Source organism: Thermobia domestica, chromosome 15 (assembly GCF_964235325.1).
Source record: "Thermobia domestica chromosome 15, izTheDome1.hap1.1, whole genome shotgun sequence".
In the NCBI taxonomy this organism is placed as follows: Eukaryota; Metazoa; Arthropoda; class Insecta; order Zygentoma; family Lepismatidae; genus Thermobia; species Thermobia domestica.
In genome coordinates, this window is record NC_137468.1 from 186,654,038 (window position 1) to 186,726,126 (window position 72,089).

The 72,089-nt window shown below is 36.0% G+C and overlaps 1 protein-coding gene across 2 annotated transcripts; it reads right to left on the reverse strand.

The window, feature by feature from the left end:
- Positions 1–25,571: 25,571 nt before the first annotated feature.
- Positions 25,572–57,377, reverse strand: LOC145671382 (uncharacterized). 2 transcript variants are annotated; one of them, XM_081740463.1, is made up of 3 exons: positions 57,271–57,377; positions 50,994–51,551; positions 25,572–27,775 (listed from the first exon to the last, which is right to left on the reverse strand). In XM_081740463.1, exons 2-3 carry the CDS (start codon positions 51,395–51,397, stop codon positions 26,863–26,865), a joined length of 1,317 nt encoding a protein of 438 aa, XP_081596589.1. In that variant the 5' UTR covers positions 51,398–51,551; positions 57,271–57,377; the 3' UTR covers positions 25,572–26,862. The 2 variants fall into 2 exon arrangements, with proteins under 2 accessions (XP_081596589.1, XP_081596588.1); XM_081740462.1 differs by having other exon boundaries at positions 57,260–57,376.
- Between the last annotated feature and the right edge of the window lie 14,712 nt (positions 57,378–72,089).

Genomic DNA, 72,089 nt, shown 5'->3' on the forward strand with positions numbered 1-72,089 from the left:
TGAGTTTAACGTCCCGTCAGCAGTGAGGCTATTTGAGACGTAGACCTACTAATTAACGCGAACTACATGAGCTCTCGCTGGAAGCCGAATCTGGGTCTCCCACACCGAAAGCGTGTACGCTATACGCTTAACCACAAAGGAGCTTTACGATGAGAGTTAAATTTGGACTTTTACGCTTTCGGAGTTGTAATTATTAATTTCTGCAACAACGAGAACTATGGATTCGACACTAATATCGATCGCTTTTACTTTATATATATTGGCGGAGAGAAAGGGGCCACATCCATATACAAAAGCCTTGCAGATTATTGAACTGAAATCCTTTGGAAAGAAATCCTATTCTGCCTTCTTTCTCGAGTATAAATAAGTCTCTTAGACAGACTTCGTGTTCGCAAATTTCCTGTTTACATAGTTTTGGGGATCGGGAGTTTTGTGTCTGTAACGAAGATTGGAGTTTGTATAATAATTTCTGTTTATACCCGAATAGTCTCTTTACCTTTCAGAAAGCGTAAATCACTTGCTGTAATGAGAAAATTCAGAAGTAACTTCCGATGACAAATAGCCCCAAATAAATACACTACATAATTTATTCATTGCGATGATATTATTTTCTTAATTTCTATTTAACATTCACATATATCATAGAATACCAACGTACTGTGAACACCTGTTATATTTTAAACATAATAATCACTTTGTTCTGCAATGATTGTATGTTATATATATATATATATAGAACGGACGTATTTTAATGTAATTATTTTATATAATTTTTCATGCATTGCGGAAAATATAATTTCATAAAAAAATGTTGACTCAGATGGGAATCGAACCCTCGACCTTACGATTTGAAATCCAACTGCGTACCACTGAGCTAATAAAAGAGCTCCACGAACTATACTTCTAGCGATATATAACGGTATTTAAGATAATAATTACATTCATGTCCACGGCAAACGCTGTTTTTGTTCTACTTTGACTTTTATTTTAGTACTCAGGAGAGAATAATGTTCTATGTCTTAACTTTCACCATTCTTTTACATATGGAAAGATTCGTTTACGTATCTAAATATTCCATTAAGTATGGAGAGCAAAATGACAAACAAGTATGTGCCGACATTAATACAAAGTTTCGAAATATTGTATCATTAAGTATTTCAATCAATGTTGCTTTTTTTATATATAATTGGTAACAAGTCTTATTATATTTAAAAGAAGAAAAACACATCTGCAAGATTTTTCCCGATTGCAAAGGTTGGCTTCGAGGTTCGAACCTGGTTTACTTTTTCCCGAAGATACCCGAAGTTGGACATAGAAAATTTTTGCCTCGAAACAGCAATAAAGAATGCGCTCAACCTTTTTGAGACAATGTGTACGTATAATAACAATAATTTTGTAAAATCTTCAAAAATATTAAAAAGTTTTATATATACGCTTCTACAAAATACAGGTTTTAAGAAGCAAAGTAGGCCTTTTGAGGCATTATAAAACTTGATCAGTTGTTTCGTTTGCAAAGTTAATTTTTTATTCTTTATTTGATTTTGAGATTTGGATTTAGCGTTCCTTTCAGCAGCAATGTTATACAAGATGTGCACCTACAGCTTAACGTACGATCTGAAGCACATTAGCTCCTTATAAAATCTACCCGCGTCTCCTTCTGCAAAGGTGCGCACATTAACCGCTTACAAGGGAAGTTTGGGAGAAAGCACTCGCTTGTAAAGACACAAAGCATGCCATTTGAAGGAGTAATTCATGCTGATTACAACAAATTAATAAAATTCCTGTACGGTTGAAAACTGTTCGAGAATTTCAACTTTGAAGTTTATAGGGAAAAAATGAGTAAAATTTATATGCGCATTTAAACGTGTTAAGTACAACATTACACTGGTCAACAGTGAAAATGCTTAAGAGATAAAAGTAACCAATTTTTACTAATTTTCGGATGCTGATAACGAATATGAAATTAGATTTTGAAGATTGGTTCGAGTTTCAAAAACATACGTTATCACTGGGTGTGGTCATGTGGGCAAATTAAGCGTTCGTGGCAACAGGAACTGTCTGCTTATTTCAATAAACTTCCATTGTTTGATGGTTAGTTTCATTGCTATCCTTAGAGAAGTACGTAGGGGGTAAGTCAGGAAATCCCCACTTTTTTTGTAAATTTAGTATAATTTCAGGTGCAATTTTACACATTTAAGTGTAATTTAGCCTCAAATTGTATTTGGGATTAGGACCCCTCCCAAAATTAATTCCTGCGTGCATCTCTGGCTTTCCTTATTCCTTGCACTTCATCGCTAACAAAGAAACATCAAACAGATCAAGTTTATATTGAACAGTTTGCCAGAGAAACTGTGTTGTGTAAGGTTCTTTTGTAGTTACAATTTGCCATCCCGGGAGTGGTCGTGGTGAGATATTGGGTGAATGTGTTCTATTATTATTATTATTATTATTATTATTATTATTATTATTATTATTATTATTATTATTCCTTCTATGTACTGAGCAGAAACATGTCGCTTAAATTTGTTTACAGTGAAGAGCAAATTGTTGTTTTCAACGAAGTGAAACGAAAAATTGAATTTGAAATCATAAAGAAAACCTACTACTTATACTTTGACTCTAAAGTATGAGATATGGACAAGGAATGGGCATAACATATTTCTTGTAATACTTGTTCTACAAACTTACGGGACTGACTACATTGCAAAAGGCCATGCATACCATTTGTAGTTCCAATGATATGGAGAGAGGCGACAAATCATACTTCAAACTGCTATTTTTGCATAGTTCCTCCAATTAAAGGTCTATCTAAAAAAGAAAAATGGACTACTACTTATCCCAATATTCCTTGAGATGTTCGACATTGTGTCACATTCTGAAGAACTAAAGATTCCACAACCTCCCGTACCTTACTCCAGTATGTCATCGCATGAAGAGCAAAAGGCGAACGAAGTCGACCCAGGTTGTCAAATTCTGCTGCAGATTCATCATTTTGCACCATCTTGACTTTACCAACATATCATTCACCATTCATCAACCTGAATTAAATTATTTAGGGTTGTAAAAAGTGGCGCAGAACTACTGGTATCCAGACTCAAACAGTGGGGAGCTTAATCTGAAGACCTAAAGGTGTCCGTGTTTTGAACACGTCAGAGTCCCCTGGAACAGTATTTTCAGCGGAATGTAACATAGTATGTTCTAATGGAATACGGACAAAATCCCGCGGACAAAAACCTCGCAGCCCACAATTCCCGTGGCTACAACCTCGCCGCCCAAAACCTCGCGAGACAAAATCTCGCAGGCCAAAACCTCGCCGTCCAAAACCTCGCGTGGCCACACCCTGGTGAGCCAAAATCTCGCCTGGTCAAAACCGCGCCGTCCAAAGCTTCGCGGACCAAAATCTTCCTTGAGCTGAAACTTATGGAATGAAACCTTTACTTAAATTTACCCAATGATTTTCTTAATATGCAATTCCATACTACTACTACTACTACTACTACTACTAATAATAATAATAATAATAATAATAATAATAATAATAATAATAATAATATACTAAACATTGTGTGTGTGGGCCTTCTCTGGATATGCTCGTTTTCTCCCACTTTCTTCATTCCATGATTTCCTTCATTCTCATCATCTAGGGCTCCTTTAACCTACATAATAGAAGGACGTAAAAACTCAGATATTATTTCATACATTCATAAATATTATTCGGTTTTGTTAGAATTTTCTAAGATCATGGTCAAAGTGAAACAAAAACCACCCCAGGCTCAAACCCCATTTATGCTGAAAAGTTGATCGAGACCGGTCGGGTGGTTCAAGGAGTAATTAAGTCACAAACGTAGCCACTTTATTTTAAGTATTTTTATGTCTCCCCCTTCCCCTCCGCCTTTTATATATATATATCCCCCTTCTCTTCGTTGTGCCGTCAAAGTGAAACTACAAAAGACATTTCAGGCCCGAACTCATCTATGTTGAAAATTTAATCGAGATCGGTCGGGTGGCTCAAGACATATGATGTCACAAGCATAGTCAGTTTCATTTTTATATATACAGATTTCTCAAGCACGAATATTTTGTTGTCATTATTTTAATGCAATTATGTGTTTTTTTAAATTATATACATATAGCAATATATAGAGCATTTTGCATCATCGAAGAAATCGTCGTGACTAGGTTTTATACTGACGACATTTCTTACCAGGTGAGATTACGTCCGGCGTAGTTTAGACCAGGCGAGATTTGTGTCCCGAGTTCAGAACCGCGAGGTTTGGGCAGGCGAGATTTTGGGACGCGAGGTTTCGGACCGGCGAGATTTTGGCCCGCAAAGTTATGGACAGGCGAGATTTTGGCATGGCTAGATTTTGGCCAGGCGACATTTTGGTCCGCGAGGTTCTGGCTGCGAGGCTTTGTACCCAAACCTTCCTTATACCTCGCTTCCCTCACAGAAGATCCATATTTAAAATTTAAGATACGGAATATATTTGAATCAACAATCAAAATCTAAATGTGTTCTTCCATTTTCATATCTAAGGTTGAGGGGGAAGGAGGTGAATCGGAATAATATTTTAAGCAAAATATGTTAAAATAAACGTAGTTATACTCTTCCTGAATGGAAAGCTCTTACTGTAATTTATCATTTACCTACCTCTTGTTTCTGATTGTCATCAGAAATCAGCGACAATACAAATACTTTATATAGTATAGCTATATACTCTGTATTTTTTAACAACTAAGCATTTGGATGATGAAATTCTTGTGATAATAAAGTGGAATGTTATGCAAAATAATCGTACTTCATTGTACTTGTTTCTGTCAGTAATTTTGATACAGACTCAGAATTACAACAATAATAGAACTAGAAATAAGAGATGTAATTCCCTTTCCCTTTTTCTCTCACACTAAAAGACGTCTGCATTTACCGAGATTGTCATTTTGTAATATTGAAGAGGGTGTGTAGGAGGAGGAAAAATCGGGAAAAACTCCTCCTACACCACTAGCCATCAGAAAATATAAGTGAGGAATCTAGCTCTAGATGATAGTTGCTAGGATTGGACGCTGTCTTCTGAGGTAAAAGAATAATTATACAGCAAGAAATTAGCAAGCTGATTTTCAGAAGAAGAGAGAGACTGGGTTTGGGAAGGAGATTAGGTGAGTGATGGGAATACCTTCATTACGACGTCTGGGCGTAAAGCTATCACTCCTCGATGATCAAGACCGATGCCGAAAGCTCGGTTCTTTACTCTCTCAAAAGGTCTAATCGTCAGCTGGTCTCGAACCGTTGTCGAAGTTCCCTCTTGTGAATCAAATTCTTGTCCACTGGCCAGATGCAACAACCATCCGCCAGCTCCCAATCCAACTCTAAGAGCCACTTCCTAAAGCGGAAGTCTCCGGTCTTATTTAAGGTCGGGCCCACGGCTCGGCGACTATTACAGGTGAACCAGACGTCACGGAAGGTGTGGTATGAAGTAGTGGGAGGAATCAGCAAAGAGTCTCTCACACATTTATTACAATATGCAAAAACAATTACATAAATTAAATCACATTTACAAAGTGCTGATTCAGCAAAACCAGAACAGTTGGTCGATGGTTCTTAAGAGTGTTAGTCCACATGGTGCTAGTCTCTTGCGACGTACTATAAAAGCATAATAATATAGCAAGGGTCTCTGTACTTTCCCGAAATACACTGAATCTCTCAAAACACAAACAGCACGCACAAAAATAGTCAACCCACATTATTTTTCGCTGATAAATTTGAGATATACTAAATCAATCAATCAATGATAGATCGATCTCTGACAGTCTTTAATGTGGACGCCAGCACAGACACCTATCCATTTACAATATATAAGTACCTTATCCCCGGCTAATTCTGGCTACAGGGTTTCGAGGTAATCGGTACCGGAAAATGTAAAGTTTGTCGGCTGTCAAATCTCGACAGTTTGTTAAAAGAAATTTCACAATTCATGTTGTTATTTCTTCGTTAGAAAAACACTTCTGATTGACTATATGCATGGTGCATTACTGCAATTATACATTCCTCATGAAAAAGAGACAGATAACATCTTGCACCTAGAATATTCAACATATAACGTCTTATCCCAAAATCGTGTCTTGTAGAGAGATCCAGTAGTATACACCGTACTTCTTGCCATAATTCGTTGCCAACACCCTAAATATAAATTATTTATTTTTATACTGTTTTACTAAATTTTTACAAAATTTATCCTATTTTTGGTACAATTTATAGGAATTTTATGATAATTTTATACTGTTTTTGGTGATTTTTCTTACATTTTTGCTATCTTTATAGTGATTTTCAGTGATTGATATAGTGATTGATGATAGTGATTTGCTATCTTTATAGTGTTGCCCTCCAACAAAATTTATTATGAAACATTTTTGTCAATATATTTTGATATGTAAGAGTTTAACACTTGATGGAAGCACACAAATGGTTGAGAATACAAAGTTTGCTTACCGTTCTTCCTAAGACCTACAGAAAGGTGTTTCTTCCCTGAAGTGGTGAAGAATAGCTGAATGAACTTGATGGGATGTCAAGAGAAGTTTATGTTAACCTTAAATAGAACTGTTTTTTGTATTGAAGAAACTAATTGTAAATGGTTATAGGAAGGAGGCAAATGTGGTGAAAGATTGTTGGGTCCTAAGGTCAGGTAGCTAGTTGGGGAAAGGAGCAGGAAGTGGGGGAAGGAGTAGAGAATTTCAAATATGTGTACTCTGGCCTCCTGATTGGCTGGTCCATTTTCTTTGTGTTGCGCCATATGGACACACCATTGTGTCGTTTAGTGACATATGACGACAGGTTGGGCGTAGGTGAAAATGTGTACAGTGTCTGATAAAGGCAAAGTTAATTTGCCGAAACTGTAACGCTATTATTTATTAGTTAATATATGCTTTGGTCAGAATTTGTCTGTTAATTTATACAAGAAGTTCCAAAGCTAGAATGAATGGTGTTCAGAAGGAAAATAGAACTCTTACTATATTTTGAACACTTTATAATACATTAAATACTATTTGTGTTATTAGTTCATCAGGCCTACCGTACTTGTGGGATTATGCTTCGCCACTGGTAAACAGTCTCCAGAAATATCCGTATCTGATACTACTTTGACAGTAGATTTTTGGGGGTCCGAAAGTTGAAGTTTGTCATTCTGATGCTATTTTGGGCGCGTAGTATCTCAGGAGGGTAAAGTGCTAAATATTGTCGCTTGCGCAACAATGTAATACTTACGTGGGTAAACTATTGCATAAAAATCAGGACTGACATTACATGTAGAAAAAAGTAACAACATGGAAAAAACGCAAAGAAAGCACGTGCGTGACGATGGTCGCAGCTCGAAAAAATTTAAATGTTTGGATGTTTCATGCTAAATCTCAGAAACTACGCGTGGTTCAGCAATTAGGCCCGCTTTCGTTTGCGTTCAGTTGTGCAAAAGCCTGCGAGTGACGTTCCGTCTTCCTAGCTCCATGATCATTGCCAGGTCTATATGGGAGAGGGTGTTAGTTCCCCCTTGCATCCACCACACCCATCGTCTAAATGGACAACAATATTAAGACACGCAATGTATCAGCAAAGTGTCATTGAAAATCAATTTCAGTTATGGAAGTTAATATGTTCACAAGGTTGCTTTAGATCTATCTATCCTATATAACACTAGGTTAACTTCCGTAACTGGGATTGGATTTCAATGACACTTTACTGATACATGGCTTGACTTAATACCATGGTCCAGTTAGACTATGGGTGTCGTGAGTGCAAGGTGGAACTAGCCCTCTCTTCTATATAGACGTGGCAATGATCATCAGGCTAGAGAGATGGAACAAACGCTACTCGCAAGCATTTGCACAGCGGAACACAAACTGAAGCAGACCTAATTGCTGAACCATGCATACCTTTTGCGATTTAGCATGAAAAATATAAAAACATTCATAATTTTCCGTTCTATGACCATCGCCACGCACGTGTTTTCTTCGCGTTTTTACCATGTTCTCACTGTTTTCTCCATGTATATCAGTCCTGATTTTTTTTGCAATTATTTATTTACATAAGAATTACTTTGTGGCCTAAGCGGTAATTTTTAACACATTACCATCCTGAGATATTACGTCCTAAAATAGCATCAAAATCACAAACTTCAACTTTTTGACCTCCGTAAATCTGCGGTTCCTGTAGTATCATACCTGTGGATATTTCTGGCGACTCTCTAAATGCAATAGTATTCAGCACAAAATTTATGAATCCCCACTTTGTGTCATCCCAATATATAATCCATTTAAAAGTGTAATTTTCTATACTTTTTCAGGTGATTTCATGTATTGGTTTTGCGATCCTGCATATTTATTTAGAAGCAATAGTATGTATTCTCCGTGTACCTCAGTCTCCCCTCTAAACATTCGTTTTTGTTTGGTGTACGTCTGATTCGTACGTCCTGAGCAGCTGCAGTTTTCATACACGCTTTCAAATGCAAAAATTAGCACTCCAACTACAACATAGATGGCCACAATTCAAGAACACTTGTACATACAACAACGTGAACAACAGTGTTATTGACTTCTCGTACACAAGGTTCTTCACATTCAAATTTATATAATTTTCGGAGATGGTCGAGTAACCACTTTCACCAATTTTGTACCGCTTCAAATGGATTGACCCACTAGTTTTAGGCCTCCATAACAAAGTTTGAGAATGTTTCGTCTTGTAATACTAATTTTCAAAATTAATATTCTTCCTCAAACTAGAAATGTGCTCTACAACAAGCGTGCCTATAACAGGGTAGAACTTCAAAAGTGTAGTAATAATTTATTAATGGACTACATCTAACTTGTAAGACTGTTTTTTTAAAGCTTAAGGGGATGTCTACCCACTTGCAAGTGTTTCAGGATCCCTATAAGATAACACGTAGATATTTCTATGTGAATATTTAACAAGATATTGCACTTACCGTCTCAAAATTTTCCATGATATTTTCCAACAGCAATACCTATATGTTCATGGTTTCTGTTTTTTATTTAATGCCCCAGATCAATTTAGATTAATTATAATGTATACTTCCGTTTACACTTGGCAACGTAGAGGATAGAATTTCTCCAGGAATTGAGAGCTCTCTGCTGAACCTCTAGCCCTAATAGTCTTCGCGTCACGTGGTAGTGATTTATGAGCGCTTCTGGCTAAAAACAAATGTTGTCTCTGTTTCTTCCTTTTTTTGTCAAAAACTTGTTTTGGGCAACTTTGTCCTCAGTTTTGTCCACTGCCTCTATCGAGATAGCAGTTATACAATGGAGATCGTTTGCAGATCTCATAGCAGATAATGTAGCATTCTTTGAAGAAACTCGAAGACTGACATACGAACCGCGTGACAATTTGGGTAGGGAATCTAGAGCGTTGCAATTTTGTGTTCTGAAGTCCGCCTTATCACACAAGACGAAATGACCATAAACAAGAGACTTGTGAAGGAAGAAGGAAAATGTTCTTAGTAATTGTATCCAATTGTTTCCACATTTTTCACCTTTCCCCCCGAAAGATCCCTTCGAAAAAGGAAAGAGGGGAGGGTGATTTTGTGACCTTTGAGTTTTAGAATAGTCTTGAAACGAACTGCAAAGTGCACTTACTGGAAATTCTGTGCTATAATATCTGTGTTGCAAGAAGTGTGACAAAATGAAGGAATCAAAGAGGAAAAGAATTTGGTACTCTCTCCTTCCAAAAAAGAAGTCTCGCCAAGCTAATTAATATGTGTGGTCGATCTCAGAGTATGGAGTTCAGAGACTGGATAGTTAATATTTACCATTCAGGATTACCTTACAACCAATTAAATTCCATTTTCACCTAGCTTGGGCTGGGTTTGGGCAACTCCCTCTTGTGCAGTCGCCTGGACCCAGATCAGGCTCGTATTTACGGACATGTGTCTATTTCCGGATCACTTCGGAATTGATCCTTCGTTAATAACCATTCAAGTTCATTACTATATTTTCTGAATTATCCAGTAATCCTTTCTCCTCCAATCCTTTATCTTTCTTCATTCTTTCTCTTTTTCTTTTCTTCTCTGCCTCCCTCTGCTACTCTTCTTTCTCACTCTTCTTTTTCCTAACACTAACAAAACTGAAAAACGGTGTCGTGACGGGGAGTAGTCGCTATCAGCACGGTCAATAAGTTGTTTCGATAGTTTTTTTTCTTCGGGAGTCCGATATGGAATGATTAACTCGAAAATGAACATATACAGAAAGAATAATAATAATAAAATTTATTCATGATTTCAATTATCAGATAGGAGAGTATTGTATTTCTTCCTTACTTCGGGCGACTCCTCCTTCCACCCACGAATAAAATTACCCGTATACATGACAATAGGAAGGTATTTCGTTGAAAAATATGCTTTTTGTAGGATCATTTTAATTTCAGGCATATAGTCATTCTACTCCTTTTCATAATGTAATTAATATAGATGTATGCACAGTATAAATGTAATGTGTTAGAGATGTAATAAACTATTTCGTTGATAATTGTTTTTGGTAGAATCATTTGAATTTCAAGCATAACGTCATACTAAGGGGTTCCATAGTCTTGTGGTTAGAACTTTTGACTCCTGTTCGCGTGATTCTAGGTTCGATTCCCTACTAGAATACTCAAATCATTGGCGTTTGCTCATCGTTGTGAGGCAAGCTGGGGAGCCACGTGATTAAAAGACGTGACAGTCTATAGAATTAATATAAATGTATACACAGTACAAATGTTGTTTGACAGTAGTAAGGTATTTTGTTGATATGTATATACTATTTCTAGGATGTATACATTTCTTTGTATACGACTTTTATAATGTATAATGTATTCTTATAATCAAGAACGAAATTTTAAAATTCTTATTATTATTATTATTATTATTATTATTATTATTATTATTAAGTATTCTGCCTTTTGGCCGGTCCTGGAACAGATGAGATTTTTTTCGTTTCTTCTTAATTTTCAGATTGGACCTTGAAATATTTCTTCCATGTTTCTCGATTTTCAGCTTCTTCTTAATAATAAGTAATTATTAATGCTTAATAATAATAATTAGGCATAACAATGTTAGAAAACTGAAATATTTTAACAGAGCAGTTGATTTCCACGAATGTCTAATAACAAATTTTATCACCCAAGTGAGATTTATACCACTTGACACTATGGTTCGGAACTCATGACTATCATATTTGTGTTACAAGGTTATTTTCTAAGGACAGCTGTTTATTAGTCTAAAATCTAAACTCAGCAATACAGCCCATAGGGGCCTGGACATGCCAGCTGGTAAACATTCACAACCTAGAAGATCGTGATCAGTGCAATGACATCAAACAATCCTTTCGTCTTTCTTGGCCAGAGATCGCTACCACTTTATTCGGATAGTTCTCCATTTCTTTCACGATGTTGACTCAACTTCGGAACTTGTGAGCTTACACTGGCAATCGAATCTTATTCTACGTACAATGGAGACACAATATAACGAGATTCAGCTAAGGAAAAACTCCTAAATAGTCATTAGTAGGAAAAGAAGCTGAGTACTATTCAGGAATGAATTGTTGATCATCTCTTAGGGGGAGGATATTTTCGAGAAAATGTCCGCATGGAAAATAATAATAATAATAATAATAATAATAATAATAATAATAATAATAATAATAATAATAATAATAATAATAATAACACAGCTACACAAAAAGAATAAAAGTTCTGTGCAACAGACCCCAGGGTATGGATTCAAAATATTTTGGTACCCAGAATCCAAATTTCGAAACCCCAGGACGATTGACCGTGATATTTTTTTAAATGGGCGATAAACATAAGCAAACGTAAAACAGCACTTACGATCTTCGCCCATAAAACAAAGTTGACACGGTCAAATCGTCCTGGAGTTTCGAAATTTGGGTTCTGGGTACCAAAATACATCGAATCAATACCCTGGGTCCAGTGCACAGAACTTTTATTTATTTTGTGTGGTTGTGTAATAATAATAATACTGTATAAGGAAAAGGAATGAAGACGTACTAAAGGAAGCTACTGAAGGACGACAGATCATGAAGATAATAGGAAAAAAAAGAAACAGCATGCTTGGACATCTTATTCGGCACTCCGATTGGATCACCATGTTGATAGGGGAAAAGGCAGAATAGAAACCAGGAAGTGGAAGATCAAGGACAGAAAAATCTATAAGTTTTACGTCCCACAGTTATGCCTGGTAGGTTAAAGGAGCTAGTGATGTTGTGAAAAGAAGGAAATGCTGGAATGCAGAAAGTGGAAGGAAACGGGAGAACCCCGAGAAAACCCCCACACATGGTGTTTGTCCTCCACAAAGTTCACTTGGTGCGAGCTGAGATCGAACTAAGGACGTCATGCATTAGAGGTGAACGCTGTACCACTGACCCACCGCGGCCTGATCAGGGATAGATGCAGTTACGAAGAAGCCTGAAACTACTATATCTTGAGTAGTGTCTAATAGAACAGAAAATATTGAAGCTTGAAAGACTTCTTTCGAAATATCTTCTCTGATAAGTGTGTTGATAGAATTCAAAACAAAATTCACTGCGTTTAGGAAAAGTTATGCGACCATTATCCTGCTTACTTCCTCGTATATGACTCTTCTCGGTGACCTTATCTAAATTACTTTTAAGCGGAAGATCAAATTTGCTTAAGAAAGGAATAATATCCAAAAAGTTTCCATGATCTATAGCTGTGTCTTTCAGTTCATAGGCTGCTACATTTCCTCTGTAAATGAGCCCTCTTTTACCAATGAGTTTCTGCACTTTGACAACTCGATACATTACCTGTCTGTTCTTCTCAACCTTATACTGCCGTTGTTTTACCTGTTCATGAGGAAGTAGTTTCTTAACATTATGTTCTCTTTTGTTAGATATGTAAGCACCCACATTGGTCTAATGTATTTTGGAAGACTCGTGTTCTCTTACTCGCAGATAAATGTGTTTAATGTTACGTTTGTCACGTACAGAACCTTTAAGAGAAGTTTGTTCGATCTGGGGAATAATCTGTGAACACGCTGAAAAAAAAATGCTTGAAGTGGTACGTTTTGTCGCGGATTAAATATCCGAAATGTTTTAATTAGTCCAAGACAGGTTGTAATTTATATAAGTGGTACGTTTTGTCGTGGAATAAATATCAGAAATGCTTTAATTAATCCATGACAGGTTGTCATTTATGACAGGTCGTCAAAAGTGGTACGTTTTGTCGCGAAAATTCAAGTGGTACGTTTTGTCGCTGGTACGTTTTGTCGGGACACCAATCAAATGAGCCCGAAATAAGCCCGAATTGCAGAAACTTAATTATTAATGCAAAATTATATTTTTATTTACAGCAATTCGAGGTTTGATTTTGCAGTTGTGTTTTAAAAGTCCTCCAGAAAGAACGGTGCAATTTGTATCGTTTTACACTATATTTACAAAGTTAGGCCCGAAAAAGTCCGAGAAATATGGTTGTATATTTAAAAATTCACAGCCCGGAGCGTCATTTAGGAGGACAGGGAGAGGCATTTGCCCCCTCCCGAGTTTGAGATTTATATAATTTTATCAATAGCATAGTAGTAAATCAGTGAAAAACGCGAAATTTTACATATATCAAGGGGTCTTGGCCCCCAAGCCAAATCTGAAATGACGCTACTGCCCAAACCCCTCCCGGGCCCGAAGTGATACATTCTTTGTAGGCCCGAGCACGTGCAGACCTCTAGTGCAGAGGCGTTTCAAGTGGTGGGCGACTGCCCACGGCCTTGCACCTTGAGGGACTTCGCAAAGACCAACGAGCCTAAATCGATTTAGCACTCACTTTTGTCGATGCAACAATAGAAACAAATATGAATTCGGACTTAATTACAGAAAAACAATACGCTTCAAACTAACTTTTCATCTATTCGTATATATTAGATCGCTAGCATACGCAACAGGCGGCGAGTTTATTTTAAAAATGCAATAATGAATGTGTATAAGTCTTTATCGTTGAGATGAATTGTTTTCGATAAATTTTATTATAATTAGCAATTTTTAAAAAAGGGGGCAGGAAGGACTCGTAAACCTTATTCGCCTTCTGTGCAGATGGTATGGTAAAAATCAATACTGGATAATGAAAGTGTAAGTGTAAAGGCTAATATGGAACAGAGAAACAAAAGAGAACTTCTTCAGAAGGGAATTGGAAGGGGAGCGGATGAGAGTACAATGCTGTGACACTTAAAATGCGTCTTGATTTGTATACTTCAACTAACTTTTCTTATTAGATTACGCAATTTCTAGTTTCTTACTCCGATTATTCAAAGTATTCAAATGTTCTCGGAGGGAGTGACCGCCCCTCCCTTTAATCCGTCCGTGGTGTTATTCAGTTTGGCTTTTCGCTACTAATTCAAAGTGCTTTCCGAAACAAGTTGTCTTCTTGTGACAGCAGAGGGTGGAAGAAACAAACAAACCGTGAAAGGAAGAAAGAAAAGGTTTTGGGCTCTTCCAGTCCAGACCATTCTAACCACTGAGAAGTGGGAATCACAACGTGATTTTTCTGGTAAGAGCGTCCTTTTAAAAGCAGCTAACAAGCAAACAGATGGTCAGCCCTCTCCCCTCTGCAGCATACTTTTTATTCTCTGTTGCCAAACTTACTGAAGAATATATTGCAATTAATCTAACGCATGTAACGTAAATTGGAGACCGTGGTTGGATTTATATGGGTCTTGTGTATTTGTATTAAAAATTTCAAGTTATTAAATTTACCTGCAATACTTTGTTAGAAATTACCATATTAAATTTTACATGTTATCAAATGGAGAGTTAGAAACCTAAGCGGAGATGGTAGAAGATCCCCCCTTAATAAGGATGTAATCAATTTGGTTCAGATCGATGATGAAATTTCATCAGATGAAGAAGAAACGAAAGAGTTTTGTCATAGTAATGCGCCACCATTTGTCTCCACTTAAATTAATGTTAAAATTACGAAAGAAAATTTTTATGCTCTATGCAATTCAGGTATTTTGACGGACGTATTATTTTAAAATATGTTGAAAAGGATATCTAGTAATGTTTCACATACTGTATTGCAGCCTGCTCCTCAAATTATTCCTGTAGACTAGTATTATAAGAACAAAATCTGTTAAGGGAAAGGTTACCATCTATGCACAAATTGGACCTATGACTTGTAATGTCAGATTTATAGTAGTCAGTGACCTGAATTGTAATTGTTTATTAGGTACAGACTTCGTTTCGCTAGTTAATTCGGGATTAGATTTTGACGAAAATTCTGTTTCTGTATGTTATGGCTATAATATTCATAAGATGCTAATGAAGATGAACGCGGACTTGGTTGTGACCCCATTAAGAATAATGAAGAGGCAAGTAAGGTAAAATTGTTAACCAGAAAAATATACACGGAATGTCAGTTTGCAAGTGAATAGTGTAGTAGTTAATAATACTGATTTTGCTACTGAAAATGAGTCTTAAGATAATGTACTCATTCTAGAGTGACCCTTGATTAGAAACTTAGAAATTCATAAAAGAAAACAGCTGACACAGTAATGGATGAACACTCTGTTAGAGAATAATAAAGCTTTTCAGCTTGTTTAAAAGAATATTCATAATGATAGGTTAAATGTAGAACCACTTAAGCAAAATCGTTTGAATAAAGCTGCAGGTGTAAATTTGTTGTATTATTTTTACGGTGAGAAACATCTAAAAATAAAAGAAGAAATTCTAAATTCCCATGGCAATTGTAAACAAATCAAAATGCGAGGACTGTAAGTAAAATAAATGTTAATACTCAAATGTCAATGTTAATAATGTCAATACTCATTTTCCATTTATTGATGAACTTTGAATGAAAGTTTACGAGATTGTGAATTTAGCTAAGGTTCGTAAACAGTAACTGTATGAATTATTGTTGAAACAGATTAGTATCTAGTGACATGCCTGGAAAATGTAATCAATTTCAGTATGTTTGAGGAAGAAACAGAGCAGCCAATTGTAAAACGTCAGAATCTATTATCGCTTAAATACAAAGAGAACATTGAACAGGAAATAGCCGAATGGTTAGAACGTGGTGTAATAGAAAGATGTGTTTCTGCACATTGTCATCCTTTGTTGTGTGTGGCCAAGGGAAATACAAGTAAACTCAGAAGAGAAGTAGATTTAGCTCTGTTGAAAAGACATGTGAAGTCAAAACAATTGTAAGTGAATTGTAGACAATCTTCGTACCAAGTTTCAATGTATAGTTTGTATCATGTCTTGATTTTGTCGGAAGCTACTTGCAAGTCTGTTTAACTGTAGAAAGCAAACAGTGTACAACGTTTGGTTGGAATGGTAAAATATATCAATACACACATGTCCCATTTGGTTATCTAAACGGTCGTGCTGGTTTTATGATGTGGTTCCAAACTGTCCTTGGTGATGATCTGTATGAAAAAGTTGTTTGACATATTGATGATGTATGGATAATTTCTATGACTTTCGAAAATAGTTACAGTTTTTAGATTAAATATATCAGAAAATTTATGAACCTGGTATGACTTGGAGTTTACGCGCCCTGTTGTGAAGAGTTTCAATCATTTGAAAGACGAATTGGTTCAAGAAGTAATGCTTTCACATCCTTTGTTAGATCATAACTTTGTTTAATAACAGATTGCAGTAAGATAAACTTACGGAATATTCTTTTTTAGGAAATAGACGGGGAACGTCATATTTTTGAATTTTACAGTAGAACTTTAAAACTTGCAGAAAGGACGGGAAGCGCTTTCAATTGTAGTTGCTCTTAAGCATTGGTCTAAATTGTTGCGTGGAAAGTATGTCAAAATTTATACTGATCATAACTCTTTAGTGTACTTACATAAAATGAGGAATGGAAGTCTAGAAGGGCACGCTGGAGTTTAGATATTCTGGGATTTGATATAGAAATAGTTTACATCAAAGGTAAGGACAATCATGCCAGTGATGCCTTGTCACGTATTATTTTGTCACCAGAAATAGAAATGTATGAGGTTAAAAAGTATGAAGTGTTGACATCTTGTTTCAAAGATTTATCTATACAGGATTTAGTCTGTGAACAGAAACACAATCCAGAATATGAAAATATCATGAGATATTTGGAAATCTGAACGATCCGTACGTTAATGTCGAAAATCGTAACATTAGTGAATTTTACAAAATTGAAAATTAAATTTTGTTAAACTTTAGCCATCACTTTCCAGATGAATGAACGATTTGTATACCACCCTCACTGGTATGTGGTGTTATTCAGAAATATCACGAGCGGGGGCACATTTGGTTTAGAAAATGGATTAGCTTTCGTAAGTGACTATTGTTGCGGGAAATCAATGCGTAGAGATTTTTCTAATTATTTATATGATTATACAACCTGTAACTAAACTAAGATGGAACCTTCTCCATCAGCCAGACTTTTGCAAACTGTTGCTGCTAAAAAGTCAGAGACACGGTCTCGGTTGATTTATTAGGTCCATTTAATGTACCTCATAATGGAAAAAATCCGGAGTGTCAATTTTAGATGCGTTTAGCAGATAATATATTATGTATCCCATTAGAAATGGTACAAATAAATGTGTTTTGAAATTTTTAGATGCAACACAAGAAAAAATACAAGATAAAAGGAAACGATTTAGTATTTTTGTTGCAGTTACATTTGGGTTCAGCTGTAGATAAAAAAGATCAGTAAGTTTTCATGCTGTACAAAGGTCCAGTTCTTTGTAAGAATAAGGTTTCGGACAAAGTAGATTTAAGTGAAGCTGAAACTTCGGTACATGTAAATTTCTCGGATTTAACTAAAGTAGGTTTGTCTGTTTTCAATACAAATGAAAGTAACAAATTCAATATCCACTTATTATTGGAAGAACGTTGAAAGTGTGATTTGTGTTTGCAGTACTTAAGCGATAAATTCAATTGTCAAAGACGTACTACAATGTTAACCCTGAATCATATCTTAAATCCAAAGCTGACTATTTCTGGCATGTGAAATCAAGAAAGAGGAGACAAGAGTATTCTTTGCACACATAAGACTTTATGTTATATAATTATTGTTTACTATTCAGTTGTATTGCATAAAGAGAGATGAGCTGAAAACTTTATTGTGCCAGTGGCCATATTCTCTCACTGCTGCCTTTATGACAGCTTTTTGCAACTAGCATTAAGAACGTAAGTCACTCTCAATACGATACATAATAATTTCAATACATCACACAGGTTTGTCCACCACAAAATTCACTTGGCGAAGGCTGGGATCTAACCCGGGACCCCAAGCACCAGAGGTGAACGCTCTACTATTGAGCCACCACGGCTCTTAATGTCATTGCAGTTCAAGTTTTATCATTATGCTGAATAAGATATTAGTAAGCTCTTCCTAATATTCAACACTTTAAGACTAACGTGTAGTTAAGAATGACAACCCCCTGCAATGTTATTTTTCAACTCTGCGGCTTAATTTATATTTTTCTATTTATATTTTTACTTCACTAGAAGGTGTTGCTGCCAGTCAGAGTGGGTGGGATAAAGCTTTCAAAATCTAAAAAAGAGGGTGACTTGAAAATTTAAGGGGATAAGAGCTAAAGATAAAAGTATGTGTACTTATTTCGTTTTGCTTGATTATTGAAGTATTTGTGTGACCAATATTTATTTCACTGGTTTATTTAAAGATCTTTCCGTAGTATGATATTGCATATAGTATGTTTTCTGTATAGTTCCAAATGTTTGCATTTTGCATCTGAATATGTACTGCATATAGCATAATTTATGTATAATTTCAATTTTTTGTATTTTGTTTCCAAATATGTCAAGGAGAATAAGAAAGTTAAAGAATTGAAATAAAATTTTAAGTTTTACGTCTTACCGTTATGCCGGTTAGGCTAAAGAAGACGGTGATGAGGGATGAGTGAAATGGTGGAATGAGGAAAGTGGGAGGAAACGGGAAAACACCGAGAAAACTCACGACCATGGTGTTTGTCCACCACAAAATCCGCACGGCGCGATCTGGGATGGAACCAGGGATCCCAAGCACCGGAGGTGAACGCTCAACCACTGAGCCACCGCGCCCCGCAAGAAAGTTAAAGAATATTAAAATTTCTTTTGTCAAAGTAAGTATTCTACGGTAACTACTGAATATTGTTGTAACACATATAACTTTACACAATGTATTATATTATTTGTTTTTAGTATGTTTCAACATCTTCGTTTACCTTGTAATCCGTATTCTATAGCAATGTTAGTAAAATTTATTAAAAGGCATTTTGTGGGAAAGGTATATAAACCGATGCATATTACATTATTTTATTAGAAGTATTTAGTAAAAATGTATATAGAAACCGGAGGATTATAACAAATGGACTAAACAGTATAAAGGACTTATTGATGAAAAGTCCAAGGTATTTCGTTCTGTTGTTAATGTGCACAAACGTGTTCATTACTATGATAGTCAGAGGAAATGACTTCTTGCCTAATGAACCAGTTACTCGGCGAAAATCCTTATTATGTTTCTCGTTAGATATATATGTGGCTTTTTAATGGTGATCTTATTTGGAACTTAACCCTGGTATAGGCTTCTTAAACGTTTACTTTTATTACATACTGCACGTTCATTCCTTCGACCCTAATATAACTGTTCCAATTCTGTACCAAAATTTTATTCCGTTATTGAGCCGTAAATTTTGCGATGTTTACTGCACTTCGGTGATGCCTTTGAATGTGTTCCTATGAGTTGTGTTTTATTCTATATTAAACTACCACCCGATGACGAAAAGTTGCACTACTGAAAAAGGAACCAAGAGGAGAAAACTCTCTCCTTACTTTTATTTTACTTGTGTCGGTTTGAACAGGGAAAATAAGTTCAAAGTGTTGACTCACGATGACGTGGAGTGTGAACAACAAATAAATTCTCTACTTCTCAAAAGTTTTCGTGTTCTAATCCTTGAAATTTAAGTAGAAGTGACAAACGTAATACTGAGTGCATCGTACATAGACAAAATAGCACTTCCTCCGTCAATGTAATATAACTAATTAAATTGTACACGTTTTACTTGACGTGATGAATAGGAGGAAACCAAGTAGTTATTAATAAAAAACAATGGTGAGAAATATATTACCGCTGCCTTTGGTGTTATTGCGCACTGAACTATGCGAGGGGATGGTCACGGTACACACGACCTCGAAGAATTAACATTACCATTATATATGAGAATTAGATCAAGTTAATTATAAATATACAAGCAATTTAAGAAGATATTAATATAGGACATAGTTGATGCTAGTGGCCCACAATTGCCACGCTTGATTGCATGCATGGGGAGCATGCCCGCGACCGCTATTTGATGGACGGGTTCCGCTAAAATGTGTTGCACTTCACCCGTAGTTGCTCGATACTGGAATTTTATCCACGTGCACATGACGACCGTCAGGATTTGTACTCTAATCCTGACTCGCCTAAGCGATGTAACCTCCATTCTTTGAGGAAGCGACTTCTAGTTAACCTACTGGTTGAGGCAGACTGCTAGCGAGCCAGTCCTACCATGCTCTGCAGGCAGGGCGCCCGAGCGTTATAAGGCAAGCTCACCTCCGCCCGTGTTCACCGTTACCCAGATTCCTGGGATTGGCTCCCACAAGCTACCGAATCCCACGGTATGACCACAGTCCGGCAGAGTCCAACCCAAATCCGGGGCCCCGGGCAATGCCCGATGCAGCTTGTTCAATCCCGGCCCTGCCTACTTCTATCGTTCAACTGGCAACCGCCTTGTCGTGTAGAGGAACCAGGCACACGTCGAGATACTCACGTATTTTATCCCGGACCCAATGGTACGCGTTAAGTCACCATTTGCGTTTGGTGCTGGCCCATATCCTACAGTTTCCTCCCTTTAGCGGGAACAGAAGTTACCCAGATTCCTGGGATTGGCTCCTCCCCACCTTCGTTTGGTCCCTCAGCAGGGAGGAATCCGACCCCCCCCGGTAGGGTCGTCGAAGTAATACGGGACTTCTTGTAATTACGGTAGAGGTACATCTTACATTACCAGAGCCAATGACTGATGTAACCGTTTGCTCAAGCCAGACATTGTCATTTGGGATCCGTGTCTCCTCTGGTAGGCTCACCGAAATAATACGGTACTACCTATCTTTAACGTGTTTAGGTACCACGTACACGTTGTAGCAAAGCTACTTGTCCGAATCCCAATGGTACGTGTAAATCACCATTAGAAGGCACAGCCACACCCTTCCTTCGGTAGGGTCGTACGGAATAACAATACGGAACAATACGAAACTACCTCTAATTACGGTAGAGGTACACCGTACATTACCTGACTCAATGGCTGATACAGACAGTCCTCCTTTAAAGACAACGGCCATTTGGGAGCGGCGGCTCCCCTGGTAGGGTCATGGCTTTTTCATCCAGAGATGGGCCAGATGGACGGACCCACTTCCTCAGCGCTCCTTAGGTACGAGTATGCGTTAGGATACTAAGTATCCCATCCCGGACCAAGAGAACGCATTACACTCTTTTTAAGGGCAGTACCTATATAATACTCCCGATACGGCGCTGGATCCGCCCACACTCTTGGACACACCAGCTACCCACTCTTTTTAGCGTGTTGGAGTATCACGCAGCCACATCTCCCGGACCCAAGGGCACGGCCTATTTGCCCATTTCATAGGATACTCGAGGGCTCACCTCCGCTGGTAGGGGCAGCAGTCAAAGACTACCTACCTCACTGAGGACGTGATGAGGTCGCACGTACTCTCCCAGATCCATGAGTTAGTCGCCCATTTCGGAGGATGGCAAGCCTCACCTCCGCCGGTAGGTTGTTATCCTGATTTACACCGACAACTAGAAGACATTGCCAGTATTTACCATAGGATAGACAAGAGTGAAGCGGACATTAACATAGGACATTCCAAGATGTTACAGTAAGCCAAATGAACTGTAGAAAATATTCGAAACACGAAACTGATTACGGGCTTACAATACGTCGAGTGGCCACGCGCATATGCGAGCTGGACCATGGAGCACGTAAGTTATCCAAGTTTGTATCCATATTTTACGCACGATACTTAACTTCTCCAATAAAAGTAAAGTAAAAATGGTGTTTTGATATATAACTGTATCTATAAACTTTATTTTGAAGTAGCTATAGTGCATACAAATTGAAGTTGTATAGGTAGATTGGAAGAGGCGATGACGTTACCAATTCTTGTCGAACCACTGGACTATCTTACAGATGTTGAGTCATTACCTTGGTTATTTAAGTTGGATTATGCTTTCAAGTCTTTAGCTTTGAGTGAGGACCTGCTGGAACAGATGCTCCTTCCGAGTTCATTAATAACATAGTGAAAGGCTGAGTTGTCAAGGAGCTGGGAATCGGGAGTCGTCTCCTGGTGTTCATCATTGCTATTGTCCGATGGAAGCAAACTCGTCTAGTTAATATATAACCCCATGGAGACTTACGCCGAAGCCTAAAGTAGGCAGAATTCTCTTTGAATTTCACTGTACTATGAAGGGAGCATGACTCTTGTCAGCACTTCCCATATTATATCACTGTCTTGCAATTGCAATGTCGTTACACTGTTTGAAAATTAAATAAGATTAATTTACCTATCACATTCTTTCAGTTCTTATCAGTTTCAAAGTGTTACATGAATTGTATTTTATGTGAAATACATCTGTAAGAACGGAATGGGACTACATCCAAGAGAAGGAACTTTATACTTAGGCTCAATCCTCACACCCAAGGCAGCTGAATTTCTTACTTTAGCATATGTTTAGGATTTCCAACATCGCGTCCCTTCGTACATTTCTTGTGATCCTAGATTTTCGTCATAAATCTCACAGAAATCAGAGTCGAGTTTTAAATCAAAAAGAATATTTAAACAGTTTACAAGGTATTGAGCAACTTTCAGAGACAGTATTTGCATCATTAATGTTCTTGACCGATTTGTTTTATGTAAGAATGAAGTATTTGTCCCAGTATATATATATATATATCTTGTTTCCACATATTCGTATACATCTGCACAGGGCCGGCGCTAGCAGTTTTGCCGCCCTGGGCGGTACTTTCACATGCCGCCCCTTTAATCCGCAATTTATTTGGACAGAAAACGTTCAAGTGTCACGAAAAAGTAGGATGTCCCGTTTAAAAACATGTATGAAATGGAAAAGTAAACAAAAAATTGAACTACCTCTCGAATGCTTACGCAATATTTAAATGACTCCATACATGTCACAATATTCAGTATGATCGATTCGCTGTATATCTGTGATGTATAGCAGCGCATACAGAAAATATTTTGTTTTTTAAAAATGTGCTTTAGTCACGACTAAGAATTTTAATTTTTAAACTTATTTTATATCAAAAGGTGTTTCCAATAGAGTTGATTGATTGCGTTGATTTTTAGTTTAGCGTCCCTTTCGTCAGCGAGGCTATATGAGACGTGGACCTACTGCTTAACGTGGAATCCGAACCACGTGAGCTCCCGCCGGGAATCGACCCCGGATCTCCCACGCAAAAGGTGTTTTCAATAGAGTATGGAGCATGGAAATAATAGTGAATCAGATATTACGGCAAAACTAAGTGATTAGCCTAAGCCTTATAGTGATAGAACACAATAGTGATACATGAATTTCACACACTTTAATTGAAAGAAACTTTTCTTGCTTTGATATGAACAAATTTCTTTATATCATTCGCGTAGTCCAATGTTTCAGCCAATTCGTGTTGTATTGATATCATCGCTAGGCCACTCAAGCGTGTTTCAGACATGGAAGACGTAGATAGTTTTTAATAAGCTTAAGTTTCGAAAACCTACTTTCTCCACTTGCCACGGTTACCGGTAAGGTTAACAAAATCTTAAGTGCAACACTAACATTGGGAGTAGAGTCATGTTACTTAATTTCAAAGTTTCTTTTATTGAACTTTTACGCTTAACTATAGCGGATAACAATTTCAGTTCGTCTTTCAAATCACTGGGGTTAATATCTTTCGATTCTTCGTATGTTAAAATGCCGGCAAGTTCAGTAACTTTCCAGACAAAAGTTCAGGTGACATATCTTTAAGATTACTTATATCGTAATGAAAATCGAAATACTCGATACGATGTTTAAGTTGTTCAAACTTTTCTCTTACATCTAACAAAATCACGTCTAGAACTGTGTAATAAAAATTGCTCTTGTATCTTGTTTGTGGATCTTCAATAGCTTCATCCTCTGCCTCGTACTGAAATTGTCTCTTTTTCTTTCGACTTCGAGCTTGCACTGCATTTCCTATCCGTGGGTTACCTATGTCTAATGCTGATGACAACTCCATCATATCAACTAATTAAGATTGAAGCTTGGCATCATTTCTGCTCCTCTCAAAGTATTCAGATATATTGTCAAGAGACCCCAACTGCATCCAACACATGAGAATCAATGGTTTGGAGACTTTTACTTACTAGGTTTACGTAGAATAAAAAATCATACCAAATAACTAGTGAGTAAGGAAAGGAAAGTTATACAGCTGTTTGCCATACACAGAGCATCGAGGGCAACCATTCTATCTGTTCTATTGTCGTGTAAGGCATCATAAATTTCCTTGTTTGATACGAAGGACTCGTATCTCAATGGAGTCAGAGTATCAATTCGGCTCTCGCACCTTATGGTACTTAATGGATTTAAAGTGAGACTGCTAATATTTTCCTTTAGTATGGCCCAATGTTGAACCGATGCAAATATATATAACTTTTTTAGCTATACAAAAATTGGAACGGCGTACTAAAATGCTGTGGCTGCATCATTAACGACAAGGTTTAGTGAATGACTATTGCAAAGAACATAGAAGACTCGGGAATTTGTTTCTAAAATTCTCTTCTGAATACCTGAATGTTTGCCTTTCATATTGGAAACATTGTCATATCCTTGGCCCCTTATGTCTTCGATAGGAATGTTAATTTCCTTTATCTGTTTAATTATTACTTCTGTCAGTCCTAGACTAGTGGTGTCTGTTACCGCTACGAAACCAAGAAAGTGTTTTCAAATTTTTACAAGGCATTCTCCATTATTGTATGTAATTTGTACATGAACGATTATCATCATTTGCTCGGTACCAGAAATATCTGGCGTACAGTCTAGTATTATACTATAATATTTTGCAACTCTCAACAAAGACAGCATTTTACTTTCTATTTGTTCACTAAGAATCTGAATAACTCAATTTTGAACATCTTTTCCTAAGTAATGGTGGTATTAATTTCGTCCTCCCATGGGTCTCAAGTGGGAGTGTACCTTTTGCATACTTGGAGTGGAGCGTTAGAACATTGTTGAATAGATAAAAAAATATACCTTGATAATCTTATCCACCCTAGCTGAAAATCTTATCTACATCGCTGCAAGGGAAATATTGAACGATACCTGTGGCTAGTAGTTAGATAATTGAAAATGAGGAAAAATGCTTTGAATTTCCTGAGTTAGTATTTTCCTAAATGTGAGTGAAGTAAGTTCAATTTTATTCTCAGATGAACACAGTTTTATTTTTCCATGTGCGCCCATTACGAAGCATTATATTTTTATAGTATTCTTTTATTTTTCAATTTTTGCCGCCCATTAGACTTGCCGCCCTGGGTGGTGGCACGGCTCGACCTCCCCCCCTCGCCCCGGCCCTGCATCTGCATACATAAACACAAATGCTTTCTGAAATTTACTTTATTATAAAATCCGCTCTTACATTCGGTTTAAAATGTATCTTGTGTAATATGATATTCAATTAAATTTCTTCACACCATTAAGACGGATGAGGGTTTACTTTCTTATGTATGTTAACGCGTAGTCTCTTAATTTAGGTTTATAATCTTATTGCTTTCCAGTAGCTTTCCCCTTTTTTCTTAACACGAGTCTTGCCACCTTCATTCTTGAATAAGTCTCTTTCCGTATTTCTGACCCATCAAAGGTGTTAAACCTGTATTCGATGTGTCTTCCCACCTCTAAGCTTTCACTAATTCACTTTCTACATTTTTCATGTAAGTTATGTTCATCACTTGTATCTTTTAACTTATATATTGTCGAATTTCATTTTTTGTTTCCTTCACTCTTGGCACGTATGGGATTTTAGTTCCACGAATACTGTGCTGGTTGCCAAACGTCATTTAAGAAATCCCCTACGACTTTCCTCTCACATAAGAGGTTTATCTTTTGCATATCTAAATGTGTAGCCAAATGTGAGCAAAATAAATTTCTCCGCACATTTCTGATAGGTAAGTTATTTATTTGTATTGCAAACATTAAATTTCGAATAAACACGCTCTCAATTTTTTGGCACGGTGAGGCTTTAAATATGTATGTAATAGCATGCATTATGCAAAGTGACAACTGTGAATAAATCTTTTTCCACTCTCTTGGTACCTGTGACGTTATCGCCTACGAGTGTTACAAGTTGCCACAAATTATTTTTCAATAAATTCTTTTCCGCTCTTGGCATGTGTGACTTTTTCATCTGTATGTATTAACACCAATGTTTCTTAAGTACAAAGTTGATTACACACTCACTCTTGTCACAACTGCTGTTTTTGATCTCTATGCGTTAACATCTTCCTTGCCAAATCTTAATTTTCACAAAATACTTTTTGGTTGGGGTGACTTTTTCTCTAGTATGTATCACCATGAGTCTTGCCAAACATGAAGTTTCAATGAAGTTTCAACGAATCATTTTCAGACCTTGGCACATGTGAGTTTGTCGATTTTATGTGTCTGCGAAATTTGAGTTTTTTTTTACACTTTTAGCACGTGCGAGTTTTTTTTTTTTTTTTTACATGTGTGTGTTAACATTTCTGATGGCAAATTTGTTTCCTGAAAGAATCCCTTCTTACACTCTTGGCACGTGTTTAACTTTCACCCGTATGTGTTGACATGTGTGCTGCCAAAGTTGATTTTAGAGTATATCTCTTTCCACACTCTTGACACGTGTAAGCTTCTTCACGTATATGTATTAAAATGTGTGATGCCAAACTTGATTTTTGACTAAATCTTTTTTTACAATATAGGCAAGTAAGATGTTTTTCGGGTGAATGTATTACCATGTGTTTTCCCAAACCGTCATTTGTACTATATCCCTCTCCACATTCAGGGCAGGTGTAAGATTTTTCACCTGTATGTCTTGAAATGTGTGCTGCCAAACTTGATTTTCGAAAAAATCCCATTCCACAATCTTGGCACGCGTGAGTTTTCTGATCCGTATGTATCAAAATGTGTCTTGACAAATTTGATTTTCGACTAAATTTTTCTCCACAGTGTTGGCATGTGTAACGTTTTTCACCTGTATGTACTAACATGTGTCTTGCTAAATTTGAACTATGACTAAATCCTTTTTTACATTCCGGACAGGTGTGAGGTTTTCCACCTGTATGTATTAAAACATGTGCAGCCAGATGTGATCGTAGACTAAATCTTTTTCTACATTCTTGACATGTGTGAGCTTTTTCATCTGTGTGTATTAAAATATGGGTTTTCAAATGTGATTTTAAACTAAATCTTTTTTCACAGTATTGGCATACGTGATGTCTTTCACCTGTATGTATCAACATGTGCCTTGCTAAACGTGACTTTCGACAAAATCTCTTTTCACACTCTTGGCATTTATGAGTTTTTTGACCAGTACTTGTTAACACATGTTTTGCCAAATGTGATCGAGTACTTGCTTTGTTAAATTCCTTGCAAGTATGAGATTTCTCATCTCTATCATAAGTTATTTCCATTCGTGTAATAACACCACTCGTTTCATTAGAAACATTATTCAACCTTTAAAAAAAATCAAACAAGGAAATAGTAAACGACGTAAATCATACGAAACACCAAAGAAATAGAAAGAGTATATTTATAAAATTTGTAAAAACAAAAATCATCAGAAAGGAAATGTTCACCGAGGCAAATAATATCAAACACTAAAGAAATGCAAACATTTGCACGTGAAATACAACAGCCATAGAAACATAATTCTTATCTGCTACATTTGCTATTGCATTTTAAATGTGAGGCGTACAGTGCACTCACATATTTCCTGAGAAACTTAGGTCTGATACTATTGTGTTATTACATGAAATCTTGTACAAATATCGAGACCCATCGAAATGTTTCCATACCAATTCTATTCTCCATTAGATGCACGTTCTTTTACTATTTCAAAATGTATTTACATTTACACATACAATATCAGACTTAATTTACGTATATACCAACGTACAAATATTACAATATGGAATGATCATCTTATTACTATCGGTCCAAATCGAACTACCGAGTCACTGGAAATCTTTAAGTACATTATCGTTGATTTTTGTGCCATAAAATTTAGTAATTGCGATAAGTTGCTGCAATTACAACTACCAGGAGCTGTTGCGAAAATGAGAAGGGAAGAAATTATGGCTATAAATTTTTTTTAAATTTTGTACAAAATACATCGTTCTTCGCAATACACTAATTTCTATTAGTTTTTTTCCCCTCGGTATGCCGTGAGATGTTAAATTTTAGTGACAGATATGTAAACACTTTTACAAAATTAAAAAAAAATGACAAATGTCGAGTTTAACACGTTTCACACGAAGAATTTAAATTTGTAATACATGATGTTACGCCATTCGACGAAAACAATTTCACAATGGGCTTGAATACTGCTATTGCAGGATATGTCAAATAATGTTTCAGGTTTTTTTTTTCATCCTGGTCAACTTCAGTGTTTATTGTTTATTATTTTAAAAGTCAAAAGGGGGTGTCATGCTATTAACTATATATTAAAAAATTAAAGGAATATGATGTATATTAAATTATAAGAGGTAGGTAACTGAACTATTTAAAATAAATTCTCCAATATATTGAGCGCATCATGGTTAAAAATTACGTCAAGAATTGTCATCTCACGAGTGTTTGTTCTTACAGAGAAAAAATTAACACATAAGCCTAACATTTAAAATAAACTGTCGCGTGCACTAGTATATTCAGATATACCGTATTTAAGTGAGAGAAGAGGAAAAATCTGCATCTTATTTCTTAGTATGTAAGCTTGACACAAAACTTGAATGTCATTACCTCAGGAAAAGGGTGAATCGCTTGAAATTAAACATTGATTTGCATTTCGCACTATCTCTTAGGCGGCTCTATTCTCTATACATGTTACTTCAATAAAATGAGGACCCTTTGAATAACCGAACGAGTTTATATTGTATGTCAGAAACAGGGTATTTGACGAGTGGATTTCATTACGGAGGTGAAATTTGTAACATAAAATCATTACTAAAAGCCAGTGGGCAAGTGGTCTACGATTTAAGGGATGAAAGCAGACAGTCTGCATAGTTTTTTTAATATATAGAATCAGTGACGACGCCAGCTATAAATTCCTAGGGGGGCAAAGAAGGAGCAGATACATTTTCGGGGGGGGGCGGCTATTTTCCACACCAAAAATGACATTTATTATGTTTGACTTACTTTACATTGTGTATTTCGTTGTTGATTTTATATTAGGCCTATATGATAAACTTACTTCAAGTAAAATTTGTAACTAACAAATAAGTAACGTCTCCACATGCAACGTAATATTTTTCAATGCAACTTTTGAAACCTAAATTGAATTACTTTCGCGTTTGCTACAAGTAACAAATTCGTCTAGTACTATATGCTACGTATCTATCTATCTATCTATATATCTATCTATATCTATCTATCTATCTATCTATCTATATATATATATATATATATATATATATATATATATATATATAAAATTTACGAGGGCTGCTGAAAATCTCGTAATCCAACCCAGAAGGAGTGTAGGTACTAGGTAGAAAGATGAAACTGTATTTTCAAAAACATATTTTCAACAAATTTACATATTAATAATCAAAACAAATTTTCATATTAATAATGAAATTCTTATTGCTTTCTCAGGCCTCTGAAGTGATTATGTGTGCCCAAACAGCGAATTTTACGAACATCCAGATCACAACTATTATAACATTTTTGTTCCACCTAGGATAGTCACCAAAGTAAATTAATGAGAAAATCAGTGAAACACTACGGGACTTTCCTCCATTATATACAATGGTGAAGAAGTGATGGCTTAGTTCAAACGTGGCGGTTTCTCAACAAATTATGCTTTACATCCAGTGACCGTTCTCGAAATCATGGATGCAATTTGTGACATTATTCTTGATAATTGCAGCATTTCAGCCAGTGGTAGATATAACCTGGGGCCGGGGTTCCTAGGCCACCCCAGTTTTTGACTGACAAAAAGAATGTACTATACACTTTTTAAAGTGTATAGTAAACTCACGATATAGTTATTATAGTCTGAGGTCTGGCTGCAACCCCCTTCCCCAGTTTTTACCGTCTCAGTAAAACTTGTGTCAGAGATTGTGGGCATTTCTTTGGAACGTGTCGGTAGTATAGTTCAGAATGGCTTGGGTATGCGCAAGTTCTTGACACAATGGGTTCCCAAAAAATCTGTCAGGAGAATAAAAGAGTGACGGATTTAAGAGAAGTCTTCTTCCAGTTTGAATGTAATGCTGATCATTTCGCTCACGAATAGTAACCATGTACGAAATATGGTTGTATCACTATGATCCTGAAACGAAAGAACAGTCAGTGGGGGTAGTAACATACATTTCTCCCTCGCCCCAAGAACTTCAAGACACAGAAGTAGGTTGACAAACTGTTTGCAACATTCTTCTGGGATACGTATGGAGTCGTACTCATAGACTACCTCCGCAATGGTCAGATATTTAATTCAGAATCTCTACATTACTCACAAAACTGAAAGAAAAATTCTAAGTTCAACACCGCGGAAAATGAAAAGAAAGGAATTGTATTCCTCTAAGAGAATACACCTGTCCATCGAACCTCTGCGAACAAAATTAGCATTGCATAAATCTAGGATTTCAATGCCTAGATCATCATCTTTTAGCTCCGTCTAACTATGGCCTGTATTTATTTCCCAAACTTATATCTGATTGAACTTTAGATCTGATAAGGGTATTGTTGCGAACAGTGGTGCGAGGAAGTCTCCAGATTTTTTTAACTTCTGCAAAACTGGAGCACTGTACAAGGTAGTATATTGACTCTCGGGGGAAGTGTAGAAGTAAAACTTCACCATTCCACGTGCACTCCTGGGTTGGGCTACGAATTTTTCAGCAGCTCCACGTACATTTCTAGTCACTATGGTAGACGTCATGTCAGTACTTTGAAACAAAATAAGTAAGGGAGCACTAGTACATACCAATTACTAATTAAAGATCAGCACTCTGACAATACGTTTTATTGGGAGCTAAATGAATAATCGATTTAATTCCATATAGGCTATTTATTATTATTATCATTTGGGGGAAGGGAAAACACAACTTTTTTCCTTAAAAAAATTAAGCTCTGGTAGTCGCAAATTAAGCTGTTATAAGCCCATCCTCCGAATTTTGAAAGCCGAGAATAATGTTTCAGGAAACAGAAGTATAGAACCTTTAAATAAAACAAAATATGAAACTGAAAACTTCAAAACTGGATAAATACAAACACGTTATGTAATTGGTTTTACCTTTCTTTTGTTTCTAATCGAAGTTGATCCAATGAGAAGAAAACAAGTCGACCAAATCTACTATTGTTCGCTAGGTACAATAATTAAACTTCATAAGAAATAACTGTAACTAAAATTTACCGGAAAAGGCGCTAAATTAGAAAACAGAAATATGCGTGCATACCCAGACGCTCAAAGAAGAAAGCTTGAGCACTAATCAGCCACAAAGTAAATGTATAGATAGTACGATCTGACAATGAGATTTGTTATGATACTGATATAAAATACTATATGTAGAATATTTTATGATTGTAGGAGTCTGGGGGGGCAGTCTGGATGGCAGTCAGGGGGGCAGGAGTAACCACCAGGGGGGCGCTCGCCCCCCTTGCCCCCCCTCTGGCGTCGTCACTGTATAGAATTACCATATGATATAAAATTAATACATAATGTGCACAGAACCATCATACATCATCAGATCAAGCTCAATGCTCAGTCTTCAAAACTTACAAGAAATCTTAGGAAAACCAGGTTTCCATGCAGCAGTCAAAAAACTTTTTCAGCTGTGAATCCATACATCTCAAACGTGACAACCAGACTTGTTTCAATCAGAGGTGTTCCCCCTCGCGAGTGTGGCCCTCTCGACGGCATCCTCACCCTCAAATTCCATCGCTCACAATGACGCGAGGGCGAGAACAGACTTCGACAGCGAAGGCGATGGACAACTCCCTTCGCCAGGGCGAGAAAAAGTTACGACAACGATGGCGAGGGTGCGCGAAGGTGACGAAAACTTTCCAACACGAAGGCGATACATTAATTATATTGATGTATATAACAGTGAAAATAATTAGTAATTCTTCACAAAAAAATTACATTATGACGCATGATTCACTGCTTTTGCTTTGAAATCAACTTTGCGTAGGTGTAAGTCAGAAGACGAACAAATGCCTTTCCAAATACGGCTCAGCGAGAGGTGCTAAAATGTCCTAAGTAAAGAGGTAGCTTTTGAATAAATAAATAAAAAAAAAAAAAGAAATCCACTGTTTAACTCTTTTGTGAATTCCAACTGGCTAAGTATTAATTCCAAAAACTGGCATTGAAAATATGAGGGTTGGTTAAAAAGTATATAACGATATCGTTATAAATATCTAATTAATATGTGAATATACGTGACATTGAGTATGAGTGCTTACAAATATCCTATTTTAGTAGGATGAGTCTTTCTGGAAGAGAATTTTGAGAGGGCAACACCAAAATGTTAAGGGCTGCACTGGGATACTATTTCCTAAAACAACGTTCAGAAACGAAACATATGTTCGCAATTTATAATGTATCTTGGTTTCGGGGCATTCGCCCCAGCCCCACCCGCGAAGTGTATCTGGAAGAAATACTGAATGAGTAGGATTAGGAGCTCACAAAATATAAAGAAAGAACTAAAAAACTTATTCCACTATGATACGCCACAATGTAGAGAAAGAGGCTAGAATTGGAAAGAAAAATATGAGTTCTATAGTTTTGAGTGCGCTACCGATTTCTAACTTAAAAACCGATGAGTGAAAATTCATAGTCATCCCCCCCCAAAAAAAATAATACCTACTACTATTTACTGAAACCACTGGCTAATCCACGCTTAATATTACCATCAATATGTTCATATAAAATTTGAAATGAAATGAAATCTCTGAGTTTTACGTCGCACGGTTATGCCGGTTATGCTAAGGGAGACGATGATGATGAGTAATGAATGAAATGGTGGAATGAAGAAAGTGAGAGGAAACGGAAGAACTCAGAGGAAACCCACGCACACGGTGTTTGTTCACCACAAAATTCACTTGGCGGGGACTGGGATCAGATAAAATTTGAATACAAATTGCTTTACATCTTCCCATTTCGTACATATATAAGATTTATATAAGAGATTGAGTTAGTTATTTGCACAAAATTAGTTTGGTGAATTTCGTTGAAAATTCCAGCAAGAATACCCTTTGTAATAGGTCCATGTGGTATATATTTCCTATGTTGAAAAATCTTTAACCCACTTTTTAAAGTTTGAATACAAATGTCACTTTTGCGTGTAAAAGTTATTATTTTTACGCATGACAGAAGACACCTGCACTGAATTCAAAGAAATTTCTGCGTCATTACAGGATGAAGCGCTATTCGCCCCTTCCTACACGCAACAACATTTTCCGAGAGCTTCAGATAATCGGGGAAATGTTTCACTGCCACCCTCTCAGAAGCCCGTTCTGAAGACGACTTTGCAGATGAAAGCTTTTCTTCGGGTACCGTAAAATGAATGTTCATTCAAACTGCTTTTCCAAGAAATGCGTAATTGTTCGTGAGTAGGTGATATTGTTTAAAACAAAGATTATCCAATAACGTAAGACTTGGTTACTTTGCACCAGATGTAAAGAATTTTTAAAGAAAATCGCATGTAACTTATAACCGTAATGATTTGGAACATTGTATTTTAAACATATAATAGCTAGATATATAAGAAAAACATTCGTGCAAGTGCATTACTAAACATTCGGTATGACCATGATTATACTTTGGTGCAAGAATACGTTAGAAGATCTACGGGGTTTGGGGCTTTCAGGCTGAAGCTCACCCAAATCGCAGAATTTCTTTTATTAAAAAAAATAATTTTAGTAATTCCTATGCGCATAAGCTTCAAGTCTCCCAAAAATCCAGAGATTTCTTAGAAAATAAAAAAACGAAACCTTTCTGAGTGAAGCCCATCTCAAACTATTTTTTTCTGGATCTGCCAACGTTCATAATTTATTTTCCAACAATAAATCCATTCCAGCATCTACCTAAATAGGAAATTTACCTAAAATTAGAAGGCAGGGGGTGCCAGTAAATTTTTTTTTTTTTTTTTTTTTGAATACAAGCTTCGGTATAAAGTAACCCCATAGGTGAGGATACTTTGCACCACATTCAAAAATTACGTTAAACATACGAACATAATGTTTCTCTGCAATGTTTTCCCTTCAGTATTTATACATTTCACTTCCTACATAAACCTGCACGCAATCTACAAATATTTATATTAGAATTTGATACTGGTATCAGTACATTGTATGAATTATCGATATTTGTAAATAAAATTATGTATTTTCTGGTACCGGCACAGGAACCACATTCTGACAATTTACCATATATCCCACAAGAACGTCAACTGAGGAACGAAAAAAAAATCCCCGTGAACTTATTTTCCTTGGTTGCTCTTTGTGCCCAAGAATATAATCTCAACCGTAATCATTGGAAGATTTACAGGGTTTGGGTCTTTCAGGCTGAAGCCCACCCAAATAACAGGATTTCTTTTTTTCTTTTGCAAATAATGTTAGTAATTTCTATGCGTATATATTTCAAGACCCCCAAAACGTCCACGATTTCTTAAAAAAAAAAAAAAAAAAAAAAGCATAAGCTCACTTTTGTTAATGCAAAAGCGAACAAAAGCTCCCCGGATTTAAGCTCACCACTAATAATATAAGATAATTAATGCAATAAAGAATACAATAATGATAATGATATAGCTTACCAAATTTAATTGCAAAGGAAAATGAACCTGAATAAAAAAGCAACGAAAAAGTGGCAAACGGAAAAAATGACAAAAATAAAAACCAGACTCTCAATATTAATATGAAGTAGAGTTTGAATATTAAAATATAAACTGAAAACAGATTTGGACAAACAAAAAAATTATACTTTCTTTTACTGAAGAAAGCATTCCATCCCCTCCCCTGTGCTGAAACTTTCGGTGCAGGAAATTTTGAAGCACAGAAATATTGATAAACGAAATTTTGGTGAAAGGGTATCTCCTTGTTATGTTTTGTTCCACTATGGCTGAAATCAACTCAGCGTCCCACGGTTACGCCGGTTAGACTAAAGGAGACGGTGATGATGAGTAATAAATGAAATGGTAGAATGAAGAAAGTGGGAGGAAACGGGAGAACCCCGAGTAAACACACGCATACGGTGGTTGTCAACCACAAGGTTCACTTGTCGGGGGCTGGGATGGAACCCAGGACCCCAAGCACCAGAAATGAACATTCTACCACTAAGCCACCGCAGCCCCCTATAGAAAAACGTATGATGGGTATGAAGAGGTTTTAAAATCTAGACTTTGACTAGTAGTAGGCCTAATTCAGGAGAAAATAGAGCTATTAATGCTACATATCAGTTTTAGATATTAGAATATAATAATAAGAATGTTGCAGGTTTCAATGTGTTAAACGTGGATGGCTTTGAGGAACTTGTAATAAAATGCTCCTGATATTTAAATCTGGGCTTTGACTACTAGTAGGCCTAAATTCTTAACAGAAAGTAGGCTATATGGCTAATGTCATATAGGAGTTTTCACACACCAGAATAAAATATTAAGAATGTTGCAGAGTTCAAAGAAATCTTGTTTTATTTATTAAGAACAAAACAACAACTTATTAACCAAAAAAAGCTTAATGTTAGTAAATAAGAAAGAGATTTCTTTGAGTTTTCGTCTGCAAACACAACGACAGCACTAAGAAACAAGGCCTAAATACATCTGAGTATGATGAATTCTTCAAAAAAAAAAAGTCACAAACCAGAATCACGAATCCTGTTAAGTAAAGAAATTCTATTTTGTAAGTACTTATGCCTAATCATGAAATTATTTTAATGCAGTGATGAATTGTCCGGCCTGTAAGAAAATTTTGGTTCCATTTTTCATTATTTTCATTATTTTTTATACTTGATAATTCATATAAGATAGTAGCTCGATTTTCCGCTTAGGAAGTAGCCACAGCCTAAATTTCAATATTCGGTGAATTTTATTACAAGTCCTTCAAGGGAGCTTATGTTTGCTATCGGTGAGCCTATGTCAGGTGAGCTTTTTTATTACCTTATTTACTCTTATTGTTTATTTAGTACATGAAAGTAACTGTCAGTGTGAGGGAGTCGATTGAAGCTGAGGGTGGCTGAGAGTGAGGGAATCGATTGAGCCGGACAAGGGAGTTGATATACTATTTGTAATGTGTTATATTAATCCACTTGAAGAGTGTGTGACATTTGAGGTTGTATTTGGAAGTAGAAATGTTTTCTTCGTAGTTTTTTTTTTATGAGTGGTGTTTGATGCTGGCATTTGTATTTGTTGTATTAGTAACGAACTCCATGCCCCCTTTTTTACATTAAGATCATAGAGTAAGGAAACCTCTTGAAGTGCCGAAGTAGGAAATTTATATACTAACAACTAATGAAACTATGCGTCCATAGAAATGTCGAGCGAAATATGTATTATTTTAATTGTAGGTTTTATAAATCATAACAAACAACAGTAGCACTTAAGAGTGTTGAATATCGACACCATCATGGTTTCTTAGGTCATTAAGTTTATATGAGGAAACATTCTATTTATTCTTTGAAATAAAGAGAATTTTAGCAAGTTAATTATGCTGATTTCTTCTTGAAATCTCTAAATGTATAGGATGCGAAATTTAACTACTGTATTATGTAATTTCAATATTTATAAATAGAAACTAAAGCAATATTACATTGAATATAAGAATACTTATAGAGCAAGGGACACTTAAATAGGCGAGAAGACGAAATTACTAAAATCAAACAATTTAAATACCGTGCATTAAAAAAAATCATTTTTCATATAAATGAATGGGCTAGGAAAAAAAGTGGCAAGTCAACGTCCAAGATAACACACATATCCTTCCTTTTATTAAAGTCATTTTTGAAAGGTACTCTGAAACAATGGTGTGTCGTTTGCAACAACTCGATTTTGGTGTGGTTTGTCACAATATTTTAATTGAGGATATATCAGTTCCTATTCCAGTGAAGATTAGCACATATCTGACGAAACAGCTAAATGTTCCAGGCCACTTATATTCGTCTTGATTCCTTGCGAATAAGTGGTGAGTGTTCGCGCCTTCAGGACGAGAAAAGTCTCATAATCTCGCTGCTGAAAAACAAATTACCTTCAAATGAACATGAAACATCGTAAATTTCATTATAGTTTCGTAAATTCACAATTGCATATCTTTCTTAACCATAAACTACGGAAGATGTGCCTGAGAGGCTCACTGGTTTATATTTTCTCTTACACACTGAAAATATTTATGTCAAGGGAAATGAGACATCTTGTATTCCTCGAGACACTGGTTTTACACATCATATAAACCTTTCAAGTTTCTCGCGCGGTTTATGTAGCGTAAATTTTTATTATAATATTTAGGTTCTCAATTGACGCAAGGTGTGCCTCAGAGGCACAAAAGATGATTTTAATATGAAGTGTTTTTACTATTACTTTTTATATACATACTGAATCTGATTTCCTATTCGTATCTGGTTATTATTAGTTGTACACGATTTGCTTATTGCTCTCCTAGTAATAGCATATTATGTCAAGTGAATTGTTACAGTTTGCTGATATTGAATTGAATTGAAAAACGGGGGCGAAGCTCAGCATATTGCTACTCTACCAATAGATAGGGAATATAAAGACGAAGTTTGTTAAAGTATTGTGTGCATAAATGTCTGTCGGGTATTGTAGTGACATACTATTAGTGTGTAAGATTGTTCGACAGAAACTGTTTGATCTAGATATATGTACAGCCTTGCTAGAACATGTAAATTCTAATGGTGATGGTGACTGTATTTAAACGGATAGTGAAGTGGTTCATGTTAGCGTAAGAAATGAAGAGTCTGACGAAGGCCTCGACAGTAACGAAAGTGCAATAACGACGGAAGTTTTGAACTATCTAAAGCGCATAATGCTTTCTTTGCAAAAGAGCCACTCCATAGTAAAGAACCTCCATAGCAAGGAAAAGTCCCTAAACATAATATAAAATCACAAATAAATAAAGTGAAATTACCCCATTTCAAATTTGTTGAAACTCCGGATGATTCTTTTGAACTGTACCTTTCGGACGGTGTCATAAATATAATAGTGAAATATTCAAATGCTATGGCTGAGAAAGTTTGTGCTTCGAAAAGTCCTCCAGTTCATTGGAAGCGATGTGATTATTCAGAAATAAGACTTTTCGTTGGGCTGCTTATCGCGGCTGAACAGGTAAAAAGTAATTACTCGAGTACAAGGATATTATGGAGTCGCTTATATGGACGACCTATATTTCGAGCAACAAAGAACTCAAAAGATTCGTTGAACTCATGATATACTTGAGGTTTGTTGATGCAGAAACCAGAAGTGTAAGAAGAGAAAAAGATGAATTTGCAGCCTCCAGAGTTTTGTTGGAGATTGTAAATGTTAACCTAGGGAAGCACCTTTTTTATCTAACCGGAGATAATCTCATAGTTGACGATAAACTAGTTCGATCCAGAGGAAAATGTGGGTTTCGACACTATATAAGGTCGAAGCCAGCCAAATATGGAATAAATTTTTGGGGAGTTATAATTCTAAGACAGTGTATCCATTGAAATCCTGAAGATCGGAAAAATAAGAAAGAAGAGAGGAAATGTAATGTGGCTCAATATGTTGTAGCGGGTTTAGTAGAACTGTTTCATGGTAGAAAAAGGAATGTTGCTTGTGATAACTTTCACGTGTCTTCAGCTAGCAAGTAAATTATTACAAAATGGTCTGACCATTATAGGCACTGAAAGAAAATAATACATTTATACAAGAGTTTCAAGAAATAAAAACCGATAGAAAGAAAATTTTAATCTTCGGTTTCACAAGATAATTCATACTTGTTTCCTATGTGCCTCAAAATAAAACGTCCGTAGTGTTACTATCAAGTGTGCCCGGCGGGAGCTCATGTGGTTCGGATTCCACGTTAATCAGTAGGTCCACGTCTCATATAGCCTCGCTGCTGAACGGGACGATAAACTCAAAATCAACTCAACTACTATCAAGTGTGCATCACTCCAAATTTGAAATGTGTAACCTTGACACAATGATCAAAACTAACATTATTCTAGTATTGTGTCACATATGTAAAGGTTCCTCAAATAGGGTAATACATTAGAAAATGTGTTATAATGTAGATTGAAAATGTAATTATGTATCATTATATTATCAATGTATCAATGCATTATATTATCAATGTATTATAATTATCATTGTAAAGATTACAATGAAAAGTTAACATTATTCTTTAAAAAACGAAAATACGTACTAAAATAATTATAAAAATTACCATGAGCCTCAGAGGCTCATCTTGCGTAGATTACGGAGGAAAATACCTTGCGTAGTCTAGGGTTAATGGAGTCCTTTATATTAACTCATTTTATATAATGTACTATTTTTCCGTTATACTATTCAACTTAATGTATAACCGGCTTTTATATACTTAAAGAAACGTATAGATAAATCGAAAACTACAACCATACTATGCTTGCCATTCTCAAAAGTATTACGCTTAACTTCTACACTAAAAGTAGGGCTATGACGTAAATTTCATATTCACAAACATCTTACTTGAGCTTTCATTCACTTTAATTGTTGTTGTTTTAGCACAATACATGCTATAATCAACTCGCGCTTTCAAATGTTCTATTCTTAAATTCGAATTAAATTAAGAAATGTTCATATTTATGTATTCTAGCAGAACAATTTGTTCTCAAGCACATAATTAAAAGTAGAGGCTGCTCTTGAGACAAGTCATACTATTAAAAATTAGTTTTCTTGTTTCAATGTTAAGGGGAAAAAGGTCATCTGATCGAGTTAGAAGATGTGGGGCATGATTGGGATCACTATTGCGGGGTCGTAAGATATATATAAGAAAGGCTTGGTGCATTATATATATATACATATAGGATATAAATAATTAGGGTAATGGCAGTAAATATCGAACGCCCCCTAAATATCGAACACCTTGGTTATTTCATTAAGAAATAAGAATACCAAAAACATTGCACACTATCTGAAATTTGTGAACACACCCTTCGAAACCTCGTCTTATAACAATCAACAGGTCGATACGTTTCGATATTAGCGAACGCGAAAAAGTTTCCTAATCTATGGTTTTGGTGGGAGATTGGAGAAAACCCTATATTTTTTGTAAAGTGCAGCACCGCAGTAATAATACTTTTTGCCATGTGTGATGGTGTCATTATAAGGTATCGTGTTAATAATACGATGTGTTAATATCAATATATGTATATTTATTTGTTATAATGTTACCTTTTAGCTATCATCTTATTTGACGAGAAAAGAAAATGGTGTTCGATATTCGATACCCACTTCGTAATATCGAAATGCCGTTCGATAAAAGAGGTTCCTTTAAGGAAACGTGTTCTTTTATATCGAACATTATAGTAAATGGAAGGGCTATTGGTGATTTGAATATTAGTTTAACTAAGTTGTTGGTTTCTTTGGCACTGAATACCGGGTTTTACACCGAATTGTAAGCTATCCACCTTGTATCTGATAGTTCTTGGGTTCAAAACGTTATAAAAATATTTAGATTTACCATTTTTAGTAATATTTCGTCATAGAGAACCTATCTAACCGAGGTCTTACGTCCTGCTGATCGCATTATTTCACACTTTTGACCCGGGCTCTTTCCCTCAATGTATGGACTAGTAAACACAGTTGAAATTAATCATAAGTACTTCTTTACATTTTTTGTTGAGTATTCTTAACTACTGCTCAGAATTTGACAATGGGCAAAATTAAGAACTCCAACAAGGAAGGTGTCCCAAAAACCAGAATCAAACCTGTCATAAAATGAAACCATTCCCGTATTCGTTATCTGCCTTGACAAGCTGTTCAGCAGGTGAGGTCCGGTATGATGTCCCAAAGGCAGGCATCGAGAACCTTCCAGGTTCCTATAACAACTTTAAATGATAAATTATCTTGGCTTCAGAATACTGAGATTGCTCTTGGCGGGAAGGCCTTCCTGAGCCCACGAGAAGAAGAGGGCATTTTTGAATGGGTAATCAACATGGCAAAGAGAGGATTTCTATTAAAGAAAAGTAATTTAGTGGACACTCTTCAGGAAATTGTAGTGTTTAGGAAGAAGCGCATCGTTCAAGCATGGTAGACCAGGGAAAATTTAGTTCAGATGTTTTATGGGACGACATCCTTGCCTGTCTCAGAAGAAGGCTGGAACTATTAGCAAGGGGAGGGCTGCAGTTTTGGAAGAGAGAATACGCAGCTGGTTTGCTGAACTTTAGAGCTATCTTGAATCTGAGAGATTAAGTCCAATTACTGAATATCCAAGAAGGATCCTCAACGCAGACGAAACAAACTTTCTATTCCACATGGTTTCAGGAAAGTACCTTAGTGTGAGAGAAGTGCAGCTTCAAGTCACAGCATCATCGAAAGAAAAAGAGGGCATAACAGTACTTGACAATTTCTGTGCTGACGAGCGTTGCGCCCAAACCATGATAATCTACAGCAACACACGACTTAAGCACATTATGAAGAATAATGTACCTGAGCTATGGATCTACGAGAAAACAGAAACTGGCTGAATGAAGACTACAACATTTTTGACTTACCTCCAACGGTTTAGTCCGTGACTAGAGACAGAAAATCACACTTCCTATTGTATCTTTCTCGATGGGCACAGGAATCATCTTCACTTCAAGTCAGTGAACATTGCTATGATCATCGAATACTGGTGTATTGTCTTTTCCCCAATGTCACTCATCTTCTGCGACCAGCAGACGTAGGAGTATTTTCCCCTCTGAAACGAGCACTGAATGCTCCTTAGGACGACAAAATTAAAACTCTCGTAGAATCGGTAACGAAGATAAATTTTGCACCCATATTGAAGAAAGTTTGGGATGATGCCGTCAAACCAGAAATTGTAAAAAGTGCATTTTGTAAGTGTGGTCTTTAACCATTGAGTCCTGCTGCTGTGGACTACGGCAAGTGTGTTGCTGATATTCTAAAGACCCCAGTGGGAAAACCACAGCAAGAGAGTGAGTAAAATACTAATCTTCTCAACAACCATTCCCTACTCCTCATCAGAAACTGAAGTTCGTGCTTGATGATCTGGAAGAATCCATGCCTCCTCGTATTCTTAATAAGTTCCGTGACAAACTAAAACGTGACGAAGAGGAGCAGAGCGATGGTGATTCAGATTTGAATGCTTATTGGAAAAGTATTAAAACCAGGTATAATGTGACACATGAAACCGAATTGGCTGATAAAAACTAAAGCACAAATGATTCAAGCTCAGAAGGAGAAAACGAAAAGTAAGAAAGTGATAATCGTGAATTTACATGGAATAATGAACGCTTAAGTATGTGCGCACCTTCACCCAAGAAGGATCTTCTAGGTTCCGTCATTTCGAAAACTGGACTAAATATTCACCAGTCAAAATTATTGCATCAAGATGCGATTGTTTCGGAATTATTATGCTCGCGTCATCAAGTAGTAGTGATGATTTTTCAAGTTTCTCAAAAACTTCCTGAAGCCACGGAGAAACCCAATCAATTTAGTCTGAAGAAAATGTATGCAATATCTTCCAAGGAATATCGGGAAGAACTGAAGAAGAAGAAAGACAACAAAAAGGGTTAACGTAAAATGCTCCTCTCTGTGCTGAAGAGATGAAACAAACATTCTGTAGCTTACAACATTTTAATATGTATTTCACGTTGCATCTGCTATCTTAGTTTATATTCTAGAATTATTGCAATGTGTTTACAATGTAACTATATCCATATTATCCTTAAAGTGATACTTAAAATGAACTTGTTTAAAAATAAAATATTCTGTTCGATATTTAAACCCCGCTGTTCAATATTTAAAACACCCTGTTCGATAATTAAAACCTCATTGATCAATATATAGCACAACGCGTTCGATACAAGAAGTAAAACAAGTTTGCTATTTAAATGTTCTTCAAATTTCAAAACTGATAATTATCATTGTCATAAGGTCTGGTTTTGAGCCAATAAATAACACCTTTACAGTTTTATCGCTCAAACAGTGCCTGTTTCTCACCGATAGAAACTAATGATTAAATATTCATAGGAATGTCCTTAAGTGTTTGATATATTATGCCATAACCCTATATACGGTAGATATAACATATAAATTTCAATCACTTTAATGAGAATCATATTTACCCTTACTTATTTTTATTTAGTACATGAAAGTAACTGTCAGTGTGAAGGGGAGGATGGCTGAGGGTGTGTGAGGGGATCGATTGAGGGTGAGGGTGGCTGAGGATGTGCGAGGGGGTCGATTGAGGGTGAAGGTGGCTGAGGATGAGGGAGTCAACTGAGGTTGAGAGTGGCTGAAGGTGACTGAGGGAATCGATTGAGGGTAAGGGTGGCTGAGGGTGAGGGAGTCAACTGAGGGTAACGGTGAGTGAGGGTTAGCACAAATGCCCATCTCTGGTGTATAGTTCCCTTGTGACACGATCACAGCTGCCATACGCCGTGCCATTAAATCCACCAGACTGAAGGCAACCATGTCTGATCTCCATTTGAATTGTGTATCGAGCTACTATCCTGCTGCAAATTTAATATGCCGCTAACTACGTGCTTTTTTCACGGAACCGTTTCGTCCAGATGTTCCACGTACCTGTGAGCGTTTAGGCGACCAGAAATCCTGTAGAATCCACTGAAATTTGCAGCTTTGCGTATTCGTTCTGAGCAGAGGATTGCTACATGTCCCATTCGACCTGAAGAGGAAACATTCAAAAAATTACCTTTCGCCAGGGGTTGGAGCAATAAACACGTTTTGGCTCGACGTTTGCACTGGAAAATACTTTTTTCTCTGTATAAACGATCTCGTTAAACATTGGTACAATATTTGCCTGTGCAGACGCCAGGCGCTCAACCGCATTAGGACCGTCATTTGGGGGCCTCGGAAATAAGAAATTTAATTTTAAAGTTTCATTCAGTTGAAATTCGTTTGACATTGTTTGACTGTACCTCGAGTCTCTTTCGTCGCTGTCATTCTAGTGCCAAACAATAACATAATAAGTATGTATTTCAAACAATGGAAGCTCTGTTTCAATATGTGAGAGCGTTTTGATTGCAATGAAGTAAGCGGCTTTAACGGGAACATACCTACGAGCAAATTTTGAACCCTTCATGGCATCATCTGACCGGCTATTCCAATCATAAGTCGGCAACCGCCGTGAATTCATAATGACAGCAACAGCCTTAACTAGTCTTCCTGGACTCCTTAGGACGACAGCCTCGCCGAACTACACGTAAGCATTTCTGCACCAATCTGTTCGTATAGACTCAATGCAGTAGCCTCCCAGTGTCAAGGTACTCAATTGTACATGGCACTTCGGTTGCCCATTGCTGCAGAAGCCGTTTGCGTTCACCAACGCAATGTTATACTTAAGGATAACACTGAATACCAATAATTGTGTACTGCATATCCGCTTGTAATCAAGAAATTGGAGAATGACTCCAAACACTGAAAGCAAACTTGGCCGTGAGATTTTACAAGTACAGCAAGCCAAGGATAATTTGTGTATCTTCGAGTGGATCTGTTCGCAGCTTAGTGCTCAGGCGCTGAAATTTCCGCGAGAAGAGCACCAGAAGGCAGCTTCTATATTTCTTCAGCTGTCCCAACCATAAATCAGTACAAGTATATTCACCCGAGTATACGTAGTTTTACAGTGCTTGGTCAAAAAAGCTGTATGGATCATCAAATCTTGTAACTAATCTCGTTTACTTTCATGCCACTCCTCCAGGTTGAAAAGAAAACAATGTGCACACAGGATTAACTAAAATTTAAATGAGATCACTACCAAATAAGAAAAGATTGTGTAGTGTTGATTCATGTCAATCTCATATTAGTTTGTCTTGTATAACATTGTGAAAGTAGCTCGATCACACTGTATGTCAAGAATTTTAATACAAAAATCATCAACTTCAGTTTTGGCATATCATTCGCAATTCAATAAACGTGCATGACATACTGAACTAGTCGATGGTATATACCGTACAATACACAAAAATTATTTCCTTACGTTGCATATTCTAATTTTTTCCTTGAAGTACCACTCGTTAGGAAAAGTAGTTAACGAATTCCTCTCCGAAAAAATTACCCACACAGTTGTTTTTCAGATCGTGATTTATTGGTATAATTAAAAGAGTTGAAATTTCTAAATAGTTGTAAAGTGAAGACACTAAAACCATCCCTGCAAATGAGGGAAGGTGACCAGTAAATGTAGTCAAATACAAACGATATTAGTCTCGAATTCATAGTTTTCAAGCTTGCAAACTTGAATAGCTACACTGTCGATTCTGCTTAAGTCCAAGTTAAGCCTTGGTTGGCGTGGAGGTCAGAGTGGGAGAGTGACAGGCAGAAACAATCGTAAACATCCTACAATGATGTCGAATACATAGTTTTCGGGATCACTGATATAAATAGTGACATTCCAAATGTAGTATATGTCCAAGGTCAGCTACATTGGAATGGGGTTAAGAGGGGAGAACCACTGAAGATTTCCGTACAGATACTTTAGCATGAGTTTAAATTCACGGAGACTGAAAAGTGGTCATGCACAAATACTTGTATCACATACGGACCTATCTGAGATACGATTTCTGTGGAACTATCCTTTCTCCAGGGAGATATTATATTCTGATCACCCCTAAAATCAACCCAAAGATGAAATACTGCTTTGTCTTTAGAGATAAAATAACCATAAATAAAACCGAAAAATAGGAATGAGTCTGAAATTAGACAAGGAGTCACAGATAACCTAGAACAATTCTTTCATATATAACATATATGAAAATACATATATACATTTTTAAAAAAAGTACATCGAACAGTGCTAATTACGACTCAAAAATAACGAAAAATTGATCTACAAGTGGATTTGAAAGTGACTTCATTCGGAATTTGACATTAGCATACAAGAATACATGAGGAATCTACTTTATTAAAATTGAATGAATATATCTCATCAGAAATTCCGTGTTAGCATAAGATAAACAATAATACAATCGTCACCGTTCTTTAACTTGTTAAACCACAGATACACTGTCTGCGTACACAAGACACCCTCACCAAAGGCCTGGCATCTCTTCCGCCCCGCTGCAGCAGTGTTTGACCCCACTGTGAACTCGTACAGCATACACGCCCTTATGATGCTTTGTGGTGGTACCATGTTCACTTTCTCCTTACCCAAGTTCACGGTGTAACTCAACTGCCACAACTAGGCAGTATGTTGGATATCCACATCAACAACTTACGTTCGCCATACATTCATTCGCATTCAACTCAAGATGTAAGGGCTAACTGAACACATATCTTCACAGAAGCGATAGAACTTCTTACTTTTCCCTTTAGTATGAAGGATGAAGTATAATTATTGCCAGTTAAATCGAATCCAGGGAAGAATTACAAATGAGGCAGCAATGGAAGATAAGTTTACAAGACACTTAGCCTGTCTTGCAACGTACATTCACACTTTAGCTTTATAGCTGACAGTATGCAAATAACTTTTGAACTATTATGAAACAACTGATATGCGCTTCAGCGTTGAATTGGTTCAAATTTTGGACAAAATAGGAAGAAGATGGGGCGTGTCTTACTCAGATGCTTAGAATTATTTTGTCTTATTTGCTACCGTAGAGATATAAACGATTTCTGCATCCATTGATACACACTTATTCATATATCTTATGATATAATTATGCAGAATTGGGATCAAAAGTCAACACGTGTTCGCCTTAAACTCTCTGTAAGTCAATAAGGCATTTTCATACTTTCTTTTGTCCGCTTACTACTGAATAAGTAAGAAGTTTTATACATGTGAAAAAGTGAGAAGTTCCGTGGTAGAAAAGTGTCGAGTCAAGAAAACTCAAACTTTACCTGGAGGCACGCAAAGAAGTTGATCTCATACCAAATGTGTTCAGAAGATACACGCTAACCAGCGGAGACCAATACCGTTACAGATATCGATATGGGTAATATTACTACTATTACTTTTAATAATAATATCATAGAGAAGTTCATTAAGTTAAAATCTTTGGCATAGCGCCAAAAAGAATAGAATGAAAGAGAAGAGGTAGGTAAACTAATGGAGGAATATGTGTTTATTACTATTTACAGAACTTCTTTATCTTTAGAATTGAAATTTTGACACTAAACATTTGAAAACCCAAAATCCTTTAGCAATAAACATATTATTACAACTGTGATTCACAGAAATACAAATTACAGACTAAACTAGAGTACAATTTATTGCATTTTTGCGTAATGGCCGAGTTTTGTATGCAAAGTTGCGCGAAAATAACATTTCAAATTCTAAATAATTTCTACCGCAAGTAAAATAACAGCTAATTAAACGTAGAAAACACGCTCTAAATTTAGCACAATTCGCCAGTACCCTTCGCAAAAAGGCCAGTAAGACACATCTTGCGACGAAATTGCCTTTTTCGTACTGCCATAAAGGAAGAAATGAAATGAAGCTAAGAAGTAGGAAGAACACATGTGATCGATGATTTGGAAAACACAAGGAAATATTTCGAAGTAAAAGAGGAGGCTGAAGATCGAAAAACCTGAAACATTTCCAGGCTCAAACCTTCAAAAAAATAATAATAAAAAAATAAAATAAATAAAATAAAATAAAAAATAAAAATAAAAATAACATCAGTCCAACTACCTGCCGAAAGCAGAATACTTAATAATAGTAATAATAATAATAATAGTAAGCTTTCCAATAGTGAAGTTCACTATGTACTCTTAACATTAATTACTCATCACGGCTGGAAAGAATAAGGTTAGTAATGTATTAAATATAGACGTCTTAAACATTCATTTAGCTACTAATTAATTCACCGAATTGTCATTTATAGAAGCTCTGTGCGAAAGAGATGTTTAGTCAACTAATTTATTAATTTAAATTTGTGCGTAATATACATGCAACATTTATTCTTTAGTCTTTTAAGTCATATTTCTTTAAATATACCTTAGTTTGTATGCCACGAAAGGCCCTGGATTATTTAAGTGATGTGTGTTTCCCAGACGGTGAGGGTCAATAAGAACTTCACTTGTATTACTCTGCTCACCTCACACCACGATTTACTAAGCCCACTATTTAATTCAATCCTCTATGAACTACTATGACTCTTCCCAACCAGTATGATCCACCTTCCCAACCCAAGCAAACGGTGCTCGTACACCTCAAAATCCATGTGGAATTTCGGATAAAACCTCGGGCCCCATAGCAGAGGTGATCATTCTACTTAGTGAGCCACCATGGCCATCTTAACAAGGTCAGCGATGAAATAACACATGAAACAACTTTTGAGATTATTTTGTCGGCAAGTATCACACAAAAGTAGCAAGAAAAGTCCTTCTATCTATAAAATTTGCTAACGTACAAGGACATATGACAACATTGCCATCATTAAATATAGACTTCTGAGACACGAAGCTTTATCACTGAAGATAAGATAAATATTAAAATAAACTGTTTACAAAACCTGAATTTCTAGGAGTTCGTTCGTCATACAGCTTACATCAATATTACAAAAATCACAATATGCGAAATATTCTCTAACGTTAGAAACATTAAAAAAAATTGATAATTTCTTCATGCAAACCGTATTTGGCATTCTTATTTACTAGGGTGTTCTGTGTATAAAATACTGTTACAGTTTCAGAACCCGATAAAATAAATGCAAAACCTTTAACTTTTGAAAATGAAAATATTTTCAGTGAGAGTGGAAAGCTGTAAATAAGCCAATGCAGTACCGTTCTCTACAATAGAAAACGTATATTACCCAATATTCTGTCCACTAAACACGCATACCTTCTGTTATACTCACAAGGGACATGTTTCAGTTCGAACGTAAGGATCAACATTAAACCTGGTAGACATATACAGGACTAAGTACTGACCACTGTAGGGGGAGTCATTCCCGTGTAAAATTCGTTTTTCGCCGACAGCGCCACCTGTCCTTGAAATCCTAGCAGTTAGATTACGCGTCAGGTGCGTCAGTGTGTGATAGTAAGCTCGAATTAGTATTAGGTGTGGTAGTCAGTGTGGAAAAATGGGGCGGTCTGTTGGTATTAACTGCTTTCATGTAGTTGAACTCTTAAAAGGCAAACTAAGGCGCAAATTTAAGGGTCAGACGTCAGTTGGAGTGCAAGATGAGTCATTTGCGACATTCTTGTGCAATGTAATTATCAGTGAGTACGAAAATCAATCAGAAATGATACACACATAGACATTCTACAGACATTATGAATCATTCGTAAAGTAACTCTTGCTTGTTTCTAAAGATTTTCAATGAAAGTCGGCGAGACTTTGAACTCCGATAAACCAATTTCTTTTGCCGCTTGGAAAGTCCAATGGCAATAGTCTACTGATACTCCATGCTCTCTGATGACTTCACATTTCACTGTTTGGAGTTTCATTCCCCGATGCCCCTTGAATGAAGCAAAGTTCGTAGGCAGCACGTATCCATAATGCAAAATAAGTTTGCAGCTACTTAACGAAATAAGTTTCTTATGTCATTTCAGAAGCTTCCAATACGAGTTGTATCATTTTTCATGATAATCTTTGTAGATACTCCGAATTTCCTCTTCCGTAAACTTTTTTTTTTTAAAGTACTTTTCAGTTCACGTCTGGAGATACGTCCTATTCGCTTTGACTACTGTCTTGTTCCCGCTCTGAACTGCTATCATTGATGTCTTATTGTGCCCTGCCATTTTCTTCATAATATCTGTAGAGCGTCGATTTGTGTATCATTTCTAATTGATTTTCGTATTCACTAATAATTAAATTGCACAAAAATGTCTCAAATGACTCATCTTTCACTCCTACTGACGTCTGATCCTTAAATTTTCGCCTTAGTTTGCTTTTTTAAGAGATCACCTACAGGGAAGGGGTTAATGCCAACAGCCCGCTCCATTTTTCCACACTGACTATTATACCTAATACTAATTTGAGTTTACTACCACACACTGACGTACCTGACTGATCTTCACTCAGCGCCTACAACTCGTAATCTAACTACTAGTGTTTCGAAGAATAGGTGGCGCTGTCGGCAGAAAACGAATTTTACACGGGAATGCCCCCCTACAGTGGTCAGTACTTAATCCTGTATATGTCTACCAAGTTTCATGTTGATCCTCGCGTTCGAACCGAAACATGTCCCTTGTTAGTGTAACAAGACTCTCATTAAGCAGTCTTGAGGTATGACAGTATCTTAATTTTCTTTGAAGTATTACTGAGTGATCTGTTTACTTACTAGAAACCGTTTATAAGAATTATCACACTTGGCTTTCTCTGGAACGTGTCAGTATTCAATCTTAACCCTCAAGGCTCGGTGTAAGGAGGATGTTTGCTGCAATTTACTGTTACGATTCCATATTTATTTGGCTGCAGGAAAGTCTCGCCTTTTACAAAGCTAAGCACTAGGTTGAGTCCTTTATGTGTTCCATTAATTGCGATTTAATTAAGTACTTTTCACGTAAGATAGAAAAGAATATTTAATGAAGTTTTGCAAATGTTGAAAAGAAACACTTACAAAAAAACATAACTCTGATTAAATAAACGCATGTGAACATACCTGAGGGTCCGAGCATTGCTAATTGCTTCTCGATTATCATTTCCTTCAACGTCCTCTTCGTGATCGTTCTTATCTCCAACAGTGGCACACATGAGATTCCTTAACTCTTCCGTGTTGTGTGTAAAATCAGAGGATTTTGATTTGATGTTACTCTGACAACGTTTGACATCTACAAGTACTTCAGCTGTTGATAAACGCTTCACCAAACATATTGCTTTTGAAGTTAGTTTCCAATCTGATATTGCTTCATCCTCATACCTTTCTGAACCAATATTCTCTCCTCCCGTTGCACTTTCTCCTTTCTTATATTCCACACGTATTGCAAGAGGGTCTTTATGATCCTTAGTGTCATTAGTATATAATTTATAATTACATTCTTCAAATGACTCGTTTTCTCTTTTCATTTCCCTTTTAATACGAACGTTTTCTGTTTTAATTTCAATTTTATTAGAATGAAAGTTGGAATAATAAAAAAAAAGGTATTTCGCTAACACAAAAACTATTCACGTTGGAGATTTGAAACCTTCAGAAATTAGCGTTCACGAAAAGCAAACAAATCTGCAAATAATATGAAAAATAATATTAGTTTTTCGAAAATTACGAGCGGGCAGGTAGAAGGCAACGGTAAGTGCCACATCAGGTGAAGCTGAGTTAGTGGGTGAACTGGTTTGGGATCAGACTAAGGAAGGTACTGAAATCAGTATTTTAATATATTTTAAATTTTGCAACTATTAATACCAAAATATCAATTACTTAAATAGTGATCAATATCTTTTTTTTTTTCATTATTTTCTAACTTGTTAAAGCATAACCTGATCTATTGTTTCTTCTACTTTAGATACAAGTATATTATAGGCGTATATTATCTTTCTTGGACATGAAAAAATATTTTTGTTGTACATAAGTTTATTTTATCAAAGTATTATTCTCTTTTTTCTGTTTTAATCAAAAAGTTAAGAATTCAAATGTATGATCAGTGTTACATGAGGATAGAAAACACCAAAAACTAAATTTCCTCTCTTCATTACTAGCTTATATTTCTTAAATAAAATATGAAAAGCAATGATATACATATTTTCCATTTAAGAATGGATAACATTTTTAAGATGTACTGTAATATTTTAAAGACAGATTTAGTTGTTCTCTCCAGTCTTTTGTTTTTATTCAAATGCACATACTGATAGCAATTTTGAGTTTGTATAGGTGTTTAGTGTTCATTTAAGTACTAATGTCATACGAAACATGGACCTACTCGATAGTGACTGAGACTAATAACATAGGTTCTAATCAAAAATGAATTGGCTTTGCACGTAGAAGCCACATAATCTGCCAAAAACATTTAGCAGGCTCTAATATAAGAATGAAATGGGATATATACTCACTTAATCTTTTTATTGTTGAGTACATAACTACCTTAAATTAACGAAAGAACAAACGTATTACGTGCATAGGTATACGATATATCCTATATGAAGGTTAACTTTTCATTTAAAAAAAAATCCGCTTTCATGGTATTTTTGTTCTGGAATGTAATGATGTTTCTCGATATTTAAAACACCTACGTCAATATCACCAGATCTTAACACCAAACAGTCTTATCGGTATTTATGCTGACGACAAATGACATATTTTTGAAAATTAAAGTAAAATAAAAAGATTAGAGAAATCTGTTACTTTTGTACTTAATTAAAAAATAATACTTTAAAAAATGCTTGTTCATACTAATTTGTCAGTGGTTCGTAAGTTTAAGACATCTGGTAGCGAGGATTATTATGGGTTTACTAATAGTACAATTAAAAATATTATAGACGTAATAGTGGAACCCCTTACACTCTTAATTAATTGGATACTAGTAGAAGGAGTGTTCCCAGATTGTCTTAAGATTGCGGTTACTATTCCCATACATAAAAAAGGGGACAAAAACTGTCCCAGCAACTACAGACCAATATCTCTCGTACCAATTGTATCAAAAATTATTGAACATTGCATGAAAGAACAACTAACTCTGTACTTTGAAAATAACAATCTCATTAACTGTGCACAATATGGGTTTCGGAAAGGTATGTCCACAACTAAAGCTGTTGAAAAAGTTGTATCTGAGGTAATTGATGCCTTTGAAAACAGTTCATTCGCTTGCGCAACATTATTAGATTTAAGTAAGGCTTTTGATACTGTTTCACATGAAATATTGATTCAGAAATTACAGTATTATGGGATCAGAGGAACTGAGCTCTTATTGATCAGGTCTTATCTAGAAAGTAGAAAACAAGTTGTGTGTGTACAAAATAAACAGTCAAACGTACTTGAAATATTAACAGGAGTGCCACAGGGAAGTGTCATTGGACCTTTTCTATTTCTGGTATACATTAACGATTTACCTGACTACTTATTAGAAACCACTGTTATGTATGCCGATGACACTACATTTATAACGAAAGATAATAATATCAACGCAATACACACGAAAAATAATAAAGCAATAGATAAATCTACTGATTGGCTGTTTCACAATAAATTAAATTTGAACCATAATAAAACAGAGAAGTTATACTTTCATCTCAGCAGCTCCACAACTGATACAAAAGAATGCTCCTCAGTTAATCTATTAGGGATATACTTAGATACGAAATTAAACTGGAATGTGCATACTATGCAACTTTGTAAAAAATTATCAAGGGCAGTATATGTGTTACGTAAATTGAAAATATCTGTAAGTAAAAGTCTATTAATCACTGCATATTATGCTTTCTTTCACTCTCATCTGTCGTATGGCATACTATTATGGGGTAATTCTTCCGGAGCACAAACAGTATTTAAGTGGCAAAAAAGAGCGATAAGAACGATAACAGGAATTCCAGAGAGAGAATCATGTAGACATTTTTTCAAAGATTTTGAAATAATGACCATCCCGTCCTTGTACATATTATCGTGCCTTATTTATATCAAAGAAAACTGTACAAATTATGTTACTCGAAGTAGTGTTCATTCACACAATACAAGGCGCAAAAATGAAATAAATATTCCCCATGTACGGCTGTGCAAAACTCAAAATAGTTATAAATATATAGGGATGAAATTGTATAATCTATTGCCACCTAGAGTGAGAGAAATGGAGATTAAAAATTTTAAATGTTTTTGTAAAAAGTGGCTCTTAGAAAAGTGTATATATAGTATTTCAGAATTTACGGAAGAAATTTCAGTATTAGAATAGAAAAGTGGTACCAGGTAAAATATAAAATATTGTATGGATTAATTAAAATTGTAAATATTATATGTACGCAAACTTAAATTTTGACGTTGTCTATTACAACATCATGTTGTTTAACGACAATAAATAATTCTTATTCTTATTCTTATTCTTAAGTAACGAGTTAAGCGGGTATTTTTCTTATTTCGATGCAGAGAGCTGTAATTTTTTCTACATTACAAATAAACAATAGTAAATAATTTGCTTCTCTTTTATGGTCATAGTTTCAGACAATCTCCTACTAGTTTCAGACAACAATCAAAGAAGTCTCATCTTCTACGACCGTGAAAATCTCCTCCCGGAGGTACGAAATCCCCCCAGAGGATTTTTCCTATAGGACTTAACTACTGTATCAGCTCATTCACAGTATTTTTTCACACTCAGAGAAAAATTTTCCGAAAGCATCACTGCTACAGTTAATCACGCGAATGATATACTAACACTTTGAGTGCTAATCACGTATATGTAAGAAGCCGACGAACACATGGAGGCTGGCGTATAAGGTGTTTCAAAACAAAATTTATTATATTTCCCTTCATATATGTCGGAGTTAGCAATCGGATTATTCTCCTGATTTCATAAATCATAATTTAGTTACTAGATGATGCGCGAATACTCCTTACTCTTCTGTTGATGTTCTTATCAGATGGCGATGGGCATGTTGCCTTACGGCAAAAATTGCGAGAAAATATATCTGACGATGTGATACTACCAAATTCGGAAGAAGAATTTAGCAAAAGTGCCGGTAATCTTTTTCATGCACAAGTATTTAACATGTTTCAATGGTTTTAGTCAACTTTTTCATATTGTACAACAAAACTACCAGCATCCAACTATTCATTTTGAATTTTGAAAATTATTTGAAAGCGACTGATAGTAGACACCAGCAGAAGTATCTCCATCTGAGTGCTGTAATTACATTCTTTGGCGTCTAGGACACTTGCAGCTGTGAAAACGCCTGAGCAGATAAAATGCAACTTACACGAAACTTTTCTCAGCCCTCACAGCACCTGCTAACACATATGTACAAAATTACTAGGCTAGGCTGTGTGCAGAAAAACATATTTTGCACACACAAACACACGCACACAAAAGTTGCAAATTGTAAAGAAACCTGCTTCGAATTGTCTTGCAATTTCTAAAGAAACCTGCTTCGAATTTTCTCATGTATGGAGTGAAAATGCTGACAATGATTTTAAAGAACTCCTATAAATAAATACAGTAAATAAAATATAGTGCAAATTCTTCCTTTTTACATGTATTTCTCGTTAAACTTTTCTTTCCTTTTTTTTTTTTTTTTTAGAATTTTACGCAATATGTATTGCTCTTTCAATTTTGCTATATTCTCCTATTGTAAAATATGATAAACCAAAACAGAGGAAGAGGAAAGGCCAAACATTCCAGCGATATATGATACATAATTTCTGCATTTCTAGATTTCGATATGTAATTGTTTTAATATAGAATTAGATGCATGGGGCCAAATGTTCAGAAATTAGCGAAACTGTAACATTTTTCCGATTCTCCGAAGAGGCTAGCGTCAATCAACTAAACACCAGTTCTCCAAAAAGGCCTGGATACTTGTCAATGTCTCTGTCCCGTTCTTTCAATATTACCGCTTTGTGTAAATACAGTCACTGATGACTCTGTTTCTACAGATCCACATCTAAGCTGGTGGGCGGCTTTACCAGATTCGTAGTTTTGTTTACTTGAACTTAGCAAAAGTTCGTTGATGTGTTTTGCACTGTATTATTATTATTATTATTTTAGGAACAAAGTATTTACACGCGTCTCCTGAAAGAATTGTTTTTATGCTAAGTAATATATTGTCATATGGTTCAACAGAAAACATTCTGAAAGGCAATAAAAAGGACCATTAGGGGAAAGACACACCTGATATATATAAATAAACGTTAGCAGATTATTTATCTTCTCCAAAAACATTAACGAATAAAAAATTAAGTAACAAATATATAGCTAAGAAATGTAAATTTCTTTTGTGTAAATTTACATTTAACACAAGACTAGCAAGAATTCTTGAAAAATTTTTATGCTTTCATTGGTTTTCCTCTTATTGCCCTCTAAAAGGCATCCAATGTATGATGTGTAAATATCTCAACTGACATACATAATATTCATTAGCATCACTAGAATTAATTGTTGAAAAATTACGTTTCTTTAACGATTTGCATATAAATATTGTTTTCGCATGTGTAGCATTAAAACTCCACTGAAAAAACAAAAACCAATCTCAACTAGTGATGCAGTGGGAATATTCCCGGTAGGAAGGATTTTAAAAAATATATATATTCCAGGGTTTTTTCCGGGCCTATAAATTCCCGGGAAGTAATTTATTTCCATTTCTTTACTTTATCTTCCAAATTATAAGAACCATATGACTAATTACTTTATTTCAATATATTATGATTTAATTCTAGGTTTTAAAGAATTTGGAGCTTAAAAAATTTAGTTCTTTGACTGTACTTTATATAACTAATAATACTTATGATTTTTTAGGTTCCATTTCCATTTGCACTAAAAAGGTAGGCCTAATTGTTTAGTATTGGGAGGCCAGAACTATCAAAAAGTAGAAAGATTTACGGAAGAAATGAGTTGATAGTAATGTTCAAGTAGTCAAGAAAGTGTCGAATATATTTTTTTAAGGGCAGTTGCGGATTTATACAAAACGGAAAGGTAAGTGGAAGTAATTTACGTGAGAAAAGAAAGTGAATTGTTGGTAACCAAGATAGAACGCGACGTGCCATGCAGGGCTCTAACCCGCCTTCATTCGCTAACGCTCGCTTTCCAATGCTGTCTGAATTTAATGTTGGTAACGTAATTTAACATCTGAAACAATAAAAAAACCGCATCGGAATAGAATATCGCAAAAAAGTAGATGCAAAAGCTGACCCCCAATGCTAAAGAACAGACAAAATTACCAAAGTACTAATTTACAGATGATGAAAAGGAACCATTTTGTAAAGTAATTTAGAATTATGTAGAAATAGAGATTCAGTACTATTAAAAAACCTTGAACCACTATTAGTAATAGACGTCGGTCTGTCTTCTCTCTCTGACTTGAATTTCTGAAGAGGTACTCGGACCACAGATCAACATACCCTAACGCAGTGTTGCCACAGTCCTAGCTCTGGAGTGGGCTGAAAAATAGTACCAAATTGAAACAAAAAGGGCTGAATTCGTTATTTTATACCATTGGGGGTAAAAGTGTCGGGGAACGCGGGGGAACACCGTGTACCCACTTTCAGAAAATATCTGTGGTGTCCCTCACTTCTAAAAAATTACAATGGGCAAAGATAGGCAAGGGGACGGCGTGACGTCCTGCATACCCCTACTTTTTCAGATCCACTTTTACCCCTGATTGTAATACATGAAACATGAAAGTGACAAAGGTGAAGTTCTTTAACATCCCCCCCCCCCCTTTTCGAGGAGTTTAAATCAAGAAAGTGTTTTTTTTTAATTAATTTTTAAAAAGATCCAAATAGGACGACTAAAATTTTTACCACACTGCTTCTTTCTAGTCTCCTTTATGCGCGGCGCGGATGCGCTCATCTAGAGTCATTTGTTTTCCGGTATAGTTCGAATTACGAATTTTCTACACAAAGCTCGTAGCGTTATGTAATATAACGTCACAGAAATGAATGTTCAACAGCATTTTTTAATAGTCCAACACACAATATGAGTAACGTGAGATGTAGGAAAAGTCTTACTGACACTTTTAAAAAGTGACAAGTATTTGTTAAATGGTGCTGAATTGGGTAGAATTGTACCAACTTTCTCACAAAAGGGGCTGAAAATGCCAGCGTGGTACCAACGGGCCGATGAATGACAAAAAGGGCTGAATTTGGTACAATTGTACCAAGTGTGGCAACACTGCCCTAACGGTAAGATTGGTAACTACGTAGAAAAACAGATGTATCATGTTTGCTGCGTTTGCAGTGACATCTACTATCACTGGCAGAAGTATGTAACTACTTGCCAGCAGTGTAACCATCCACCTAAAGTATTCACCAAAATTTGCAGTGGATCCATAGTCGTAAATTAGTCACCAATAATGGCAGTGTATCTATATAGAATTTAGGCACAATTTATAAATATTCCAAAATAGAAATAAAACAGTGTCCAAGCAGATCACAATGTTTTTATTAAATTATCGATGTATAACAGTATCGCCAACTAAATCACTGACTTCAAACACCTTAACATTTCAAATTCTAAATAATTTCTACAATTTCTAAAATCTCAGGGTATGTGAGTTGCAGTGGATCAGGCCTAACAATTTGACAGCTCACATTTGAAACTATAGATGGTAAAAACTGTTGGAATTCTTATAATCAGGCATAAGGTATAACACCGTGAAAATGAGTGAATTTTCCTCAGAACTTTCTCCTTGCATTGGGCGACCGATCAGGACAAAAGTGAATTGTATTTTTTTGGCAAAAGTCAAGCAAGATCGGCATGTAAGTAGTCATGACATCGCCACGGATCTTAACATCCATCATAAACAGTGTTGAGTAGTGTGCTACATAGTGTTGAACATTCAACCATTCGGAAAAACCTCGTAAAAAAAGTTATCACATTATCTGATTCAAACACTTACTCGATCGAAGTTTTACTGAAAGATTAGCCATTTCTGAAGTGGTTGATCTCGAGTAATGAAAGGTGCATAAGCCACAACAACACCGTGCGAAAAAGATAGTGATAAAAGGGAGGAAAGCTCCACAGTATGGTTGTGAAAAAAGATTTTAAAAAATCAGTGGGTTCTATGTAGCACAATTTTATTTTACTAAATTTTAAAGGCATATTTCAAGCTGTGCTACTTCCAGCTTAACATTTATATTCTATTGTACACTCATGTCTAAAATGATTGTCACATATCTATAACTGTCTTCTTGTAAGAATATAATTTGATAATGATTTTGCAGGGTACTTTTAATACTACGTGTATAATCGGGAAATGTATATTTGAGGCAAATTTCCTAGGAAAAGAATTATAAATACAAAAATTAGAATGAGTAAAACAAAATGTTGCTAAATGGACAAGAAAGTATTTCCTTTTCGTTTTATTGTTCTTATTTACTGCTCTTTTGACATGAAATTTGCCACACACATGTCTTTGCCGATTATACACATACTAACGTTATAAGAAATACCGGGCGAATTCGTTATCAAATTATATTCCTATAAAAACATTTATAGACATGCGACAATAATTTTGGACGTGAGTGTACATATGAAACTATTGAATTCACTTCTCACAAACAGGGAATCCGTGAAACTCCAATCGAGTTTTGTGGAACACACTTTGCAACATTTGCACTTGCTTTTATAGACAGATTTCTCGAAAGAAGCAGATAATGTTTTAGAGTAACGAAAGGATAGGTAATTTTACTTAGGTACATAACATAGAATAATAATAAAATATTTCATTGTATCAAGGATTCAAAGCCATAAGTCTGCTGTTCTGACTGAAGAATTCTTTTTTTCTTCAAAACACCTCAAGTTCAGGAGTCATGGATGATAAAAAACGGCTTTATTGGATGGACGTTGTCGGAAATATAAAGTAGTTTATTGGAAAGAATCGAAATACTGAATTTTATATATATATATATATATATATATATATATATATATATATATATATATATATATATATATATATATATATATAAAATTCAGTTGCCCATCTGCTCCCTTACAATAGGTTTCACGATTACAGAACCCTTGTTACATATCATAATCGTTTTGTAGTCGCAACCTTCCTGATCTTTTTTATGCAACTTTTTTTCGTATTTGTGTGTAATTATCCAAATGCACTGTTGCGAAAACATTATTCACTAGCTGAAATAATCATTCTTCGAATTTTGAAAAAAAGAAAGAAAAAAAAGCCTTTTGTCCCTAGCCGAAGGGGGCTGTATTTGGAAGTCATCGCTAATGGAAGTATCATTATTGATGTCAGCGACCGCGAAAATTATGGATTTGACACTAATATCGGTCATTTTGGATTATTTTTACATGTCTCGGTATCCCCCCCCCGGTTGTGAGCGTGTGGCCCCCCTCACTCCCATTCCATTTTAAATTCTCCCAGTTTTCCTTGGCTGAATTGGAATGAGGCCGCATGGATTATACGTCGACGCAAACTTTGTGTTAGTTTTATCCTTTTTATGAGTTGGCAGTGCTGTGAGCAGTAACTTGTATTTCCGGTTGACCGAACAAAAAGGACGTGATGTGGTGATGTTCCAAAAAATAGTACCGGAGTTTCAAAAGCCATCCTAAGTTGTTTTTATTGATTTCAGAATTTTAAGTATAATATGTTAATGGCAAGATTGTTTAACACACGTGATCCATATTTTTGTTAACAATACTGCTTATGGATATTTTTTTTAAAATAATCCTTTGGTGTGATTGGAGTAAGCTAACCGACGCTAGAGGAAGAAGGCGGGAAGAAGTGTGCGCGAAAATGGATGCAGCAATGAATAGAAGAGGTACTTGGGACAGCATCAAAATCCTAAGTTAATTCACCAATCCTTTGTGAAATCGCATCAATATAAGTCGAAGTGAACTGCAGAAATTGTGTTATTTTATAATTCAAGTAAGTTTCAGTGAAGTTCTACGAAAATAATACAAAATGCCTCAAATCAGCTCCAACTAAGTACGAGCACACCTTTTTAGTTTTGTGACAGCGTTGTTGTTCAGCTCTAAACAACAAATCTAATGTTGAATTTCACTCATGTTATGATAAAGGAACATAGGTAAAACAAGAGATCAATATATTTTGTAAATTGTCAATCAGTGGAAACATAAGCCAGTACATTGCCAACTACGCAGCTGAATAATGAGAATAGAAACTATGTTGGAAAACAGGACATCCCTTCGAAGAAAAATGGGAAGAAGATTCTAGAAAACTGCCCTCCAATACATCTATTGGCCTCCCCCTTCCTTTTTCAAAATCTCCAAAGCCCCAGTGCGTGTGTGAATTGGTGATTTGTTAAGCAATTTGCCGGCTTCGTCGTTATAGTTCAAAAATTCAAATTCAAGTGTTCAAAACACCTTTTTTTTATTCTTTTTACTTTTTATTTTTCCAATAAAATTCATGGGCTTGTATTCAATATGGTAAATGACAAATGAAAATCCTAAAATATAAAAATTACAGAGGTATCAAACTAAAACGTTGAAGTAAGTATGTATGTTGTATGTATAATACTTGTGTTTAAGTAAATCAATATCATACATGCATTATGTTTCAGTTGCTCCATACCAGTTTCTCACGCAAATCACTACTGGAACGGTAAGAATATTTGGTTGGTGTAGAAATTGTACGGATGTGTATCGGGCGTGTCACTGAGTGTGGGTACGCGCATAAACTGATTTGGATCGAACCCATCTTAATTAATGACTACATGCAATTCATCCCACAATCTCTAACCACTACTGCACAAAAGAGAATTTTATACTCCGTTCCATCATTCACTTTCATTACAAATGGAAATTCTCAGTGTCTAAATAAAATAATTATACTTAGTGAAATCATAATCCAGGCGTACCGATCAAGACACGAGCCCCACAGGTCGTAAGTATTCCTGCCCCGAACTGGAACTGAACCCAACACAATCCAATTGTGTTATAAACATGGCGCCCAAACAGGGACTCGAACCCTGGACCGTCTATGTAAAAAGTAGTGATTTATGTGTAGAAACGTAAAGGTATAAAGTATCTGACTCGTACTTAGAAATTTTTTTTTTTTTTTGCAATTGTGAAAAATGGATGCAAGTAACGTTAAGTCACTTTTAGAAGCAATTAAAGCTGAAATGCAAACTTTGCACGAGTCGTTAGAAACTAAAAGTGTTGCTTCTAATAAAGAAATGCAAAATTTACGTGAATCGTTAGAAAATAAAATAGAAAAAAGTAATATATCTTTAGAACACAAAATTGAAAAGGTGCAGTAGTCTGACTTACACTTACGAAGAAGCAACCACGTTGAGTATGGTGCGCTCAACTAAAATAAAAAAAAAACAATTTGAAATAACGTCTAATTTTTTGTTAGTGTAAAATATAACTTCGGAAACAATGTAGTGAGAACGAAGATGATCACAAATTTTAAAGTATTCGTTTACAAATAAATACAAAGTCATTACAGCGAGATGGAGTAAGCCAGCAGCCAAACCACTTGTTCATCAAAGAAGATGTAAAGAAACCAACCCGCAACCTTCTGGACATATCCTCAGGAGCCGCCAACGACAATTCCTTTCCAATTGTTACAGTGAGTAAACAGTGCTAGTGAACAACAGAATCAACCATGTGGTGAAATATAACGAATAATTCGTGTCTACCGCGACATCCGCGTCTTTCGTATTAAATGGGCTTGTATTATTAGTTATTAAAAGTGAAGTGCCACTATTTATGTATTATATGTTCGTAAAGTTTTAGTGTTGTGAATTAAAAGCAAAATCCAATAATTGAGTATCCTTTCAAAACAATAATCATAATCTAAATTTACATGTATTAATTTTAAGAAATAATGTAATTTATTCTTTCCTTACAGCACGAGTGATTAGCCCCTATGCAACTTAATAATACGTGTATTAGTAAATTGCATCAGCGCTAAACATACAATTAGAATCTATTTTATGTTGGTTCTTTAAAACGTTCTGGTTCGAATTCTTAAGTTGTGTGTCCAGTGGCTATATGGTAAGCTGAAATGAATGATGCAATTGTTATGACATATTCAAGGAGACGTATTAGTAGAAAAGGATCGAATCCCGGACCATGGTAGATGTCCGACCCCACCTAGGGATCTGTAGGATTTATGTACTGCAATTAAAGTCTTTATTCTGGCAACGCACACATGAGGATCGAACCCAGTACCATAATAATAATAAAAGGCGTACCGGACGAGAACCAGACCCTACCGGTCATACGGTGATCCCGGCCTGCAGCTGAATGGGTTGAATTTGTTAAGTTAATAGATCGGAGTTTCACTATTGATCTCAGCGACCGCGAAAAATATAAAATGAACACTAATATTGCTCATTTTCTACTACTTTTACATATCCCGGTAAACGCTCCTCGTGAGACCACCCCCGCTGTTCGAATTTAGAAGAGAAAATAAAGACCGCTTCGTCTGGTTAACAGGCCGCACACAGACACACATATAGACCAACAAGTAAACTCTTTATCTTATTTATATTAGATTATACATTTGAAAATATCAGAGAGCATTAATAAAATTAAACTGATCAAAGCACTAAATATTTAGTAATATTTGTGTTATAGTTTTGGCAATGTAACGCAAGTGTTATTAATATATATTAGTGCTTTTATTTGTTGTTTTACTAATATTAGAAAAATAAGAGGTAGAGCTTTAATAGTCTCTTTTCTTTTTAAAGAACGTTTTCAATTTGTAGTTAACTGACAAGTGGAGAAAAACATTTTATTTATTTCTATTTAAATGTGAGTATACTACAAAAAGAAAGAAAATGTAACCTTTTTTTTCGTAGAGAGTAAAATTGAGTAGTTACAATAATTTTGATCCAAGGCAAAAAAAAAAGGTTATGGATGGTTTTCACATTTTTTTCATCAACAGTACTATTTTCTGAAGATCTCCTTATTAAATACACATTTTAAGGCGATTCTGAAACTAGACACGTGCTGAGAAACACGATGGGAGAAAGTAATTATAATCGCACTAAGGTTCTCATTTGAATACAAGTTTTGAAGCACATATTTGGGGGTGGTTTTATTCTGGTGGTGGTTATGTGGGCTTTACCCCATCTCCCCAAGAAAAGAAAAAAACGGCTAGTTATTGGGAAAAATTTCAACAACCATGGTAAATTTCAAATGACTGCACATGAATGTTAAACTGCGCGTTTTGTGAGATTAGAAGAACATTGAGCATCATGAGCTGCTGCTGGGGGTTAGAACGATAAGCTCGGACCTGTACTGTGAGCAATTAACGCAAGTATACCTAACAATGTACAAGAAACTGCTGCAACTGGTCAACAGATAGTGTACCGTATACAACGCTGATAACGACAGCACATACATCACTAACAAAATCGAGACAACTTGGCTGTGAGGTTTTAATGCCTCCACCATACAGGCAGGACTTGGGATAGCCAGATTATTATTTATTTTGATTTCTGCGGAACACTCTGAATCATGCTAAGTTAGCTGTGAAAGAGGATTGGGTAAACCACGTGTAACAATTTTTAGACCACAAAGTACAGAAGTTCCACAAAAATAAAATTATGATGAGGAAAGACTGGACATGGAAAAAAATATATGCACATGTGGTTTCATAAATCACAATAAATATCTTCTCAATTGTGACCTCCAAAGGCTCAATACTTTTTAGACAACCTGATAAATTTAATGCTTTCTCTTATTCGGCTTCTATAAATTAATCAGTCAAAATAAATACAGAAAGGTATTTATGATTGTATAGTTACGTACCTGTTAGAAAAATAATTTATGCCACAGAATAAAGCTGAAAACCATGCAGTACCGTTTAAAAAGACGTTCTGCTCACCAACCTGTTTAAAAACCTTGTTCTTACTCACAAGCAGAAGTAAAACAAATAACTTTGAAACTTCTTTCTAAAACCTAAGGTTGTTCTAAAAACCTCTGTCATAATTCTAAAATTTCTGTGCAGAAGATTACAGAAAAAACTACTTTAAATAACTGTACACATCATAATTAACATATTTTCGAAATTAAAAAAGAATCATTACTGAAAACTACTACATTTGCACTGTACCTTTAATAAAAATGTAAATTAAAACCTTTAACGTCTTCTTTAAATGAAGGTCCAGTGGAAGATCCTGGCTCGATTCCTAGCAGGATCTCAAGTGTTTCGAATCCTACGTTAAGCTTAACCCGGCACCGGGCGCGTGGTTACTAGGAACGCAAGTGGGCGCGTGGTGAGATTTTCTCTCACCTATGAAAGTAATGGAAAACTCCCTCTTATTAACACAGTTTAAGATCTAATTGTGAATTTCATTGTAAATTTACAACTTTAGAATATTTTAGTCATATATGCAGGGTATTTTACATTGTTTATTGATATCACTTCACAATAAAAAAATCAATAATTTTCCAACACTGAATAATACAGTAAAGCTACAGAATCACAAAAAACAAACAAATGAACAAAATGGTAAACAGTTTATTCAAACCGAGCAAAATCCTTTCGGAATGTGGCACTTATCACTCACTGTCTTCATGTTGTTCACGCCCTCAGCACCTGCAACAGAGAACAACTGGTGCGTGCTCCTTGCACACTGGGACAAGACAGTCTGCACAACATGTTTTGGTGTATCGATTTTTCTTCCTGGGACAGAAGCCACATTTCCTTTCATCACTATTCCCTGCTGGTGCCTCGGAGTGCACAGGTGCTGGAGAGGCACCCAGGATCCTTCTTATCTGTGATCGCAAAAGTGTAGGCAAGCATGGTACTGTTGCTCTTCTAGTGAGGTATGGCTTGCAGAGTTCCATTGCTAACTTTTTCTGATAGAGTCTCCTTGCGTCAGCATTTTCACAGTTAAATCTATATATGATGTAGCTGTTTAGAGCACCAATATCAAGGAGTGTGTAGAAGATACGTAACGGTCACCTGTTGGTTTTCCTTGCAACTGTGTAGAGACTCTTCAGCCCATCCACACAGTCTACACCACTCTTCGTCATATTATAAAATGTAATGATTTCCGGTTTAGCCTGCTCCTTTGTTGCTTCATCAATGTGTTCTCCTGCATGCATTGTGGAGAGTAATAGCACATTTTTTTCTTCTGTTTGACACATATGAACAAAGTAACATATCTTCTCCATGAGCGAACATGCTTGAAAATGGCGGTCTTCCCTTTGTACTCAGGAACTCAACCGGAATCTGAGGTTTGTTACTTCTTAAAGTTCCAACCAGTGTTAACCCGTGATTCTTTAGAAGATCTAGCGCTAAAGGAACTGATGTGAAGAAATTGTCTGTTGTCACATTTCTGCCAGATTTAGTAATGGGTTCGATGAGACGTTTGACAACTGCGTGCGCATTGTTGTCCTGAACATATGGTCTTCGCGGCTGTTGTGTTCCCGGATAAATCTCCATTTTCATTGTGTAGTAGACATGTGCGTCCACTAAGTAATATATTTTAATGCCATATTTTGCCGGTTTATTTGGCATGTAACATTGAAAAGAGCATCTTCCCCTGAAAGATTCAAGCATTTCATCAATAGTTACATGTTCATGTGGGTCCAGTAGGCCGCACATTTCAATACGAATTCTTCAAATAATGGCCGTATTGGAGCTAAATTGTCTTCTTCTTTTCTCTGCTATCTGGTGTTGATGTCATCAAAACGCAGGGCGCGTAGAAGCATACGAAACCGTTTCTGAGACATGACCAAACGAAACAATTCTGAGACTGTTCCGTCAGTTGCTCATAAGTCCTCCAGATTTAAACGAGAACTCTTCATCATACCCGATAAATACAGCAAACCTAATAGAGCTAACATTTCTTCATAATCAGTGTTACAAATATCTCTTTCACGTGTTATTCCTATACGAATTTCTGCTAATTTTAGATTCGTATATTCCACAATTTGTTTTATAGTGTCTTCAGGGAAAAATAAATGCCATGCTTCCATTGGCGATTTTACATTTCGTGCTTGTCCTCTGACACCTGGTAAATGTCTCACGAGATTTCTATGCCTAGTTTTATGTGTCGTGTTTCTGGAGAGAACATTCCACGTTGTAACTCCATCTTTCGCTGTATATATAGATCTATCTCTCACAACTTGGTCAGAATTTACAACATCGGGTTCTGTTTCTATTCCCGAAAACTCACTTTTACTACTTTGTTCAACTTGCTCAACGTTATCCCCTTCATTGTCACTGCAACTGTCCATTATTTCACTTGCACTTTCATCTGCGTCTTCCCTTATGTTCAACTCCCTTTCCACCTCATCCATCCATTGTAACACTTTCTGTGCAGTTTTGTCATCCATAGTTTAATATATTTACCTACAGTCAATGTATTTGTAGTATTCAACACTGTCAGAAATAGTAACGTAACAGGGCGCAAGGTGAGATAAAATCTCACTGAATTGCAAAGCTTCTAACAATGCACTGCTAACAAAAACAACGATTCTTCACCAACAAGCTGTAGTTGCAGATTGAAGCTAAAAATAGTGAACTTGGAATACATAGAAGGATATACATCTGCGCATAACCATTGCGCAGTAGTACATGGGGAAAGCAAGGAGTGAGGGATTGTCTCACCACGCGCCCTGTGCCGGGTTAAGTAAGTTTGTGTAGGACAACATCGTGTTCGTTGGTTTTCTCAGGGCGCTCCTGTTTCCTTCCACATCTCATTGCACCAACTTTTCCATCCTTCACTTACTTAACTCAACTGCCTTAGCTTAAATAGTGTAATCGTGGGAGTCAAACTGAAAAAAAAAATCATTTTTCTCACTATAAGCTGTAGGTCCAAATGGCTCATATAGTCTCACTGCTGAACGGAACCCGAAATCCCAATTCAACGCAACTAAATTAGAATGTGCTTTTCCGGAAATATTTGTTTTTAAAAGAATATTGCAATGTGTTAGAAATTGTACTTCGGGAAACAGAATTTCCGTAAGTACTCAAGAACTTTCTTGGACATCATATTACAATCCAGTACATCCACATCTGCCTCCAAAAATACAAACAAAATAAATGAAATAACACCAGACACTAACCACATACGATCAACTAAATTATAGGTTAGCAACAAAGCAAACCATTTAATGATCTGTAGTATAATAGTTAAAATTTATCTTTTCATAATGAATCAGTGTATAGCAGTATATTCATTGTGTAATATTAAATACCTTAGTAACATATCTAGCATACACCTCCATCTACGACGGTTGTTAACCCGAAAAAAAAGCCATAAATACGTTTGATGAACTTTACAAATACAATTTATACACAAATACCACTATAAACAATTCAAGTTGGGAGACACTGCAGCTGATTTGACCATAATGAAAATATAACAAAAATAATTTCACTTCATACAATAAATAGTATCCTTTATCGTACAGTTATGTACGGCAACGCATAAAAGTAAATAAATACATGGAATGGATAAATGGGAGTAACATTAACATGGGAATAAGCCGTTGAACAGCTTTTGGAACAGGAAATCATATATTCACATAATACTATATAGTACACACAGGGCCGCCCACAGGGGGGATGTATGGCGCAAGCTGCGCCATTGAGAAAAATTTTGGGGGGGATTTTACTCTACTTTCGAATTAGCAATTTTACTGTCGGACTAGCATTAAAACACGATTTTGAGAAGCTAATTTTCAAAAATTTTCCGGGGTGAACCCCCGTACCCCCTGCTTCGATACTCGATGAATGAAGTACCGCGCAAGTAGCCGTATGAAAGGAAAGGTTGGTTCGTTTTAAGAGAGAAGGGTCGCCCACAGGAGGGATGAATGGCGCAAGTTATGCCATCGAGAAAAAAATTGGGGGGAATAAAAAAATTGGGGAAGAATTTTACTCTAATGTCGAATAAGTAATTTTGCTGTCGTCAGAATAACATTGGAACACGATGCGATTTTTTTTTTAATCTCGAGAATGAATCCCCCTACCCCCTCCTTAGAAACTCTATGAATGAAGTACCGCGCAAGTTGCTATATGAAAGGATGGGCTGGTCGGTTTATCTCTTTGTGTAGGTAATTTACCCATTTTCTGCTGGGAGCATTTATTTATTTCTTATTTATACCATGTACGACAATTGATAAGTAATGCTGTTCAATAAGTAATGCTGTGGTAACCATACAGACAAAAGCCAAGTTTCAAATCTAAATTTGAAGTGAACCAGTGAGTGTTTGTAACTGTTGTCCACCAGAACTTGGCGCCTATTTTTGTGATTTCAATTCTTTTTAAGGCCACTCGTACTTGGCTCTTTTACAGGAATGTTTTTTGTTGGATATCACTTCTTTTTGTAGGCTAATTTCGAGGATATTTTCTTTTGGTATCAAACTCAATAACTTGTAACTTGCGTCTTACTTTTCATGTACAAGGGAATTATATCAATATTTTGTAAAGAAAAAAATAATAATACTAATTGTAAAAAAAGAATACCTGTGCCATACACAGTGTGTAGAAGTTTTTATACCCTTCAATATCCTTATAGAACATATTTAGTATTTTACACTACCAAGACTACTAATAAAAGTAATGCCATTTTTATAATTACTACTGTCTCTACTACTACTACAAGCATTCTATAATACTGATACAGGAAATAAACACAACAACAAAAATAACAATTACTAGTACTATAAAAACTACTGCTACACTGGGCAATTATTTTTAGAGGACGTGAGTTTTGAGGAGGGAAGAGATTATTAGTTTTGGGGGGGAGTGCGCCATCAGCTTTGGGGGGGATGGGCACCCCTGAGTACACATATATACAAAATAGCATTGCTTATCGGAATTTATGCTTAAATTATAAATTCATTTATTTCTTACAATTTTCAGCTTCCTATTGGAAGACTGGTGTGAACTTTTATCTGTATGCATTCTGTTCACTCTCTTACACCACCAAGGTATAGAGATCTTGCAGATGCCTTCTGTTATACCCTTGGCTAGAAGTACGTGATGCTCTGAACACCCTTCCTCTAGCCACTCGAAACTTACATTCCGGCTAATAGCACTAGTGATCCGTTTCTTCACGCCGTCAAGATAAGCTATTTCTGGAAGGACAGTTTCTACTGTAGCGGCTCCAAGTCTCACAGTCTTATCTAGCTCCGCAGAAGGGTAAGTAAGGCCGTAAGACTTGTCGGAGTACTCTTTGAAAGCTATTCCAACTTCAAACAACTCATCATGATTTTCGGAAGTTAGGCAGAACCTACAACTATCACACGCGTTATTAGCCAGCAGCCGTCTAGCAATGAAACCGCTAACATAGGCTACTGACATAGTTTCCATTTCGTCATCGTCAGTTTCAACTCCAGGGAACTCAGGAAAACCACTTTCATACCCTTCTGGTTTGTTCTGCAAATCCCGCTTTGTCTGAACAAATTCCCTCAAATTAGTCAGAAGTGGGGCGGGGTTAGCTTCTTCTTCACAATTTGCCCCTCTTAAATCAGTATACGCTAAATTATTTACAACAGCAGTCTTCAATGCTGCTGTGAACTGTTGCACCGTAGGGTTAACATTTGCTCCACAATGCGAGCGAACGCAACCAAACATGTGCTCAAGGGGGTCTTGATTTAGATACCTGGTACATACGGACTGAAAACCCTGCTCCTTAAGAAAATCCCACAGCTGCAGTGTTCCCCTAATCGTAGCAATCCACCCTTCTTGGGATGGAGGTCGAAAAGTCTCCTTCAACCGGTTTCCCGGATGTACAACAGGAGGACGCTCTTGCCGCTTCTTCAAGAATTTCCATTTGTTGACTTCTCCGATGGCATCTTTCCAGAAATTCAGATGGAGAATCTCGCGTGAAACTCGAAGCTGCGATCGCAGACCTTCTGTGCCTCCGGGCGCTGCTGTCACTCCATTGAAACTGTCGAACAGCTTATTCATAGTGCCCACTACTTTGAAAGTAGTAAGGGCATCGGCAGGCAATACTCCTACAGAAACGAAAAGAAGCTATTATGCTTCAATAAATGTTAAGAGCAAGTTTATAACACAAGTAACATAAAACAAAACATGAACGAATTTAGCGCAGTGTACTAGTATTTAATAATGTAACAGGGTTTGCTGATTACATAAGTGCAGACACGTTGGCTATATATATATATATATATATATATATATATATATATATATATATATATATATATATATATATATATATATTTAAGATCTGGCCAGGACTTTCAATTACCTTTAAAAAGTATAATAACACAACCAATGTTTAATAAAGAAGCTAATGTATTGAGAAAACAATAACAACGCTTGCATTTACTTTATTGTGCATCAGAGTAGTTTTACATTTTTTGATATAGACTACAAGCAACAATGCTGTTATATAAGAAACATTTATAGTGTATCTTAATAATTTCATCTTTTTATTTATTCGTTACATTTATAATAAGGTTCGAATGGCTTGAGTATTATAAACCTGTTTCTTCGATCCCATAACAATCTTATGGTTCGCATTATTGGGTGTCACAATCCTCTCTGACTTTTCTAGTTTGTCGCACTTCTGCTATTGATTCGTAAAAATAAATAAATAAAATAAAAACTCTTTAACGCAAAGTTCTATTTCAATATTAATAAGAAAATACACGATACTGTTCTTTTAAAAATATATTACTTTCCTCACACCTATGATGTTAATTAGCTTTTATTACAGTAGAACTCGGCTAATAAAACGTTCCAATAAACTTCCGAGGAGAAACGGGGATCTCTGATGTTATGGTACATGTAGTCAGATTACTCATGCAGATGAAATATTGACATAGGCTTGTAATTTATTTTGGTTGTTTGCATTGAAGTTTTGCGCCTCTTCATGCAGCGAGGCTGTGACGCGTGATTGTAGAGCTTAACGTGGGATCCGAACCACATGAATTTCCATCGGAACTCGAATTTGAGTCTCCCGTGCCGAAGAAGCATACCGTAACCATATAACCATGAGGGAGTTTAATCTCTTAATTTAATTGTTATCTGAATTTATTAATGTCATGAAAACATAAGATTCCTGTTCTTGCATACCTGAGTTTTCACTAATCAGTCTTTTCTCCCTGTTTTTATCATAGCATATTCCAGTCCGGAGAAGATATCATGCATATTGCGACAGACCAACTGCGCGCAATCCCCACAGAGGCGTTTCAGTGTT

Excerpts from the sequence above, each read along its gene's own strand:
- LOC145671382 (XM_081740463.1), bottom strand. The coding sequence starts at position 51,397 with ATGAAAAGAGAAAACGAGTCATTTGAAGAATGTAATTATAAATTATAT. Across the intron at positions 27,776-50,993 it reads AGCAATGCTCGGACCCTCAG|GTTGAATAATGTTTCTAATG; the intron begins GTATGTTCACAT and ends TTTTTTTTAAAG.